We start from the raw sequence: 72089 nt of genomic DNA, 5'->3' as shown, positions 1-72089 counted from the left end.
GGACCACTGGTTCAGCGTCAACAAAAACACCCTCCAGGGGAAGCCGCCGTGCTGGGGAAGCCCTAGTGTGCCGATGACGGACGCTGGTGATACCATACAGATTGTTTAAACCTCTGTGTACGTGAGCTTTTATGAATTAGTAAAATTGGTATACTTTATACGCGCCTCCTCCCTTTTCTATTATATATTTATGTATAAACAATAGACAGCACCCACGGAGACGTAAATAAATCAAGGACACTGCAGCTGTGATCAAACATCATCCATCCTGATGACGATGCAATAAAGCATCGAAAACGTTTGATCACCCCTTTAGTGACAACGGCGGCCGGGCCCGCCCCTTTTCGCGACGGCGCAGCCCAGGCACGCCCCTTTTGTGACGTCGGCTGCCCGGGACAGCCCACAACTGTGACGTCGGCGGGCCCGGTCTGCCCCCCTTGCGCTGCCCCCGTGCAGCGGCGCCCTTCTTGCCCTCATTTCTAGAGGGAACATTACTTTTAGTGCTGTCTAAACTTTTGCGCTAGTTTTTTCTGCTCCTCGCAGCTATGAGGGATGCGGGACCATTTGTCTACAACAAGAAGATAGACAGCCATTAGGTCGAAACCATTAGTTAGACAACTCAGTAGGTCGACATGCCATTAGGTCGACATGTCATTAGGTCGACATGCCATTAGGTCGACAGTCAAAAGGTCGACATGGGGTTTTTCACTGTTTTTGACCCAAATGTCGACACAGTCGACATGGACACAGTTTGAAGTGAACCGCAGCCCCTCGCTTCGGGCACGGTGCCTCGCTGCGCTCGGCACACTATTTTATTCTCACACCTCGCACTAGTGGATGGTAGGGCATGAAATGCCGCCTGCCGGCACATGTCGGCTCAAAAACAGTGAAAACCCCATGTCGACCTTTTGACTGTCGAATTACACACTGTCGACCTAATGACAGTGTCGACCTAATGGCATGTCAACCTAATAAAATGTCGACCTAATAGTATGTCGACCTAATGGCATGTCGACCTATTGAGTTGTCAAACTAATGGTGTCGACCTAATGGCATGTCAACCTAATAAAATGTCGACCTAATGGTATGTCGACCTAATGGCATGTCGACCTCTTGAGTTGTCAAACTAATGGTGTCGACCTAATGGCTGTCTATCTTCTTGTTGTAGACAAATAGTCCAGATACCAGCTATGAGCCACACATTGCCACTGCTCATGTGTGGTCAGAGAGTGCAGAGGAGAGGGAGATGGTGAGCTTGAGCGCAGGGGAGAGGGAAATAGCAAGCGAGAGCACAGGGGAGAGGGAAAGAACTCAGGGGAGATAGCGAGTGAGCACCCAAGGGAAAGAGCGTGCACAAAGGAGAGTGTGCATGGGGAGAGAGCACAGCTGAGAGAGGGAAAGATAGCGTTACAGAGCACAGGAGAGAGGTAAATAGCAAGCAAGAGCACAGGGGAAAGGGCAGGAAGTCAGGGGAGTTAGCGAGAGCACCCAAGTTGGAGAGAGTACACAAGGGACAGAGTGAGCAGGGAGAGAGCACAGGGGAGAGATAGCGAGGGAGAGAGCACAGAGAAGAGAGGGAAAAATAGCAAGAGAGCGCAGGGGAGAGATAGTGAACAGGAGAGAGAGCATAGTGAAATAGCGAGAGAGTGCACGGGGAGAGAGTGCATGAGAGAGATAGCGAGGAAAAATGGAGAGATAAAGCACATGTGGGAGAGAGAGAGCACACAGGAGAGAGACAGAGAGAGTGCAGGGGAGAGAGAGATAGCGAAAGAGAGTGCAGGGGATAGGGAGATAAGAGACAGCGCATGGAAGGATGAGATAATGAGAGATCACAGGGGAGAGCACAGGGGAGAGAGGGCACAGGGGAGAGGGAGATAGCGAGAGGGCAGGGGAGAAAAAAATAGAGAGCGCCAGGGGCGTAACTACATCTTTGTGGGCCCCATAGCAAAATCTTGAAAGCCCCCCCCCCCCCTCCCACCATTGTCACTACAAGGGGAAAGAGAGAGGGAGAGAGTGCTTCATGGAAAAAAAGAGGGAATTACAGAGTAGCAAGAGAGAAAAGGTGACAGACCGAGAAAGGGGGATGAGAGCAAGAGAGAATGTCAGGGAGGGAGGAAGGGAGAGTGAGAAAAGGTAGCAAGAGGGTTAGAGCATCAGGGAGAGGATGTCACTAAGAGAAATGTGGAGAGATAGGGAGAGAGGGGGAGATTCTCTAAACTAAAAATGCAGTAAAAACCCCGTTATCTGGGTTTTTACCGCATTTTAGGATGCTCTAATCATCCCCCGCCGGGTTACCGCGCCTGGGGGGCATCACCAGAAAAATCTGGCGATGCCCCATAGAAGCCTATGGGCTTCTACCGCAACCCACCGCCGCCCCGCACTGACCCCCCGCTGCCCCGCACCGACCCACCGCCGCCCCGCACTGACCCACCGCCGCCCCGCACCGACCCACCCTCACCTGTGTCCGGGAGGGAGGGGGGAGCCGCCAGGACCCGCTGGGACCCTGCGACTCTCACCGCAACGGACAGCTCTTAACGCAAGAGCTGTCCTTTGCCATAATTATCGCATATGTTAGAACATATGCGATAATTATGTATGCAATGGGTGGCGAAGGGGGGCGGAGCTGGGCCGCGATTGTTAGAGAATCTCCCCCAGAGAGAGATAGTGACAGTAAAGAAGAGAGGGGAGGAAAAAGAGAGGGGGAAGCATGGGGAGGAGAGAGAGAGACTAGGGAAGAGAGACGGATGGGGAGTAAGGGAGAGGGTTGAAAGAAGCGGGCAGTGGGAAAGAGAGCTGGGGGAAAGACAGAGATAGAGGAGTGTGAGTGTGGGAGATACAGCAGGAGAGAAAGAGAAGGGGGCAGGGGTGACAGCAAAAAATAGAGTAGAGAGATGGGAGAGAAAATAGAGAGGGAGAGAAAGTGAGAGAAAAAAGATGACAGGGGAGGGTTTCAGTGAGTAAAAGACAGTGGCAGAGAGCTAGACAGAGTAAAAAAAAAAGAGATGAGATGGGAGATAGACGGGGAAGCAGGGGTTTGAAAGGCTTCAGACATGCATTACTTTGTACCTCCTAAACCCCCCCAGTACAGGTTTTATTGTGTGTGTGTGTGTGTGTGTGTGTGTTACTGTCTACCTCTTACCTGTCCTGAAGCAGTGGTGACAGGTCTTTAGTTCAGGGTCAAGTGCAGGGTCGCCACAGCCGGGTATTCCGCCTCGCAAGCGCCGGTGGGAGCGGTGACATGGGGCCTCGGTAGCGTCGCTGTCCTGAAGAGCTTGGGACTTCAGCAGCGCCGCTGATGGGGGACCATACGCCGTCAGTGGTGCCACTAACCAGGAAAACATGTAATATTTCAGCACAGCTGACCGGGATCATAGGACCAATGAGGATAGTGAGAGAAAGCACAGGGGAGAGAGCGATAGAGAGTGCAGGGGAGATAGTAAGAGAGAACACAGGGGAGAGAGAGAGATAGCGAACACAGGGGAGAGAGAGAGGCTGCAGGGGAGATAAGGAGGGGGACAGCAGGGGGGGGGGGTAGTGACAGAGAGAACACAGGGGAGAGAGAGAGGCTGCAGGGGAGATATGGAGGGGGAGATAGTGAAAGAGAGAACACAGGGGAGAGAGAGAGGCTGCAGGGGAGATAGGGAGGGGGACAGCAGGGGAGGGGGGGATAGTGAACGAGAGAACACAGGGGAGAGAGAGAGATAGCGAACACAGGGGAGAGAGAGAGGCTGCAGGGAAGATAGGGAGGGTGACAGCAGGGGGGGGGATAGTGACAGAGAACACAGGGGAGAGAGAGAGAGGCTGCAGGGGAGATAGGGAGGGGGACAGCAGGGGAGGGGGAGATAGTGAAAGAAAACGCAGGGCAGAGGGAGAGAGAGAGAGAGAGAGAGAGAGAGAGAGAGAGAGAGAGAGAGAGAGAGAGAGAGAGGGGGACAGCAGGGGAGGGGGAGATAGTGAAAGAAAACGCAGGGCAGAGGGAGAGAGAGAGAGAGAGAGAGAGAGAGAGAGAGAGAGAGAGAGAGAGAGAGAGAGAGAGAGAGAGAGAGAGAGAGGGGGACAGCAGGGGAGGGGGAGATAGTGAAAGAAAACGCAGGGCAGAGGGAGAGAGAGAGAGAGAGAGAGAGAGAGAGAGAGAGAGAGAGAGAGAGAGAGAGAGAGAGAGAGAGAGAGAGAGAGAGAGAGAGAGAGAGATACCGCAGGGGAGTTATTGAGAGAGACAGCATAGGAAAGTGGTTCCCAACCCTGGTCCTCAAGTACCCCCAACAGTGCACGTTTTCCAGGTAACCCGGCAGGTGCACAGATTATTCAGGCACATTTTAAAAGATCCACAGGTGGAGCTAATTATATCACCTGTGATTCTGTGTGGAGACCTGGAAAACCTGCACTGTTGGGGGTACTTGAGGACAAGGGTTGGGAACCACTGGCATAGGACATGGTGAGAGAGAAAGTCTGGGAGAGACTAAGAGAGGCCACATAGGAGTTAATGAGAGAGACAGCAGGGGAGATTGTGACTGAGACAGAAGGGAAGAGGAGGAGAGTGAAAGAGACAGTAGGGGAGAGTGAGAGACCGCAGGGGAGACATTGAAAGAAACAGCAACAGATGAGAGCTAGACTGCAGGGGTCAGGGAGTACCTCTGTGTTATGCTCTGCTCTGTTGTTTATGTCAGATCCAGCCTTGCCTTATCCCTCCTGGCTGCTGGGGAAACAGGGATGCTGCCCATACACGTGCCGATGCGGGCTGTGCAATCTGTGCTTTGAGGTGCGCGCTCCCGCGGCACCTCATCGCAGAGTACAAAAAGTATGTGCTGCACATACTTTTTGTACTTGGTTTTCATCGTATTGCATGCACAACGCATGCGATGCGATGCGTGCTATTTAAGCCCACAACGCACGCCCCGCATCGGGACGTGTATGGGCAGCTGGAGGACCAGGAACATAAGAAGACGAGAGGAAAAGAGTTGAATAGTTGGGGGGCGGGTCTTCCTGTGAGCTCGGGGCCTCGGGCAGGAAGCTGATCCAGTGTATGGGGGGGGGGGGGGGGGGGTGTTTGATGAGTCACTGTGCTAGTGTACTGTGCTGCTGCTGGCCCTCTTATGTGCAGACTGTCAGCCCAGGCCAGCTGAGCTCTGATACACAGAGCTAAGAACAGCAGCACACAAGCAGTCTCCATCACATTGTGATAGGGTTATCACCTTTGTGTTGAGCAATTCCCGGACAGTGACCCGCCCCTTGACACACCCACAGCCCACCCATTGACCCCCCCCCCAGTCCCGCCCCTTGACCCGCCTTATGTTGTTGTTGTTTTTTACATTTGCTTCAAATATATTCTTGATTTTACACATGGTAATGCCAGATACACGTTACGTCACGTCACACACTGTAATGCCCATCACACGTTATGCCACACACTGATGCCCATTATACATTATGGCACACACCATGATGCCTATTACACGTTATGCCATGAGTGGACGATTACAAAAAAATAGGGACAAAATGGACAATGCGTGCCTAAGGCGCGCACCAAAAATTGACACCATAATGCCTATTACATGTCACACATCCATATTATACCACATGCCATAGTGCCTATTAGACGTTATGCCAGGGCTCAACAATTTTTCTTAAAAGTACAACAGTGACCGTGTGCACCAGAGGCCATAATGCCCATTAAGAGTTATGCCAGGGCTCAACAAATTTTTAAACCAAGGACAACAGGGACAGTGCGCGCCAAAGGCGCACACCAAAAAACACACCAGAATGCCTATTATACGTCCCACACAACCATTACATAAGTATACTACATGCCCATTACACATTATGCCAAACACTCTAATGCCCATTACACGTTATCCCAAACACAACGTAATGCCCATTACATATACCACACACCGTAATGGCTATTACATATTATGCCATATAAATACAGACTACCTCCATGTTGCTTGCTTGGGGTTTCTTGCTCGATGCCAGGGCCTTTATGCTCGATGCCACGGGGGAGTGCAAATGTCTGTTGCTAAGGTGGAGGGCAAATGCTCATTGACAAGGGTGAGGGCAAATGCCTGTTGCCACAGTGGAGGGTAAATGCTCGTTGCCAAGGGGGACGGCAAATGCTAGTGGCCACAGTAGTAAATTTAGAGTAGATGCTGTGTTGGCTGGGCCTGGAAAATTGGCTGGGGAGCTGGGCACAGTGACATTGCCCAGCAGGTGACCTGGGCGTGCAGAAGGGAACTACCTGGGGTCCTGGACTGGTGACAGTGGGACAGCCGGCGCTGACTGGGCCTGGGAGATTGGTTGGGCCTGGGAGAGATTGGCTGGGCTGGGGGACTGGGACAGGGCACAGTGACGTCACATCGCCCAGCAGGTGACCTGGTCCTTGTCTGGGCGCGCAGGACTCTCACTAGAGTCCTGGACTGGTGGTGAGTCGCGTGACAGTGGGACAGATGATTGGGGGGGACCCCGGACACAGACAGCCGCACTGCAGGTTTGTGGGCTGCGGCTGTGTGCTGCTGCTGGCCTGGCGGCCACGGACTCTGGACTGGACAAGAGACAGTCACAACACACCTGTGCCCACCCACCTACCCCACTGCCCAACTTACAGTAAATACTGAACAATGACCTGCTGCGCGGCGCCCCACACAGCTCACCGCCGGGCCAGCGCGGTCCGTCGCGTCCGAGTCCAACAACAGGCAGCCGCATAGAGATGTGTCGTTCGCGAACGATCCGGTTCTTTTGAACGGATCCATCAAAAGAACGAGCGAGCCGCCGATCCCAAAATGGTGATCCGGATCCGTTTCGCTTAGCATTACATACAATACAATGCACATTGCATTGCTTGAGCTCAGCACTGCCCCCTTTGGCAGCTGAGATATTTTCTTCTAATTGGCTGCTTGTGCTGCTGCTGCTGCTGCTGTGTCACGTGCAGATCTAGATTCTTCTGAATCTGGAAGCCCTGAGGGAGGTCTGGTGACTACACATCAACAGCAGAGCAGAGCAGAGGCATTGGCACTGGCAGGCATTTCAAGATTGCTTCACCTGAGTTCACCAGTAGTATCACAGAAAGGTGTGTAGTAGAAGTATGAACACACAGACACACAGACATAAATTAGGCAGTGCACATGTGTTTTTTTTTTTTTACTAGATCTCTGTTTGCTGGGCTGTGTAGTACATTTAACTTTAATTTGGAGGGGGAGGGGGCCTTCTTTTAACTTTCATTTGGGGGGGGGGGAGGGGGGGCTCGGCAATGAGCAAATTTAGTCTCCCTTGGCAACGAGCAAATTAATACCCCTTTTACACCGCTGCAAAACCCCGGGTCTTCAGCGGGTCAGACCCCTGTCAGCGGCAGTGTAAATGGGACACGCCGTGTCCCTTTACACGGGACTTCTACCCAGGTCCTGGGAACTGGATTGTTCGTCAGACAAGCGTTGGTCAGACAGTCACTAGGTCGACATGCAGAAAGGTCGACATGGGAAAAGGTTGACATGGGAAAAGGTAGACATGGACGTTAGGATGACATGAGGAAGGTCATAAGGTCGACATGGGGTTTTCGCTGTTTTTTGACCCGAATGTCAACACAGTTGACATGGACACAGTTGGAAGTGAGAATCGGACCCTCGCATTGCTCGCAATGCTTTGGGCACAGTGTCTCACTTCGCTCGCCACACTATTATAATCTCACTCCATGCCCTAGTGGAAGGTAGGGCATGAAATACCGCCTGTCGGCACATGTCGGCTCAAAAAACAGTGAAAATCCCCATGTCGACCTTATGACCTGTCGACCTTCCTCATGTTGACCTATAACCATGTCGATCTTGTTCCACGTCGACCTTTCAGCATGTCGATCTAGTGTTGTTGACCTAATGTCGACCTAGATCAGTCGACCAAACGACTATCTATGTTAAGTGCACCACCTAGGTCAGGGTTAGAGAACCTTTGGCCCCAGCTGTTGTTGGACTACACATCCCAGCATTCCCTGCAACAGTGTTATCATGGCCAAATAGCAAATTGTAGCAGGGCATGCTGGGATGTGTAGTCCAACAACAGCTGGAGGGCCAAAGGTTCCCCATCTCTGACCTACGACTTTGCTCTGTTTCTGGACTTCCCTCTTAACGAATGATTGCTATTACCTGTTCTAAACAGGTAAATGGATAAGAAAGGTGTTTCCACACAGGTAATAACAATCAAACATTAAGAAGGAAGTCCAGAAACAGAGCATTGTGTCCCTCCTGGAAAGGGTCATGTTGGGAGGTATGGTACACTAACTCAAACCATAAATAACTGTCTTTTTTACACAAACTGAGCCGCAGAGCCGCCCAAAGGATCTAGATCTTTTCACCGACCGACCCAGGTCGACCCGGGTCCGCGAAAAGATCCGTTTTGCCCATCTCTACAGCCGCACTCACGTGGTGTCACTGTTTAGGCGGGCCGGTGTGTGTCACGCGGCAGCGCAGCAGCCTCTGCCCGCAGGAGGAGCCGGGGAGGAGTCGGAATCACGCCACACAAGTCTGTGTCCCGCCTCCCTCCTCCTCCCAGCAAGCGCCGCGGCGGAGTGACTGCGTCACTCACTCAAGATAAAGGAGAGGACGGGTCCCGAGTCCCGACGTGTGCGTCACCGCCCCGAACTGTTGGTATATATACAGTAAGCTTCTGCCTGATCTAGCTTTAGGCACCACTTCTACACTCACCCTGTCAGTAGGGAATGTCCAGATTCCTCACTTGTGTTACATAAGGCTCAATTTTGCAATGAGCCATAAACCATTATGATAGCAATCCAATATTTATCAAACGGTGGGAAACGTAAGCAATGATTAATCCATCGGCTTTAACAAAGCCATCCCGGGTTTCATTGAATGCCCGTCCAGTTGAAGTGCTGGGCACATGCATGTATGGCCCCACGTTCCTAGAGCACTTGCAGGTCGTTGACATTTTTATATTTGTTTAGAAATGACTATTATTGTTATTGAGAAATGTTATTCACCAATAAACTGAAGAGTGGCATAAAATAAATGCTTTTGCAAATGAAGTTCTTACTCGCTGGAATCAGGTGGAACCCGCAACCTGCAGGCTATTACATCATTTCCTTTGTCTTGTATATAGTTATCCCCATCAGCAGCAGGTACTCACTGCATATATTTCTCAGTTTCAGACATGGTAATTGAAGATGTGGTTACCCCACTACAGGCCAACAAGGGTCAAGATCCTTCTTCAGGGAGTTCAGTAAATGTGTGGTTCGTGAAGAAAGTCGTGGTCAACAACCAAGATGAAGCGGAGTCTTCTTACGTTCTACAGCACAGGGAAGGATACATGTGAAGTTATCCACGCTGCGCTCGCCATGCTTCGGGCTCGGTGAATCGCTGCGCTCGCCACACTATAAAAAATCAACTCCATGCCGACATGGATAGTGGGAGTATGAGCGTACTAACTATAGTGGGTGCCCAACTAACATATAAGTACCAGTGTATGCAAAGCTTCTAGGATCTTATTAGACTCCTATAACGCTAAAGCTGTAGTAATACACCAGGCAATCATTTCTATGTACTAAGATTAATAAATGAGACAGAGCAACAACTACTGAGCAAACATAAATAAAATAACGGAAGGCATTGCATTTATTTATTACATTCTAATGGTCAGCAGCAGGATCATTGTACAACATTTGGGTTGTTTCGCTGGGTGCAGGATCTAAAGCAGCCTGTAGGCAGGGCTGCCACTAGGAATTTTGGGGCCCGGGGCTGATTTTAAGTCCAGCCCTCCCCTTTTTTTTTTTTGCGCTTGCACAGTAGTCTGATCTCCCCAGGACAGAAGCAGCCATGCCGGGCACCGTGGAGTTGCCCACGTCAGATGAGCTGTCATTATGCTCCCATTTCCCGCACCTCATCTCCCCCCCTCCCTTCACTTACCACCCGACACAGCAGGTCCCGAAGCACATGCTTCTTCAATGCAGGATGCCGGCGGACAATTAAAATGCAGCACCGGCTGGTGAGCCAATCAGAGCTCGTGCACCGGCAGCCGCTGTGATTGGCTAAGGGTACACAAGCTCTGTTTGGCTCAAAAGCCGGTGCAGCATTTTAATTGGCCACCTGCATTGAAGAAGTCTGTGCTTCGGGACCTGCAGAGGCTCAAGGACCAAGCGCAGCGCAGGCAGCACATCGGAGGATTGTGGTGGTTAAAATGAGCTGCCCGGGCCTTTTCAGAGGCTGGGGCCCGGGACAGCTGTACCCACAGCATCCCCCTGTCGGCGGCCCTGCCTGTAGGTGGGGTGTCAACACTTTTGCAGCGACAGAACGTCTTTTATTATGTACAACAGAACTCATGGAACAGAACAAGTCATACCAATGGTAATGGTATAGTCCTGGTGCGACCCTGCATTTGCCATCTGTTCAGATCGCCTCTGCAAACCGTCAATATTGCCGGTTCGCTGACGTCATGTGGGGGCCCAGTAAATAGGTGCAATGTGAAAGGTGTATTATAGGAGAATTGGCACTATATAATGAAACAAGAATTCAGTGAGTAAGCTGCAATTCTTACCTATTCTAATCTTTTCCTATTACAATGACAATTTCCTTTTATGTACCAGGGAACAACGTATATAATTTCTACAGGATCAAAAAATGACCTATTCTGGGTGTTAGTACCTCAAATGACCTAATTCTGTTACTTAAGTTGAAACGATTATTGTGTGGATTGAGATATATATATATATATATATATATATATATATATATATATATATATATATATATATATATATATATATATAGATGACTAAGAAGAGTAAGAAAGAAAGGCTGGCACTCTGAGGTCTGTAAAACGTGCTATATATATGTACGAGGTGATTCATCGCACCTTACTGGCGCTCTTTACACGGTCGTAAGGGGCTGCGCCCCCTTCATTTGTGAACGTTTGTAGTGTGAGAAATATGGTTAGAATTGTATGTAAGATGGCCTGTATTGCAACTTGAGTTATAGGTGAAATGTGTTAAATAGAGAGCATATGATGTGGAAGGGGGTGTGTATTGTTTTGTTTAATTAAAAAGCGGTTACAGAGTAAGATGTACATTGATAGTGTGGATGGTACAGTGACATTTGTGGGTGTGGTGGGGGTGGGGGTGTGTGTTGTTTAGGTGTGTGTGTGTGTGTGTGCAATAGTATAGTAGGGTGTTTTTGAGTCAGCAGCTCCCCACTGGTGGAGGTCACGACACAGGAAAACAGGAGGCTGGGTAGTGATAGGGGTGTGTGGGCATAAGTGGGACTAAAGAGGAGGGTGGGGGACACTGTGCAGCTTCTGCCAGTGGGTGATGGTCCAGCGTGGCAGCACAGGAGTACAGGACGGTGGCCCTGAGTCAGTGTCTCGTCCTACTGGGTGGGAGTAAGGGTGCATGAGAGCAGGAGGCTGTGCTATGAGGCATGATAGGGGCATGTGGGCAACACAGCTTCAGCGACTCCCCAGTGGTGGAAGTTATGGTTCAGGAGAGCAGGAAGCTGGGTATTGATAGGGGTGTGTGGGCATACGGGGGACTAAAGAGGAGGGTGGGGGACACTGTGCAGCTTCTGCCAGTGGGTGAGGGTCCAGCGTGGCAGTACAGGACGGTGGCCCTGAGTCAGTGTCTCCTCCTACTGGGTGGGAGTTAGGGTGCATGAGAGCAGGAGGCTGGGTGGTAAAGCATGATAGGGGAATGTGGGCAACACAAGGTGAGCGGGTCCCCACTGGCGGAAGTTACAGGGCAGGAGAACAGGAGGCAGGGCAGTGATAGAGGTGTGTGGGCATGAGGGGTAGTAAAGGTTTTTGGCTGTTGCATAGTAGGGATGGGCATTGGTGCAGACGCCATCGATGGTTGGCATTGATGGCAATTTTGCACCCTGCCATTGATAGTAGTAAAATATTACTTTGATAACCATCGATAGTTGTAGCTATCGATGGTCATCCATTATATCTGACTGAATAGGCCGTGCGTCAATCAGAACTCGGTGGCGGGACTTTCGGGTGTGGGGGTGCAGAGCTATGCTCCGTGTCCCGGCACCATAAAAATTTTTGAAACTGATCGGTTCTCCTTTGCCATCGATGTAGGGAAACCATCTGGTCCTCCCACATCGATGGCAAAAGTATTCAACATCGGCCATAAACCATTGATGATTTTAAATCGATGGGCATCCCTAGAACTGGAGGAGGGTGGGGGACAGTATGCAGCTCCTGGCAGTGGGTGAGCGTCTCCTCCCATTGGGAGGGAGTAAGGTGGTGCATGAGAGCAGGAGGCTGTATAATAGTGGTATGTGGGCAAGACGTTGATAAAAGTTGTGGCGCTGGTGCAGAGGACCGTGGGGACACTTCTTTCAGTGGGGGAACCTGCAGCACGGCAGCCAGGGCTGGATTTCCCACCTAGGGGCAGCACCTGCTTGTGGCGGTACAGGATCCCCCATTCTCACGGGGGTACGTGAAATGCGGGAGCGGGGATCCGCTGGGGGGGGGGGGGATTGCCGGAAGGGGGTCAGGGGGGTCTGCAAATTGCGGGATGGGGGGGCGCGAATCGGGGGCGAGGGACGCAAATCACAGGAGGGTGGCACGGGGGGGGGGAATCGCGGGAGGGGGGGTCCCGGGGGGGTTGTGAATCGCGGGGGTGCCGTTAATTGCGGGAGGGGGGGTGTCGCGAGAGTCCGGGGCGGGGGGGGGGGGGTATTTTGCCGCTCACCTACACCATGGTGGATGGTGGGCGTGTACTGTAGCCCTGGCTGGGCGGGGGGAGGTGATGTCAAGGGGGTGGTGGTGTGTAGAACACTGGTCTTTTCCCTAGGGGGGCGGGTTTGTCTATCCCGCTGGGCTGGAACGTGTGGCTAAATATATAAGATATATATATATTTATACATATACAAACTGTATATGTCCAAATATATGTACAAAAGTCCACTGTCAGTCAGTGGATCTGTCCATAAATAATAAGTCCACATGTAGTGCCACTTATTAGGGCTCACCTGTACCCATAGACATACAGGGAAAAAAAACAGAGAAGCGTAAAATTGAACAGTACTTTACTAATGTAGTAATGCTCACATACATGTGGGTTTAAAAGAACAAGTGTCGGCGTAACAATTACCCGGGCGGCCATAGATACTAAGCCAGACGGCGATGTGCAGCAGCGTGCAGACGGCTTGACCGGGAGACGGACAGATCAGAAGACGACCACAGCGTCAGCAGGGAAACACCTCTATGCGTTTCGTCATCCAATGACTTCCTCAGGAGGCGTGTCCACTGGTATACTGGCTCAAACTTAAATACCGCTCTGGGTTCAATTTGCATATATAATTGATTGATTTAAACACACAGTCAGGATAAAAGAGACACTTCTCAGATAAGCAAAGAAATGAATACAAAATACGAATATAAATAACAACATTTAATCAAATACAAAATCCGATACATACGTCACAGCTTAGACAACACTTTATATAAAAATACAAAAAGCAACAAAATACATATAAAAGTCACAAAATAAAAGCCAAGACAAGAACTCAGATGGAGACGTAGACCCACACATCGCCGAAACCCAGCCACAGACTATAGTGAAAGCAATGGAGTATCACCTCAGCAACAATGCTCCACCAATCTGGGGGTAAATGTCAGGAACTTGGTGCAGGAAAGGAACTATGTCAAGAAGAAGCCCGCTTAAATACTAATTGGGGTTTTGGGGGAAGCAGGTTACGAAGAATTGTATCCAACATTAAAACGTCCCAGTGTTTATTGAGAATTTGTCTTATATTAGCAGTCTCAGAATTAAACACACAAACCATTGGCTTCTATGGGAAGGTTGTGGCTGAGAATGGATCACAGCTTCCTGCTGCATAACGCTCCCACGATGTTTGCGCATCCCGGGCAATCGCTGCAGGACACATCTGCAGTGGCATCACAAGGGGGGGTGCACACGGGTGTCACCTGCCGCCGGTTACTACACTGTAACAGACAGATTATCAGCAGACCACATGTGCCGTGATCACAATCCACATGTGCCGAGGGGCCGCTTCAGTCCCGCTTGCATGAGAAAGGGCATGGACAGGAAGTGACCATTTGAAGTGGTTGGGATAACACAGGAGTGTCCTGGTCGTGTTCAGGGAGTGCATCTGCCATTAGGATTGAGGCCTCTTGTGTCAGTGATCGGACTGGCTCCTGAAGTTCTAATCTACATTCTCATATATATTTATCTTATAAATGACAACTACCATCGCTAAACTACAGGGACAAGGTAAGGACTACAAACCTGAGATGACATAATGGGTACAGTAGGTGCTTGATGTGTATAATATGGGGGGGGGGGGGGGGGCAGAATCCCAATGTGAGTACAATAGGGTATTTTATCTAATGTTCATTCTAGCACTGTGCACCTTTCAAAACCCATGCAGTTCCTCTTTCCTGCCTGAGGTGTCGCTGTCTTTTCTAGATCAGTCTGTATTGAGAGATACAGGCCGCAGTGTAATTTAAGCTGGCCATACACCTGAACGATGTGCAAGCGATCCGCACAATTTCGACAGTTCCTGTGCACACTGTGTGCATGATGTGTGGTACCACGGGTCGAGAGGTCATAATGCAGTCACAAGCAGTTTGGGCGTGCTTTTAAAGCACATAAGATCGCACTTACGACCAGGTCCTATGCAGGTCGTTCTGATGTATTTCCGGTCATATGCAGGTTGTTCTGCTGTATGGCTGGTCGTATGCAGGTTGTTCTGCTGTATGGCCGGTCCTATGCAGGTTGTTCTGATGTATGGCCGGTCCTATGCAGGTTGTTCTGATGTATGGCCGGTCCTATGCAGGTTGTTCTGATGTATGGCCAGTCCTATGCAGGTTGTTCTGCTGTATGGCTGGTCCTATGCAGGTTGTTCTGCTGTATGGCTGGTCCTATGCAGGTTGTTCTGCTGTATGGCTGGTCCTATGCAGGTTGTTCTGATGTATGGCCAGTCCTATGCAGGTTGTTCTGCTGTATGGCCGGTCCTATGCAGGTTGTTCTGCTGTATGGCCGGTCCTATGCAGGTTGTTCTGCTGTATGGCCAGTCCTATGCAGGTTGTTCTGCTGTATGGCCGGTCCTATGCAGGTTGTTCTGATGTATGGCTGGTCCTATGCAGGTTGTTCTGCTGTATGGCCGGTCCTATGCAGGTTGTTCTGCTGTATGGCCGGTCCTATGCAGGTTGTTCTGCTGTATGGCCGGTCCTATGCAGGTTGTTCTGCTGTATGGCTGGTCCTATGCAGGTTGTTCTGCTGTATGGCCGGTCCTATGCAGGTTGTTCTGCTGTATGGCCGGTCCTATGCAGGTTGTTCTGCTGTATGGCCGGTCCTATGCAGGTTGTTCTGCTGTATGGCCGGTCCTATGCAGGTTGTTCTGCTGTATGGCTGGTCCTATGCAGGTTGTTCTGCTGTATGGCCGGTCCTATGCAGGTTGTTCTGCTGTATGGCCAGTCCTATGCAGGTTGTTCTGCTGTATGGCTGGTCCTATGCAGGTCGTTCTGATGTATGGCCGGTCCTATGCAGGTCGTTCTGCTGTATGGCTGGTCCTATGCAGGTTGTTCTGCTGTATGGCCGGTCCTATGCAGGTTGTTCTGCTGTATGGCTGGTCCTATGCAGGTCGTTCTGATGTATGGCCGGTCCTATGCAGGTCGTTCTGATGTATGGCCGGTCCTATGCAGGTTGTTCTGCTGTATGGCTGGTCCTATGCAGGTCGTTCTGATGTATGGCCGGTCCTATGCAGGTCGTTCTGATGTATGGCCGGTCCTATGCAGGTTGTTCTGATGTATGGCCGGTCCTATGCAGGTCGTTCTGATGTATGGCTGGTCCTATGCAGGTCGTTCTGATGTATGGCCGGTCCTATGCAGGTTGTTCTGATGTATGGCCGGTCCTATGCAGGTCGTTCTGCTGTATGGCTGGTCGTATGCAGGTTGTTCTGATGTATGGCCGGTCCTATGCAGGTCTTTCTGATGTATGGCTGGTCCTATGCAGGTCGTTCTGATGTATGGCTGGTCCTATGCAGGTTGTTCTGATGTATGGCCGGTCCTATGCAGGTCGTTCTGATGTATGGCCGGTCCTATGCAGGTTGTTCTGATGTATGGCCAGTCCTATGCAGGTTGTTCTGATGTATGGCCGGTCCTATGCAGGTTGTTCTGATGTATGGCCGGTCCTATGCAGGTTGTTCTGATGTATGGCCGGTCCTATGCAGGTTGTTCTGCTGTATGGCCGGTCCTATGCAGGTTGTTCTGCTGTATGGCCGGTCCTACTGTATGCAGGTTGTTCTGCTGTATGGCCGGTCCTACTGTATGCAGGTTGTTCTGATGTATGGCTGGTCCTATGCAGGTTGTTCTGCTGTATGGCTGGTCCTATGCAGGTCGTTCTGATGTATGGCCGGTCCTATGCAGGTCGTTGTGATGTATGGTCGGTCCTATGCAGGTTGTTCTGCTGTATGGCTGGTCCTATGCAGGTTGTTCTGATGTATGGCCGGTCCTATGCAGGTTGTTCTGATGTATGGCTGGTCCTATGCAGGTTGTTCTGCTGTATGGCCGGTCCTATGCAGGTTGTTCTGCTGTATGGCCGGTCCTATGCAGGTTGTTCTGCTGTATGGCTGGTCCTATGCAGGTTGTTCTGCTGTATGGCCGGTCCTATGCAGGTTGTTCTGCTGTATGGCCGGTCCTATGCAGGTCGTTCTGCTGTATGGCCGGTCCTATGCAGGTCGTTCTGATGTATGGCCGGTCCTATGCAGGTCGTTCTGATGTATGGCCGGTCCTATGCAGGTTGTTCTGATGTATGGCCGGTCCTATGCAGGTTGTTCTGCTGTATGGCCGGTCCTATGCAGGTTGTTCTGATGTATGGCCGGTCCTATGCAGGTTGTTCTGCTGTATGGCCGGTCCTATGCAGGTTGTTCTGCTGTATGGCCGGTCCTATGCAGGTTGTTCTGCTGTATGGCTGGTCCTATGCAGGTTGTTCTGCTGTATGGCCGGTCCTATGCAGGTCGTTCTGATGTATGGCCGGTCCTATGCAGGTTGTTCTGCTGTATGGCCGGTCCTATGCAGGTCGTTCTGATGTATGGCCGGTCCTATGCCGGTTGTTCTGCTGTATGGCCGGTCCTATGCAGGTTGTTCTGATGTATGGCCGGTCCTATGCAGGTTGTTCTGCTGTATGGCCGGTCCTATGCAGGTTGTTCTGATGTATGGCCGGTCCTATGCAGGTTGTTCTGATGTATGGCCGGTCCTATGCAGGTTGTTCTGCTGTATGGCCGGTCCTATGCAGGTTGTTCTGATGTATGGCCGGTCCTATGCAGGTTGTTCTGATGTATGGCCGGCCCTATGCAGGTTGTTCTGATGTATGGCCGGTCCTATGCAGGTTGTTCTGATGTATGGCCGGTCCTATGCAGGTTGTTCTGCTGTATGGCCGGTCCTATGCAGGTTGTTCTGATGTATGGCCGGTCCTATGCAGGTTGTTCTGCTGTATGGCCGGTCCTATGCAGGTTGTTCTGATGTATGGCCGGTCCTATGCAGGTTGTTCTGCTGTATGGCCGGTCCTATGCAGGTTGTTCTGCTGTATGGCCGGTCCTATGCAGGTTGTTCTGCTGTATGGCCGGTCCTATGCAGGTTGTTCTGCTGTATGGCCGGTCCTATGCAGGTTGTTCTGATGTATGGCCGGTCCTATGCAGGTTGTTCTGATGTATGGCCGGTCCTATGCAGGTTGTTCTGCTGTATGGCCGGTCCTATGCAGGTTGTTCTGATGTATGGCCGGTCCTATGCAGGTTGTTCTGATGTATGGCCGGTCCTATGCAGGTTGTTCTGCTGTATGGCCGGTCCTATGCAGGTTGTTCTGCTGTATGGCCGGTCCTATGCAGGTTGTTCTGATGTATGGCCGGTCCTATGCAGGTTGTTCTGATGTATGGCCGGTCCTATGCAGGTTGTTCTGCTGTATGGCCGGTCCTATGCAGGTTGTTCTGATGTATGGCCGGTCCTATGCAGGTTGTTCTGCTGTATGGCCGGTCCTATGCCGGTTGTTCTGCTGTATGGCCGGTCCTATGCAGGTTGTTCTGATGTATGGCCGGTCCTATGCAGGTTGTTCTGCTGTATGGCCGGTCCTATGCAGGTTGTTCTGATGTATGGCCGGTCCTATGCAGGTTGTTCTGCTGTATGGCCGGTCCTATGCAGGTTGTTCTGATGTATGGCCGGTCCTATGCAGGTCGTTCTGATGTATGGCCGGTCCTATGCAGGTCGTTCTGATGTATGGCCGGTCCTATGCAGGTCGTTCTGATGTATGGCCGGTCCTATGCAGGTTGTTCTGCTGTATGGCCGGTCCTATGCAGGTTGTTCTGATGTATGGCCGGTCCTATGCAGGTTGTTCTGCTGTATGGCCGGTCCTATGCAGGTTGTTCTGCTGTATGGCCGGTCCTATGCAGGTTGTTCTGCTGTATGGCCGGTCCTATGCAGGTCGTTCTGCTGTATGGCCGGTCCTATGCAGGTCGTTCTGCTGTATGGCCGGTCCTATGCAGGTCGTTCTGATGTATGGCCGGTCCTATGCAGGTCGTTCTGATGTATGGCCGGTCCTATGCAGGTTGTTCTGATGTATGGCCGGTCCTATGCAGGTTGTTCTGCTGTATGGCCGGTCCTATGCAGGTTGTTCTGATGTATGGCCGGTCCTATGCAGGTTGTTCTGCTGTATGGCCGGTCCTATGCAGGTTGTTCTGCTGTATGGCCGGTCCTATGCAGGTTGTTCTGCTGTATGGCTGGTCCTATGCAGGTTGTTCTGCTGTATGGCCGGTCCTATGCAGGTCGTTCTGATGTATGGCCGGTCCTATGCAGGTCGTTCTGCTGTATGGCCGGTCCTATGCAGGTCGTTCTGATGTATGGCCGGTCCTATGCAGGTCGTTCTGATGTATGGCCGGTCCTATGCAGGTTGTTCTGCTGTATGGCCGGTCCTATGCAGGTTGTTCTGATGTATGGCCGGTCCTATGCCGGTTGTTCTGCTGTATGGCCGGTCCTATGCAGGTTGTTCTGATGTATGGCCGGTCCTATGCAGGTTGTTCTGCTGTATGGCCGGTCCTATGCAGGTTGTTCTGATGTATGGCCGGTCCTATGCAGGTTGTTCTGATGTATGGCCGGTCCTATGCAGGTTGTTCTGCTGTATGGCCGGTCCTATGCAGGTTGTTCTGCTGTATGGCTGGTCCTATGCAGGTTGTTCTGATGTATGGCCGGTCCTATGCAGGTTGTTCTGATGTATGGCTGGTCCTATGCAGGTTGTTCTGCTGTATGGCCGGTCCTATGCAGGTTGTTCTGATGTATGGCCGGTCCTATGCAGGTTGTTCTGCTGTATGGCCGGTCCTATGCCGGTTGTTCTGCTGTATGGCCGGTCCTATGCAGGTTGTTCTGATGTATGGCTGGTCCTATGCAGGTTGTTCTGCTGTATGGCCGGTCCTATGCAGGTTGTTCTGATGTATGGCCGGTCCTATGCAGGTTGTTCTGCTGTATGGCTGGTCCTATGCAGGTTGTTCTGATGTATGGCCGGTCCTATGCAGGTCGTTCTGCTGTATGGCTGGTCGTATGCAGGTTGTTCTGATGTATGGCCGGTCCTATGCAGGTTGTTCTGCTGTATGGCTGGTCCTATGCAGGTTGTTCTGCTGTATGGCTGGTCCTATGCAGGTAGTTCTGCTGTATGGCTGGTCCTATGCAGGTTGTTCTGATGTATGGCTGGTCCTATGCAGGTTGTTCTGCTGTATGGCTGGTCCTACTGTATGCAGGTCGTTCTGATGTATGGCTGGTCCTATGCAGGTTGTTCTGATGTATGGCTGGTCCTATGCAGGTTGTTCTGATGTATGGCTGGTCCTATGCAGGTTGTTCTGATGTATGGCTGGTCCTATGCAGGTTGTTCTGATGTATGGCCGGTCCTATGCAGGTTGTTCTGCTGTATGGCCGGTCCTATGCAGGTTGTTCTGCTGTATGGCCGGTCCTATGCAGGTTGTTCTGATGTATGGCTGGTCCTATGCAGGTTGTTCTGATGTATGGCCGGTCCTATGCAGGTTGTTCTGATGTATGGCCGGTCCTATGCAGGTTGTTCTGATGTATGGCCGGTCCTATGCAGGTTGTTCTGCTGTATGGCCGGTCCTATGCAGGTTGTTCTGATGTATGACTGGTCCTATGCAGGTTGTTCTGATGTATGGCCGGTCCTATGCAGGTTGTTCTGATGTATGGCCGGTCCTATGCAGGTTGTTCTGCTGTATGGCCGGTCCTATGCAGGTTGTTCTGATGTATGACTGGTCCTATGCAGGTTGTTCTGATGTATGGCCGGTCCTATGCAGGTTGTTCTGATGTATGGACGGCTTAAGACACCACAGCAGACAGTGACACCCCAAGCAGAAAAGCGGCACTGCAATGGGTTTTGAATAAACACTGCTTTATTCCAATACTGCTCCAAATTCTTAACTTTTTATATGGTGTCACATGGGGGACAAAGTGCATTACAGATGGCAGTACAGAAACAGTGCAAATGTAACGAGTAAAGTGCAATAAAACCAGTACAAGACTGCATAGCTAAGATATGGGGAAATTAACTAAGATGGGAGTTCTATTTCAGAGGGGATGTTGCTATTGGCAACCAATCAGGTGCAAAATAAAGAAGTAGATTCTGATTGATTTCCAATAGGAACATCCCATGTGAAATATAACTCCCATCTTAGTAAATTTCCGCCATAATGCCCACAGAGGCAGCACCGGCTGCACCCAGTCTGACACGGTCAGTAGCAGTGGAGAGCAGACGATGGCACATGAGAGAAGAGGGCCCTGCTCATGAGAGCTTACAGGGTAGGAAGTAAAAAAAAAAAATCATGTTCAGGTTTAATTTAATCAATCACCCCCATCCAGGGCTGCCACCAGAAATTGTGGGGCCCGGGAAACTAAGCACCCTCCCCCTCCGTATTGTTACAAGTGTGCGCAGGCTGAAGCAGCAGGCATGTCTATAACTAACAGTGTTTCACCCTGGCTCTGATGCCAGGTTTTTTTTTGTGCTTTCCCACTGCCAAGCCGTTTAAAGAACCTGTATTTTTAGACGGTATTTAGAACGGTATTAGTTTTCACATTGCAGTAGATTACCGTTTTAAATACCGTTTAAGTACCATTCACATCACAGTAAACCGTTTAATCCCCTCGTGTCCCCTGGTACCTGTCCTGCCCCCCCCCCCGTACCTGCCAGCTGGTACCCTCGCTTCCCCCCCTGCCCTGGTACCCCCCTCCCCCCCTGCCCTGGTACCTTGCTCCCCCCCCCCCTACCTCCCCTGGTACCTGGCAGCAATCCATCCGGGCAGCGGGGCAGTGCAGTAGGCATTGGCATGCCAGGGCTCCTAGTTGGCATGATTCAGAAGGCGGCTGCACAGCTGGTGCACAGACAGCGGGGGCACTGGGGATCCGGGCCGGTCCATGCTCAGGAGGAGGAAGCGGAGGAAGGTCCATTAGGAGACTGTCATTTCATCGGCGGGGGTCCCTGCCGCGAATGGGAAATAGCGGGCCCGGAAATTACATATGCGCATATCTAATGAACAGCTACTTAAATATGCACATATTTAATGAACGGCTCCGCTATTTCCCATTCACGGCAGGGATCTCCGCCGATGAAATGACATCTCCTAATGGACCTTCCTCCACTTCCTCCTCCTGAGCACGGACCACGCTGCCCGAATCCCCAGTGCGACAGCTGTCTGTGCACCAGCCTCCTCCTGCATGTCTGGGACCTGCCGACTAGGAGCCCTTGAATGCCCGCTGCCCGGATGCAAGGTACCAGCTGCTAGGTATCAGGGGAGGGGGGCGGGCAGGACAGGTACCAGGGGAGGGGGAAGACTAGTGTAAATACAGTTTCGGAGCCATTCTCACTGCATAAAAAACAGCTCTGAAACATGTAGGACTCTGCTTTGGAAACGGGTTGAAATACCGGTTAACTTTAACCGGTAAATCAACTCTGGCGCTTTCCCACTGCAGCCTTAAACGTTTAGAAAGGGGGAAAAAACTGCAATATACCGTTTAAGACCTTCAGTGAGAAAGGGTCATAAGTTATAGTCGGGCTTGCTACTTCAGCCTGCACACACAAGCCAGCCAGCCTGGGAATTTAAAGTTTAAGCAGAAACATCTCTACTTAAATTAACGGAATCATCTTTACATCGTAAATGTTCACATTACTGGAAGCAAGTGGAATAAATGGAGCCGATTTGTGAAAAAAACAAAACAACCAAAAAAAAAAAAATGCTAATAAACCATACACCAGGAAAACATTTCCTTTGATATGAGTTTGAGATTCTCTTGCAACAACTGGAAATACAATTATCTGACATGCCTCCAATGTCACCAGCAGTGATTGGACAGCTATAACAGCCATTTATTACTATTAGGAAACACATGGGAGATGGGTGGGCCAAATCAACAGTAGGCAGTGCCTACATAAGGAACAGACAGCTTGTGGCTGCTGTGGAACTACACATCCCTGCCAGTTTGAGCATACCCGAACATCTACACCGAAGCAAGGCATGCTTAGAAATGTAGTTCCACAGCAACTGGTGTGCCCCAGGTTTTCTAGCCCTGGCCTTATCTTGAGTTCATACAACCTGGAAAACATTTCCAGGGACACTTTTGTGTTAGATGACAGGTTGTATGCAATACATTCCTTGTAGACCTGGGGTAATTTGCATTCAATATACCTCTTTTACATGTTGTCCCCATTTTCAATATACATGTTTTACATGTTGTCCCCATTTTGTAGGTACGCTGAGGCAAGTGCCGTCATTTCCTGTGCAGATTTCTTTTTTTTTCTTTTTATAATATTTAAACACTTTGTAACATACATTACAATCGAAACATATACACTTTCAATTTAGAAAGAAAAAGAAAATACAAAAACACACTTAAACATCGGGTCCTCAACCTATCTTTCAATAGTCCCCTATCTATCAATAGAGAAAAAAAGAGAAGACCTTACTACTGTAGGTATTTGTTTCCTAGCACAGCACCCGTCGGGTTGATCGCAGGGCTTAAAGTTAAGGTACTTAAGGCATGCGATCGACGCGATGGATGCGATTTTCTGTCAATCACCAGCTTTAATTGCCGGTAAAAGAGAAGATCGCGTCCATCGACCGATGAGATCAATGCGATTTTCCCATAGAGAACAACGTTAAATGAGTTTTAAAGTTAAAATCGCGTTGATCGCGTCGGTCGCATGCCATTATAATGGCATGCGATGCGATCGACACGATCAACGCGATTTTATATAGGGAACAATGGGAAATGGGCCAATATGGCCAATTTCTCATTGTATATGGCCCCCCATTGTTAACGCCACCCCACTATTGACGCCAACCCGAAGCGTGGCGAGCGCAGCGAGCCCGCGAGGGGCGGCAGTACGCGTCCTCCGACCTTTTCATACCCCCCACTATCCACGTCGGCGTGGAGTTGATCTTCTAAAGTGTGGCTCGCTGCGCTTGGCACACTATATAAAATCAACTCCACGCCAACGTGGATAGTAGGGGTATGAAAAGGTCGGAGGACGCGTACCACCGCCCCTCACGGGCTCGCTGCGCTCGCCACGCTTCGGGTTGGTGTTGATAGTGCCGGTGACGTTAACAATGGTTATTGGGGGTTTTATTACGATTTTTATGTTATGGCATCTTATGGATCTCATGGATCTTATGCATCTTATGGATGCATAAGATCCATGAGATCCATAAGATGAGATCCATAAAGCTGGCCATACATCAGAAAGATATTGTACCCAATCATACAATCTCAATTGATTGTAAGATGGATTGTATGCAGATTGTGTGCACATCTTGTGTACACAATCATACAATCAATCATAAGATGGATTGTATGACTGATTGTATGATGGATTGTATGCAGATTGTGTGCACATCTTGTATACACAATCATGCAGCAGATGGATTGTATGACTGATTGTATGATGGATTGTGTGTAGATTGTGTGTCCAAAAACCACCAAGGACTGCTGGGGATTTCAAGGGAAATTGTACACAATCATGAGTGCAATCGATCTTAAGATCGATCTTTCTGATGTATGGCCAGCTTAAGATGCGATATTGTACATACAATTAAAAATCTTTTCAATTGTATAGATTGTATGCCTTAATTAAGGCATACAATCTTATGCGATGGGCGCCGTGTTAAGGAAATAAGTACCTAGTTTTCTTTGCGGCAGCTGATATGTCCAGCATAACTTTTTCATTGGCCCTCCTGCCCCTCTTTGCCCTTTTACAGGATGTGATACATAGAATTGTCCATTCTGCTGTTACATGGAAAGCCCTTGGTATATAGGTCTTAATAAACTGCTCTACTTTCTTCCAGAAGCGAAAGACCTCTGGGCAACCCCACAGACAATGAACCAAGTCTGCTCCGCACTAGTACCGCACTTGAGGCAATTACTATCGTTAGACAACCCAATCTTGTTCCTTCTATTTGGGGATAGTATGCCCTATGGTACTGTATATTTTCAAAAATAGTTCTGTATAGGTTGGCATTGATAACGTCTTACACATAGAGTCCAGATGGGTATATAGATCGTTCTCAGTCACCCCCGGGAATAATTCCGCCCATCTGTTCATGCCTGTTTTAGCTGTTTTGCCTTCAGGCATAGTTCTAAAAAACTCAGTCCCAGTCCTTTTCATTGAGACTCTGAGAAATCTCTTGTGCATAATGTTGGGCTTGGATAAATGCCAGATCTAATGGTATGATCGCCTCATATTTCCCAATACACTGTCTATAGGTCATGGGCTTCCTGTTCACCACATTAATTAGTTGGCCCACTCTTAATATACCCTTATCTTTCCACCAATTGAATGGGTATTCAGCTTTTCCTTCTTGGAACATCTTTAATGTTCATATTACTGGAAGTGAGTGGAATAAATGGAGCCGATTTCTGCAAAAACAAAACAACCAAAAAATAAAAATGCTAATAAAGCATAATAGCCATACAGCGGGAAAACATTTCCTTTGACATGAGTTTGAGATTCTCTTGCAACAACTAGAAATACAATTATCTGACATGCCTCCAATGTCACCAGCAGTGATTGGACAGCTATAACAGCCATTTATTCCTATTAGGAAACACATGGGAGATGGGTGGGCCAAATCAACAGTTTCCAGGGACCCTTTTCTGTTAGATAGATGACAGGTGGTATGCAATACATTCCTTGTAGACCTGGGGTAAATTGCATTCTCTGTATGATGTCACCACTGGACACAATCACTTTCAATTATTATTTTATTATTCATCTTTTCAATATACATGTTTTACATGTTGTCCCCATTTTGTAGGTACGCTGAGGCCAGTGCCATCATTTGCTCATGCAGATTTCTTACCTCCAGCAGTGTGAACGGCCGGCCATCCTATGTATCCCGGGTCGCAGTTAGATGTGAAAGCACCACACTTAGGGCCTTATTTTGGTTCATTCTTTCTGACAAAATCCTTCTTAGATGGACAAAACCATGTGCACTGCAGGGGGGCAGATGTAAAATGTGCAGTGAGAATTAGATTTGGGTGAGTAATTTTGTTTCTGTGCAGGGAAAATACTGACTGCTTTATTTTTACACTGCAATATAGATCTCACTTTGAAGTAAAACCCCACCCAAATGTAATTCTCTCTGCACAAGTTACATCTGCCCCACCTGCAGTGCACATGGTTTTGTCCATCTAAGAAGGATTTTGTCAGAAAGAATGAACCAAAATAAGGCCCTTAGTAACCCGGGTCGACCAACCCGGCAATTCAACCTGGGTTATAAGAAGGGTTAAACCTAGGTCACCCTCTGTATAATGGGTAACTGATGTTTAATGTGGCAGTGGGGGGGGGGGGGGTGGAGGCTGAAGGGTTAAAATTTAGAACCCATGTAGCATATAAGAATTTGCACATAGACTGTTCTCATTATGGGTAGACTGTTTTTCCATAGCTACATTTCAAGGTTACAGATAATAAGCCTGTGTGCCTTATCACTTCGACACTGAGCTTCTACTCCCAACCCCCCCTCTTGGAATTGCTATGCAGTGTGTTCATGCATAAACTCCTCTATAATCGAAAACCCCCCTTGTTACTCATTTCTTTGTGTATGATATTTTGTATGCCCCCCCCTGTTGAATTTGCCCTGCAACCTAACAGACCAATCAGAATGTAATATGCACTTGTATACACCCATGTATCATGTCTTTTAACTTACTGTTAAACTCCTAATAAACCAGAGTGTTTCTTAACTCGCCACTGTGTGTTTGGTGTGTAGGGTTAAGTTACAATCTCACTGGTACCTAAGGGGCCATCAGGTCGAGGGGCTACACATTTATCCTTACAATTTGAGGGCTTCGTCTGGGATTCAGCCGGCCGTCCCCTCCACGGGATTGCGGCCACCTGCTGAATTTGAGAATCTGAACTCACTCCGTGTTCCGGGAACACGTGACAAGGTAATATTTAAGTCCGGGACTTAATATTACGTAATTGTATGTAAGGAAATTTATGACGTCATAAAATGTATCAGGGATACAAGGACCTGGGGTCCACGTAAAGGTAATTCAAGTCCGGGACTTGAGATTACGAAACAGGTATCCGGGATACCGCAATTGAACCAGGGGTTCACAGAGAAAGCCTCCTCGATCTGATCGCCTAAATATATGTATGTACATGTTTGTCTGTTAATGTTGCAAACTGTGTATTTGTTTAAACACTCAGTAGACGGATGGTAAGTGCACATACGCTGTAGTGTTCTGTCTGTCTTATATACAATTGTACTGCATATTTTTGTATTAGGGATACTCAGTGAACGGGTGGTGAGTGTACGGCCACTGAGTGTCATTACTGTGTAGAGCGATTCTAAGTAGATTTGCAAATTGATTTGGCTACTGAATGTCATTTTGTTTAAAGTAATTTTAAGTACAATTGCGACTTGACTTGTGACAGATATTATTGTGACCATATTGACTGACATACTGTTATATTATGGGATTATATTAGAGTAAAGAAACAGAATATTCCCCGCTTTTACCAGGAGAGACATGTAAAGAATATGTTGCCCGTGTCTCCCCCACAAATTACTATTTTATTAACCCTTGGGTAGACAATTTAGCGGGATAGATAGGATAATTAAAAATCGTCCCAAACCAATAATAACACCAATAGGATGTATAATATATTTAAAGAAAGCATGCAAAGGACGCAGTTTTACCCAAGGAGATATGAGACTCATTGTTAATGATATAATTGACCATTACAATAAATGAGACTGGGAAAAAGTTCCACTTATCAGTGTACCCTCAGTCACACAAACAACTGTAGGTTACCCACTTAATACACAAGAAGGCATAGATGCCATGTGGGATCAACTTGCTGCACATATGAATGAAGTGTTTAAAGCACGCTCATCTCTCCACATAGCTGTAAGTTGTAAGCAGAAAGTGTCAGAAACAGTGACAAATTTCTGGAAGAGATTCAAGAAGTGCTGGACCGAGGAAGCAGGTCTGCCGCTTCTGCATAATGATAATTTACTTGTTTCTACTTTCATTAATAATCTGCTGCCGATATATATATATCCTCGCTGTGAAGCAGAGTGTTTCAACTTGGACCTCTGATACAGTGAAGGATTTAAAAAAAAAAAAAAAACATTTATATGAAAAGGAAGCAGCAGGTTGTTTTGAAGTTAAAAGAAACACTGTCACACCATCACATACCCCGTTCACACGCTTCCAAAATCAAAACAATCTTAGGAGAAAGAATAAACCATTCCGTTCTCCTAGAGACAGACTACCTCAGAGGGCTCCTGCGGGACCCCCACCCAACAGGCAGACAAGCTGCTATAACTGTGAAAGGGATAGCCATTGGGCTAGAGACTGTCCGTTCCCTTCAAACAAACCCCGACAGGTCAGTAACCCCATGCAGCCCAGCCAACCCAGACCTAGAGACAACCCCAGATTTCAGATTGACTGGCAGGGACAGACCTTAAAGGGCCATGACATAGGAAAACATGAATTTACTGTAATATTTGACTGCCTAATGAATTTGCTAGGCAGAGATCTTCTCTCTGTGCTAGAAATCACAATTAGTCCATCAGAAGCAGGAAAGGGAATTGATGTTTCATCACCACACTTGCTCATGACCGACAGTTCTGACCCAAACACAGAATTAGACACTGTAAATCCTCAGATATAGTCAACAGGACCTCAGAGCAATAAACCAATTAATTGTTCCCATTGCACCCACTGTACCTGATGTAAACTCACTCATCTCAGCCATCCCTGTAGATGCTGCCTACTTCTCAGTAACCGATTTGAAAAATATATTTTTTAGCATATCTGTGGACACCCAGACACAACTGTTATTTGCATTTTCTTTTGAGGCCAGCAGTTAACATGATGCAGACTGCCACAGGAGTAAATTGACTCCCCTGTTGTGTACAGCATCATGCTCCAAGCCACATTCCCTGGCACCCCCCCTATGGTTCAGTCCTGCTACAGTATGCAGATGATCTGCTTATCTGTAGTTCAACAAAGGAGGCATGCCGAGAGGATGGTATATCACTGTTAAACTGGCTCTGTGAATGTGGGCACAAAGTGTCAAAAAGCAAAAATGCAATGGTGCAAAAAGAATGTTGATTATTTAGGTTTTGTCTTGAAAAAGGGAGAGAGGAAAGTCAGCCCACAACGCATACAGTCTGTACTGGGTCTGGTCCGCCCAAACACTATTATTGCAGACAGTGGATTTCTGACTGTTCCTACTATGATAACATTTTGAGACAAGCCACACTCAATGACAAACCTAAACAGATACAATGGTCACAAGAAATGTTAAATGCATATGAAAGCCTTAAAAATGTATGTTGATGAAAAGTCCGGCATTGACCCTCCCAAACTATGTACAACCATTTCATTTATATGCAAGGGACAAAATGTAAAACCATGGCGGGTGTGCTGACACAAAAACATGGAGATAAGCTGCGCCCCGTGGCATTCTTTTCCAAAGTGATGCCGGTGTCGGTCCAAGGTATGCCTGCCTGTCTTTGGGCACTGGCGGCCTGTGCAATGGTAGCTGAGATGGCAACCACACTCACCCTAGGCTCACCCACTGTTCTCCATACCACACATAATGTTGTAGCATTACTTAAAGGGCTACACACACAACATGTCAGCCCAGCGTCTTAGTGGAGATGAGGTCCTGTTGCTAGGAAGCCCCTCACTCACCATTAAGTATGCAAACGCATCCTCAGGCCCCGCACCCATTCTAAATGCACTTTTAGGACTAAAGGGCTCCCAGGATGACATTCCTGACGATCATGACTGTTCTGCATCAATAGAGTCAGAGACCTCCCCTAGACTTGACATTTCCCCTGTACCAATACCAGGTTCTGACCATGTATTTGTGGATGGTTCTTGTAGTAGACCCAATGACTCGACATATCAGGCAGGCTACGCAGTGGTACGCCTCCCAAATGACATTTTAGAAGCGAGACCCATTCCATATCAATCAGCACAAGCTGCAGAACTCATAGCGCTCACAAGAGCTTGCCAAATGTAGAAAGATAAACCTGATCACTGAACTACAAAGCTCAGCATCACAAAAAGACTTGGATGACTGGTTATTTCCAATATTGCAGAAAAATCCTATAACAGGATTGATCTGCAAAGAGGGGAGACCATGCATACCACAATCAAGCGCCCCATTGTTCATTGCTCACTACCATGGGGTAGGACATTATAGCAAAATCACCACAGCTATACTTTTGAGCAAAGACTTTTATATCACAGATGCTAAAACATTGGTAGATTAGTACATTAGCAGATGTATTACCTGTCTGCGCAACAACCCTAATAACCCAATGAAAGCAAAGCATCAACACCCGGAGTACCCAACTACTCCTTTCACACATTTGCAAATTGATTTTACACATATACCTAACAAAGGTACAAAACAGGAGTATGCTCTGGTCATAGTTGATATGTTTTCCAGATGGCCAGAGGCATTTCCCACAAAAGCAGAAGATGCAAAAACAGTTGCACGCATACTAACACAAGAAATCATCCCTAGATGGGGATGCCCGCTCCAAATAGATAGCGACAAAGGCACTGCCTTTACAGCAAAAAATCACACAAGCTTTAGTGAAAGCATTTCAAATAGAGAGGAAATTTCACATTTCCTATCATTCTCAAAGTTCAGGGATAGTGGAGAAAAGGATAAACTTAGGAAAGAAACAGGAGGAACATTTAATAAATGGAAACAAACCCTCCCCATAGTCCTAGCAGAAATTAGAATGACCCCCCCAACAGACTCTGGGTTATTCACCCTTTGAAATTTTAATAGGAAGACCTTTCCCCACGCCCTGGGCTAAGAAACCATTAGTAGTCCAGGAGGGAGACCTAGAACAGATTAGAGAAGAGTATGTTAGGTCCCTCATCACCAGACTTAGTAAAATTGAACATGGTGTTATTTGTAAAAATCTTTTTAATCCACAGGAATCAACACATCCTTTCCAGATCGGAGACAAGGTCGTTGTGAAGGTTCTCGCCAGAAATAAGAGCCCAGGAGACTTCACCTATGGTCCAGAAACAGAGATCGTAGCGGTAACAAGGACGGCTGTCCTTACAGAAGAGAGTCCAGTGTGGATACACGTATCCAGGGTAAAGAGAATCCTGAGTAACGTCCCGGATAGAAAACAGATCGAGGAAGGGGTGCTAACGGGGGTAGACAACCCTGACCCCCAACAAGGACGAGGTACTAACGGGGGTAGACAACCCTGACCTCCAACGTGGAGAAGAGGACCCATTCCATGATGACTCCAACTCTGGACCAGCCCCTGATATTGACCCCAATGACTTTGCTCGTTCTTGCTCTTTGCATTCCCCTTAAAGCTGAAGTAGATATAACCCAAAATGGTGAACTATTAACCCTATGGTTTAACTCATCTAACACTCACACTGCCACATTTGTACTTGATTATTTCCAGTTCCCAAAACTAGCTAAACGAAGGGAATCTGTTGACCGAGCCTTACGGGGGGCCCAAGCATCCGGTAGGAGGCCAGAAACTATTTATATTTGTGTAACAGGCCACAACTGGGGAAATAACTGTGGTTCTTGGAAGGCGGCAGCCTGGAATTCGGGGGATAAATGGGGTTACCGCCCCGCTGAAGCCCTGGATAGGAAGGATAAACATGGTAAAGCCCTCATAGATAGAATGACTATCTTTAAGCAATCTACTCCGTGCCACTCTACCCTAAAGGAAAGACTCCCCATTTTTAAAGCCTCCAAACCCTGCAAGTTTACAATAAATATAGAAAATCCTAGCCCCCACGATAATGGTTTGGATGGTTTGAAAACTGGAAGCAGGCCCTTGTTCAATTAGCCATCTATATATTGATTATTCTTACTATTATCTGTATTGTTGTTTTTTGTATTATACCATGTTGTAGAAAACTTGCTACCAAAGGTATTGAAAATACTCTTATGTATGAATCCATTGCCCCTGCACACGCAAATTCCCCTGAAGGCTACAAACAATATCTTGCTAAGCACAGAAATAAGGAATTCAGTAAGAAGAATCATATCATCTAAATTCATGATTCTAAGAGGGGATTGAAGGGTTAAAATTTAGAACCCATGTAGCATATAAGAATTTGCACGTAGACTGTTCTCATTATGGGTAGACTGTTTTTCCATAGCTACATTTCAAGGTTACCGATAATAAGCCTGTGTGCCTTATCACTTCGACACTGAGCTTCTACTCCCAACCCCCCCTCTTGGAATTGCTATGCAGTGTGTTCATGCATAAACTCCTCTATAATCGAAAACCCCCCTTGTTTCTCATTTCTTTGTGTATGATATTTTGTATGCCCCCCCCTGTTGAATTTGCCCTGCAACCTAACAGACCAATCAGAATGTAATATGCACTTGTATACACCCATGTATCATGTCTTTTAACTTACTGTTAAACTCCTAATAAACCAGAGTGTTTCTTAACTCGCCACTGTGTGTTTGGTGTGTAGGGTTAAGTTACAATCTCACTGGTACCTAAGGGGCCATCAGGTCGAGGGGCTACACATTTATCCTTACAGAGGCGGAGATCACCGCTGCCAGTGATCTCTTCAGTGCAGGGAGGGAGCCGGGGGCTTTCCAACTGCTAAGGGAATGCTGGGCACGCCGCCAAAGTAATGATAACAACCCTTTGGACCAAGGCCATGTGGCAGGTCCTAATTTGAATATAGCAAAAGTAAGGAGGCATGTTGCACAGTACAAACACTATACACACACACACACACACACACTTATTAACTATAAATGTCCTACTCACCAGAAAATCTTGTGTATACAATATAAGCTTGTGTCGTACTGTATATACACAAAAAATGATTGATAGAAGAACAATAACACAAAAAATTAACCCCATGTGCTCGTGCTTCCTGCTTGTTTGGGGATCTATAAAGAGAAGGCAACAGAGAGAAACGTAGTGAATGTCTAAAAAGAGAAACGAAACCTACTAAACATTATTTCATGCGGATAGTTAGTACACTGTATTTGTACTCACGTTCCTTGCATCATTTTTTTTTTATTATGTCATTTTTTTTTAAGCTTTTGTCATTGTCTCCTTGCCAAAAACAAGACAAGAAATTGAAGTGATGCATTTCCTGGACATTATTATAGATGTGAAATTCGTATTCAGCATTACAGAGAACATTTAGCATATACTGTATAACATTTCCAGTGGTAGGCCAGTGCAGCAGGCAGGCGCCCAGCCGGGGCACCAGTATACAATAAATAGGCTAAGATCAATCTTGAAACAAAAATTGAGAATCCTGCAGGAATCCCCAAACTTTAACAAATTTACTTTCACCGCCACGCCTGGTATACAGAAAGCCTTCATGGGACAGTGTGATGTTTACAAGTGCAACCCATGCAGTATGAGAATGAGGGTCTGGGCTCATCCATGTTCGGGAAATACAAACACTATCACTGAATCAATTTCTTTGGTGGTTATTCTTTTCCAGTAGCACATGGGTAACCAAAATAGAATGGAAAGATATATATAGTGAAGTACAGTTTAATCACAATATATAAAAACATCAATCATAAAACAATTCAGTAAAATTCATCACATCATCGCAGCAGTGGTATGGGTAGATAGCAGCAAATTACCAGAGGGCGTGTGAACTGGTAGTAAAACACTGTTCAAACCATAGTTGCCTACCCTCCTGCATTCTGCAGGAGACTCCCTGAAATAGCAGCAATCTCCCTCTCTCCCTCATTAGTTTAGCAATCTCCCTAATTTCACCTAGCCCATGTTACACTTACATTTTTTGGGAAATAAAGGGGGAAAAAAGAAATGGGAGACAGATACATTTACAGTGAATTGTCAGCACCATTTCCCAGCACTTTACCAAGTATAGTAGCTCTTACTAACTGCTTTGGGGCTCATTTACATTTGGATAAAAGTCATTTAAAAAAGAAATTCCTCTCAGATGTAGCAGTACACACCCACGCTTCTAGGTGCCACGTTCACAATCTCTTTCCACAATCTCTCTATATATGGAACTAGACACGCCCTTTGGGTGGAGCATGACACGCCCCCTCCATGGGGCGCTGTGCAACATTCTATTACCAACTGTAATCTCCCTGAAACTAGTTTTCAAAAGTAGGCAAGTATGGTTCAAACAGAGCATAGGATGGGAAGATACCCCGGGTGATATACAATTCTCCTGGCTCCTGATGGTAACGTGATGATAAAGTGCCCATGCCTTGTGCAAGATGCTGTCCACACTGTCCGTCCACGGCCTCACCGACCGACGCATTTCTACCCGCAAAAGGGGTCTTTTTCAAGGTCCTGATAGTGTGTGTATGATGCGGTGCCCTGTCGTCCTTATATAGTGCTTATTCTCCCGGTGCAGCACACAGCTGATTCCTATACAGAGTAAAACTACAATGTCCATAATCCATTGCTGTGTGACGGCCCGCTTTGACGTCACTTCCAGTTATATTGTAGTTCAACACGCTCCGTCTGAACTACATCTCCCATCATTCCTTAATGTTCTGTTCATATGTTACTTCCGGAATTATGTTTTAGCATTCTATCCAAGTCCACATTTATCTTAAAAACAACTTGTACGTATCCTGATTAGTACATCTGAAAGATAGAACTTTGTTTAGCATATAATATCATATATAATGAAGATAAACCCAGCATTTGTATGCTTTTTCTATTGCAAGTGCATCCAGAGACGGATTTAAAGTGACAGTGCCATAATTTCTACAAAAAAACATTTCACCTCAGAGTCCGCTTTTAGACCTCCTGGCTGTAAAGTATTGAGCTCATAAATGGTCTTCATTTCTTCTTTAGCCAATTGTTTCGCTAAATCTCATCTCCTCCAATGTCCTTTAACCCATTTTATCCCACAAAATTTTCTTATCCCTACTGTGGATTTATTATGATATTTGGAGAAATGGTCTGATAACGCATATTCCGCACATGTTCCCCAATTCTGGTCTTGAAAGCTTGTGATGTGCGGCCTATATTAACAAGGCAACATGTGCATTCAATGGCATAAATCACACTAGTACCTTCACAGGTATCCGCGTCCCCTCGCGGGCTTCACAGGTGTCCACGTCCCCTCGCGGGCTTCACAGGTATCCGCGTCCGCTCGCCACGCTTCGGACTCGGTGGCTCGCTGCGCTCACCACACTTTCTATTCTCAACTCCACGCCGATGTGGATAGTAGGGGTAAGAAAAGGTCGGAGGACGTGTACCGCCGCCCCTCGCGGGCTCGCTGCGCTCGCCACGCTTCGGGTTGGCGTCAATAGTGGGGTGGCGTTCAAATTAGGGGGGCCATTAACCATGCTTTTTACACATATTCAATGTGAAATGGGCCATATTGGCCCATTTCACATTGTCACCTATGTCAAATCGGGTTGATCGCATCTTGTTCAATTAGCCATCTATATATTGATTATTCTTACTATTATCTGTATTGTTGTTTTTTGTATTATACCATGTTGTAGAAAACTTGCTACCAAAGGTATTGAAAATACTCTTATGTATGAATCCATTGCCCCTGCACACGCAAATTCCCCTGAAGGCTACAAACAATATCTTGCTAAGCACAGAAATAAGGAATTCAGTAAGAAGAATCATATCATCTAAATTCATGATTCTAAGAGGGGATTGAAGGGTTAAAATTTAGAACCCATGTAGCATATAAGAATTTGCACGTAGACTGTTCTCATTATGGGTAGACTGTTTTTCCATAGCTACATTTCAAGGTTACCGATAATAAGCCTGTGTGCCTTATCACTTCGACACTGAGCTTCTACTCCCAACCCCCCCTCTTGGAATTGCTATGCAGTGTGTTCATGCATAAACTCCTCTATAATCGAAAACCCCCCTTGTTTCTCATTTCTTTGTGTATGATATTTTGTATGCCCCCCCCTGTTGAATTTGCCCTGCAACCTAACAGACCAATCAGAATGTAATATGCACTTGTATACACCCATGTATCATGTCTTTTAACTTACTGTTAAACTCCTAATAAACCAGAGTGTTTCTTAACTCGCCACTGTGTGTTTGGTGTGTAGGGTTAAGTTACAATCTCACTGGTACCTAAGGGGCCATCAGGTCGAGGGGCTACACATTTATCCTTACAGAGGCGGAGATCACCGCTGCCAGTGATCTCTTCAGTGCAGGGAGGGAGCCGGGGGCTTTCCAACTGCTAAGGGAATGCTGGGCACGCCGCCAAAGTAATGATAACAACCCTTTGGACCAAGGCCATGTGGCAGGTCCTAATTTGAATATAGCAAAAGTAAGGAGGCATGTTGCACAGTACAAACACTATACACACACACACACACACACACACACTTATTAACTATAAATGTCCTACTCACCAGAAAATCTTGTGTATACAATATAAGCTTGTGTCGTACTGTATATACACAAAAAATGATTGATAGAAGAACAATAACACAAAAAATTAACCCCATGTGCTCGTGCTTCCTGCTTGTTTGGGGATCTATAAAGAGAAGGCAACAGAGAGAAACGTAGTGAATGTCTAAAAAGAGAAACGAAACCTACTAAACATTATTTCATGCGGATAGTTAGTACACTGTATTTGTACTCACGTTCCTTGCATCATTTTTTTTTTATTATGTCATTTTTTTTTAAGCTTTTGTCATTGTCTCCTTGCCAAAAACAAGACAAGAAATTGAAGTGATGCATTTCCTGGACATTATTATAGATGTGAAATTCGTATTCAGCATTACAGAGAACATTTAGCATATACTGTATAACATTTCCAGTGGTAGGCCAGTGCAGCAGGCAGGCGCCCAGCCGGGGCACCAGTATACAATAAATAGGCTAAGATCAATCTTGAAACAAAAATTGAGAATCCTGCAGGAATCCCCAAACTTTAACAAATTTACTTTCACCGCCACGCCTGGTATACAGAAAGCCTTCATGGGACAGTGTGATGTTTACAAGTGCAACCCATGCAGTATGAGAATGAGGGTCTGGGCTCATCCATGTTCGGGAAATACAAACACTATCACTGAATCAATTTCTTTGGTGGTTATTCTTTTCCAGTAGCACATGGGTAACCAAAATAGAATGGAAAGATATATATAGTGAAGTACAGTTTAATCACAATATATAAAAACATCAATCATAAAACAATTCAGTAAAATTCATCACATCATCGCAGCAGTGGTATGGGTAGATAGCAGCAAATTACCAGAGGGCGTGTGAACTGGTAGTAAAACACTGTTCAAACCATAGTTGCCTACCCTCCTGCATTCTGCAGGAGACTCCCTGAAATAGCAGCAATCTCCCTCTCTCCCTCATTAGTTTAGCAATCTCCCTAATTTCACCTAGCCCATGTTACACTTACATTTTTTGGGAAATAAAGGGGGAAAAAAGAAATGGGAGACAGATACATTTACAGTGAATTGTCAGCACCATTTCCCAGCACTTTACCAAGTATAGTAGCTCTTACTAACTGCTTTGGGGCTCATTTACATTTGGATAAAAGTCATTTAAAAAAGAAATTCCTCTCAGATGTAGCAGTACACACCCACGCTTCTAGGTGCCACGTTCACAATCTCTTTCCACAATCTCTCTATATATGGAACTAGACACGCCCTTTGGGTGGAGCATGACACGCCCCCTCCATGGGGCGCTGTGCAACATTCTATTACCAACTGTAATCTCCCTGAAACTAGTTTTCAAAAGTAGGCAAGTATGGTTCAAACAGAGCATAGGATGGGAAGATACCCCGGGTGATATACAATTCTCCTGGCTCCTGATGGTAACGTGATGATAAAGTGCCCATGCCTTGTGCAAGATGCTGTCCACACTGTCCGTCCACGGCCTCACCGACCGACGCATTTCTACCCGCAAAAGGGGTCTTTTTCAAGGTCCTGATAGTGTGTGTATGATGCGGTGCCCTGTCGTCCTTATATAGTGCTTATTCTCCCGGTGCAGCACACAGCTGATTCCTATACAGAGTAAAACTACAATGTCCATAATCCATTGCTGTGTGACGGCCCGCTTTGACGTCACTTCCAGTTATATTGTAGTTCAACACGCTCCGTCTGAACTACATCTCCCATCATTCCTTAATGTTCTGTTCATATGTTACTTCCGGAATTATGTTTTAGCATTCTATCCAAGTCCACATTTATCTTAAAAACAACTTGTACGTATCCTGATTAGTACATCTGAAAGATAGAACTTTGTTTAGCATATAATATCATATATAATGAAGATAAACCCAGCATTTGTATGCTTTTTCTATTGCAAGTGCATCCAGAGACGGATTTAAAGTGACAGTGCCATAATTTCTACAAAAAAACATTTCACCTCAGAGTCCGCTTTTAGACCTCCTGGCTGTAAAGTATTGAGCTCATAAATGGTCTTCATTTCTTCTTTAGCCAATTGTTTCGCTAAATCTCATCTCCTCCAATGTCCTTTAACCCATTTTATCCCACAAAATTTTCTTATCCCTACTGTGGATTTATTATGATATTTGGAGAAATGGTCTGATAACGCATATTCCGCACATGTTCCCCAATTCTGGTCTTGAAAGCTTGTGATGTGCGGCCTATATTAACAAGGCAACATGTGCATTCAATGGCATAAATCACACTAGTACCTTCACAGGTATCCGCGTCCCCTCGCGGGCTTCACAGGTGTCCACGTCCCCTCGCGGGCTTCACAGGTATCCGCGTCCGCTCGCCACGCTTCGGACTCGGTGGCTCGCTGCGCTCACCACACTTTCTATTCTCAACTCCACGCCGATGTGGATAGTAGGGGTAAGAAAAGGTCGGAGGACGTGTACCGCCGCCCCTCGCGGGCTCGCTGCGCTCGCCACGCTTCGGGTTGGCGTCAATAGTGGGGTGGCGTTCAAATTAGGGGGGCCATTAACCATGCTTTTTACACATATTCAATGTGAAATGGGCCATATTGGCCCATTTCACATTGTCACCTATGTCAAATCGGGTTGATCGCATCGCGGGCCATTATAATGGCCTGCGACGGATGCGATCAACCTGATTTTCACTTTAACATTGTTCCCTATGGGGAAATCGCGTTGATCGCGTCGGTCGCATCACGGCCCCTTATTAGGGGCCGCGATGGACGCGATCAATGCGATTTTCACTTTTGCCGGCAATTGAGCCAGTTAAAGACAGAAAATCGGGTCTATTGCGTCCATCGCATGCCTTAAGTACCTTAACTTAAGGCATGCGATGTACCACGACGGGCGCCGTGCTAGGAAACAAGTACCGAAAATTTTGTGGGATAAAATGGGTTAAAGGACATTGGAGGAGATGAGATTTAGCGAAACAATTGGCTAAAGAAGAAATGAAGACCATTTATGAGCTCAATACTTTACAGTCAGGAGGTCTAAATGCGGACTTTGAGGTGAAATTTTTTTTTTCTAGAAATTATGGCACTGTCACTTTAAATCCGTCTCTTGATGCACTTGCAATAGAAAAAGCATACAAATGCTGGGTTTATCTTCATTATATATGATATTATATGCTAAACAAAGTTCTATCTTTCAGATGTACTAATCAGGATACGTACAAGTTGTTTTTAAGATAAATGTGGACTTGGATAGAATGCTAAAACATAATTCCGGAAGTAACATATGAACAGAACATTAAGGAATGATGGGAGATGTAGTTCAGACGGAGCGTGTTGAACTACAATATAACCGGAAGTGGCGTCAAAGCGGGCAGTCACACAGCAATGGATTATGGACATTGTAGTTTTTCTCTGTATAGGAATCAGCTGTGTGCGGCACCGGGAGAATTAGCACTATATAAGGACGACAGGGCACCGCATCATACACACACTATAAGGACCTTGAAAAAGACCCTTTTTGCGGGTAGAAATGCGTCGGTCGGTGAGGCCGTGAACGGGCAGTGTGGACAGCATCTTGCACAAGGCACGGGCACTTTATCATCACGTTACCATCAGGAGAATTGTATATCACCCGGGGTATCTTCCCATCCTATGCTCTGTTTGAACGGGTTGGGATCATTTGGTCTATTGCATTATGGTCGAAAGTCATTAGGTCGAATCCATTAGGTCGACATGCTAAAAGGTCGACATGACTCTAGGTCGACATGTGAAAAGGTCGACATGATTCTAGGTCGAAAGGTCATTAGTTCGACAGGTCATTAGTTCGACAAGGTCATTAGTTCGACATTGTCTATGTCGACATTCACAAGGTCGACATGGGGTTTTTCACTGTTTTTTTACCTGAATGTCAACACAGTCGACATGGACACAGTTTATAGTGCACTGCATCCCCTCGCATCGCTCGCTGCGCTCGCAATGCGTCGGGCACGGTGCCTTGCTACGCTCGGCACACTATTTTATTCTCCCACCACGCCCTAGTGGATGGTAGGGCATGAAATACCGCCTGTCGGCACATGTTGGCTCAAAAAACAGTGAAAAACTCCATGTCGACCTTGTGAATGTCGACATAGACAATGTCGAACTAATGACCTTGTCGAACTAATGACCTGTCGAACTAATGACCTTTCGAACTAGAATCATGTTGACCTTTTCCCATGTCGACCTAGAGTCATGTCGACCTTTTAGCATGTCGACCTAATGGATTCGACCTAATGACTGTCGACCATAATGCAGTAGACCAAATGACCGCATCCCGTTTGAACTGTGTTTTACTACCAGTTCACACGCCCTCTGGCAATTTGCTGCTATCTACCCATACTACTGCTGCGTTGATGTGATGAATTTTACGGAATAGTTTTATGATTGATGTTTTTACATATTGGGCCTTATTTTGGTTCATTCTTTCTGACAAAATCCTTCTTATGGACAAAACCATGTGCACTGCAGGTGGGGCAGGTGTTACTTGTGCAGAGAGAATTAGATTTGGGTGGGGTTTTACTTCAAAGTGAGATCTATATTGCAGTGTAAAAATAAAGCAGTCAGTATTTTCCCTGCACAGAAACAAAATTACTCACCCAAATCTAATTCTCTCTGCACATGTTACATCTGCCCCACCTGCAGTGCCCATGGTTTTGTCCATCTAAGAAGGATTTTGTAAGAAAGAATGAACCAAAATAAGGCCCATTGTGATTAAACTGTACTTCACTATATATATCTTTCCATTCTATTTTTGTTACCCATGTGCTATTGGAAAAGAATAACCACCATAGAAATTGATTCAGCGCGAGCTAAGTGATATCTTTGAAATTCTTTCTATATGCATGTTTATCATTGGTGGAGGTTCGGGGAAACTTCACATTCTTTGAAGTCACCTGCTCAGCGGCTAAGGAGGCGCGCTCATAGCCGAAAACAAATATTCTTTTTGTTGCATACGTAATTACTGTAACTCTATTAATTCTAAACCAAAGACACAGATATGTGGGGTCATGAGAGGAATCCAAGTAACTGTGTCTTTGATGCTTGACAAAATTGCTTCCCAAAAAGATTACACCCGTGGGCATTGCCACAGCAGATGCCAGACACCAGCCCCGAGCACATAGGACAAGCATCTGACATAGAGCGACCAATCTGCAGTAGTCTACTTGGGGTCCAGTAAACCGGGTGAAGAATATATAGTTGGATTTGGTGAAATCTGGCGCCCCTGGGGGAACCAACTATATGAACCCAATCCTCAACCTCAATGGGACCTAGAACAATCACCCATTTAGCACGCAAAGGGTTCAACGTATCACCTCCAGAATAGGGGGAGGAGAGAGGACGTTGCTTGCATACATTTATGTACATACTAGACAGATGACTTTAGACAATAAACAGCCCAATTACTTACCAGTGGATTGGTTTTATTGGAGATAAAACATGTACAGCTGTACTCACTGTTATATACACTGGCAGATGGGACAGAGCTTAAGAAGAACTGGGTGTCATACATCTCACCATCCGGTGACTGTATGTAGGTATAGGGTAGCTGTGCAGGATCACTGGAAAGTATTTAGGTCACATGTATTTGCAGGTCTCTCTGAGAGCTAAGGCTACTGTTGTCCACAGTGACAAGATGGTGGCATACAGTACTTAGGTTAGCAGCCATCTTGGTACCAGGCATGAAGCCTCCCTGGAGGTACAACATGGCGCTTGCTCAGTAATGCACTCAACCTTCAACATGTATGTTGTTTTAAAGAGCGACAAAGTGCCAAATGTAGTTGCCTGCGAGGTGCACAAAAAGTTCTGATGGTTCAGCAGATTTTAAGAGTTCATTTTGTTTTAAAAGCAAGTCCAATCTGGTTTTGCTTTACAGGAGATTGTGGCTTTAAATTTTGCAGCTACATTGCCTTAATGCTGGCTTTGAGAGAGATTATAGATGTTTGTTTAACTGCATTAGTCTATATATCATTAGTTCCTAAGCTGGGGACTTGTACTCCTTGGGGTACGCTGCAGACCAGTTGGGGGTACTTGAAAATAATATTGGTAATGGTGTAAGAAAATAAAAAAGACTCCCAGTGAGAGAAAAAGTCTCCCATTGCCATGGAGATGAACCACGTTGCATTACATCTGGTTCCGTCTGCTGCGTCATCAGCATCTCCTTGTGCTTTTGCCCAACCAGTAATCCACTGGGAGCTACCTGTGCTGCCCTCAGATATCAGCGATCATCTGCCCCACGCTGACACAGAAGGACCCGATTCCTGACCGGACACTACTCCTCCGCTACCGGAGACAGTACACAGCCAGCGGCCAGACACAGAGGGGCCTGATTCCTGTCCGCACACTACTTCTCCACTACCAGAGACAGTACACAGCCAGCGGCCAGACACAGAGGGACCTGATTCCTGACCACACACTACTCCTCCGCTACCAGAGACAGTACACAGCCAGCGGCCGGGGACAGAGGGGACAGAGGGGCCCGGTTCCTGACCGCACACTACTCCTCCGCTACCAGAGATAGTACACAGCCAGCGGCCAGACACAGAGGGACCCGATTCCTGACAGCACACTACCCTCCGCTAACGGAGACAGCACACAGCCAGCGGCCAGGCACAGAGGGACCCGATTCCTGACCGGACACTAATCCTCCGCTACCGGAGACAGTACACAGCCAGCGGCCAGACACAGAGGTACCCGACTCCTGACCGCACACTACTCCTCCACTACTGAAGACAGTACACAGCCAGTGGCCAGACACAGAGGGACCCGATTCCTGACCGGACACTACTCCTCCGCTACCGGAGACAGTACACAGCCAGCGGCCAGACACAGAGGGGCCTGATTCCTGTCCGCACACTACTCCTCCACTACCGGAGACAGTACACAGCCAGCGGCCGGACACAGAGGGACCTGATTCCTGACCACACACTACTCCTCCGCTACCAGAGACAGTACACAGCCAGCGGCCGGGGACAGAGGGACAGAGGGGCCCGATTCCTGACCGCACACTACTCCTCCGCTACCAGAGATAGTACACAGCCAGCGGCCAGACACAGAGGGACCCGATTCCTGACAGCACACTACTCCGCTAACGGAGACAGCACACAGCCAGCGGCCAGGCACAGAGGGACCCGATTCCTGACCGCACCCTACTCCTCCGCTACCGGAGACAGTACCCAGCCAGCGGGCAGACACAGATGGACCCGATTCCTGACCTCACACTACTCCTCCGCTACCAGAGACAGTACACAGCCAGCGGCCAGACATGGAGGGACCCGATTCCTGACCTCACACTACTCCTCCACTACCTGAGACAGTACACAGCCAGCGGCCAGACACAGAGGGACCCGATTCCTGACCTCACACTACTCCTCTGCTACCGGAGACAGTACACAGCCAGTGGCCAGATACGGAGGGACCCGATTCCTGACCGCACACTACTCCTCCGCTACCAGAGACAGTACACAGCCAGCGGCCAGACACAGAGGGACCCGATTCCTGACCTCACACTACTCCTCTGCTACCGGAGACAGTACACAGCCAGTGGCCAGATACGGAGGGACCCGATTCCTGACCTCACACTACTCCTCCACTACCGGAGACAGTACACAGCCAGCGGCCAGACACAGAGGGACCCGATTCTTGACCGGACACTAATCCTCCGCTACCGGAGACAGTACACAGCCAGCGGCCAGACACAGAGGGGCCTGATTCCTGTCTGCACACTGCTCCTCCACTACCGGAGACATAACACAGCCAGCGGCCAGACACAGAGGGACCCGATTCCTGGCTGCACACTACTCCTCCGCTACCAGAGACAGTACACAGCCAGCGGCCAGACACAGAGGTACCCGATTCCTGACCGCACACTACTCCTCCACTACCGGAGACAGTACACAGCCAGCGGCCAGACACAGAGGGACCAGATTCCTGACCTCACACTACTCCTCCGCTACCGGAGACAGTACACAGCCAGTGGCCAGACACAGAGGTACCCGATTCCTGACCGCACACTACTCCTCCACTACTGGAGACAGTACACAGCCAGTGGCCAGACACAGAGGGACCCAATTCCTGACCGGACATTACTCCTCCACTACCTGAGACAGTACACAGCCAGCGGCCAGACACAGAGGGACAAGATTCCTGACCGCACACTACTCCTCCGCTACCGGAGACAGTACACAGCCAGCAGCCAGACACAGAGGGACCAGATTCCTGACCTCACACTACTCCTCTGCTACCTGAGACAGATCACAGGCAGTGGCCAGACACAGAGGTACCCGATTCCTGACCGCACACTACTCCTCCACTACTGGAGACAGTACACAGCCAGTGGCCAGACACAGAGGGACCCGATTCCTGACCGGACACTACTCCTCCACTACCTGAAACAGTACACAGCCAGCGGCCAGACACAGAGGGGCCTGATTCCTGACCGCACACTACTCCTCCACTACCGGAGACAGCACACAGCCAGCGGCCAGACACAGAGGGACCCGATTCCTGACCTCACACTTCTCCTCTGCTACCTGAGACAGTACACAGCCAGTGGCCAGATACGGAGGGATCCGATTCCTGACAGCACCCTACTCCTCCGCTACCAGAGACAGTACACAGCCAGCGGCCAGACACAGAGGGACCCGATTCCTGACCGCACACTACTCCTCCCCTACTGGAGACAGTACACAGCCAGCGGCCAGACACAGAGGGACCCGATTCCTGACCGGACACTAATCCTCCGCTACCGAAGACAGTACACAGCCAGCGGCCAGACACAGAGGGGCCTGATTCCTGTCCGCACACTACTCCTCCACTACCGGAGACAGTACACAGCCAGCGGCCAGACACAGAGGTACCCGATTCCTGACCACACACTACTCCTCCACTACTGGAGACAGTACACAGCCAGTGGCCAGACACAGAGGGACCCGATTCCAGACCGGACACTACTCCTCCGCTACCGGAGACAGTACACAGCCAGCGGCCAGACACAGAGGGGCCTGATTCCTGTCCGCACACTACTCCTCCACTACCGGAGACAGTACACAGCCAGCGGCCGGACACAGAGGGACCTGATTCCTGACCACACACTACTCCTCCGCTACCAGAGACAGTACACAGCCAGCGGCCAGACACAGAGGGACCCGATTCCTGACAGCACACTACTCCTCCGCTAACGGAGACAGCACACAGCCAGTGGCCAGGCACAGAGGGACCCGATTCCTGACCGCACACTACTCCTCCGCTACCGGAGACAGTACCCAGCCAGTGGGCAGACACAGATGGACCCGATTCCTGACCTCACACTACTCCTCCGCTACCTGAGACAGTACACAGCCAGCGGCCGGGGACAGAGGGACAGAGGGGCCCGATTCCTGACCGCACACTACTCCTCCGCTACCAGAGATAGTACACAGCCAGCGGCCAGACACAGAGGGACCCGATTCCTGACAGCACACTACTCCTCCGCTAACGGAGACAGCACACAGCCAGCGGCCAGGCACAGAGGGACCCGATTCCTGACCGCACACTACTCCTCCGCTACCGGAGACAGTACCCAGCCAGTGGGCAGACACAGATGGACCCGATTCCTGACCTCACACTACTCCTCCGCTACCTGAGACAGTACACAGCCAGCGGCCAGACACAGAGGGACCCGATTCCTGACCGCACACTACTCCTCCGCTACCAGAGACAGTACACAGCCAGCGGCCAGACACAGAGGGACCCGATTCCTGACCTCACACTACTCCTCCGCTACCTGAGACAGTACACAGCCAGTGGCCAGATACGGAGGGACCCGATTCCTGACCTCACACTACTCCTCCACTACCGGAGACAGTACATAGCCAGTGGCCAGACACAGAGGGACCCGATTCCTGACCGGACACTACTCCTCCGCTACCGGAGACAGTACACAACCAGCGGCCAGACACAGAGGGGCCTGATTCCTGTCCGCACACTACTCCTCCACTACCGGAGACAGTACACAGCCAGCGGCCGGACACAGAGGGACCCGATTCCTGACCTCACACTACTCCTCCGCTACCTGAGACAGTACACAGCCAGTGGCCAGATACGGAGGGACCCGATTCCTGACCTCACACTACTCCTCCGCTACCTGAGACAGTACACAGCCAGTGGCCAGATACGGAGGGACCCGATTCCTGACCTCACACTACTCCTCCACTACCGGAGACAGTACATAGCCAGTGGCCAGACACAGAGGGACCCGATTCCTGACCGGACACTACTCCTCCGCTACCGGAGACAGTACACAACCAGCGGCCAGACACAGAGGGGCCTGATTCCTGTCCGCACACTACTCCTCCACTACCGGAGACAGTACACAGCCAGCGGCCGGACACAGAGGGACCCGATTCCTGACCTCACACTACTCCTCCGCTACCTGAGACAGTACACAGCCAGTGGCCAGATACGGAGGGACCCGATTCCTGACCTCACACTACTCCTCCACTACCAGAGACAGTACACAGCCAGCGGCCAGACACAGAGGGACCAGATTCCTGACCTCACACTACTCCTCTGCTACCTGAGACAGATCACAGGCAGTGGCCAGACACAGAGGTACCCGATTCCTGACCGCACACTACTCCTCCACTACTGGAGACAGTACACAGCCAGTGGCCAGACACAGAGGGACCCGATTCCTGACCGGACACTACTCCTCCACTACCTGAAACAGTACACAGCCAGCGGCCAGACACAGAGGGGCCTGATTCCTGACCGCACACTACTCCTCCACTACCGGAGACAGCACACAGCCAGCGGCCAGACACAGAGGGACCCGATTCCTGACCTCACACTACTCCTCTGCTACCTGAGACAGTACACAGCCAGTGGCCAGATACGGAGGGATCCGATTCCTGACAGCACCCTACTCCTCCGCTACCAGAGACAGTACACAGCCAGCGGCCAGACACAGAGGGACCCGATTCCTGACCGCACACTACTCCTCCCCTACTGGAGACAGTACACAGCCAGCGGCCAGACACAGAGGGACCCGATTCCTGACCGGACACTAATCCTCCGCTACCGAAGACAGTACACAGCCAGCGGCCAGACACAGAGGGGCCTGATTCCTGTCCGCACACTACTCCTCCACTACCGGAGACAGTACACAGCCAGCGGCCAGACACAGAGGTACCCGATTCCTGACCACACACTACTCCTCCACTACTGGAGACAGTACACAGCCAGTGGCCAGACACAGAGGGACCCGATTCCAGACCGGACACTACTCCTCCGCTACCGGAGACAGTACACAGCCAGCGGCCAGACACAGAGGGGCCTGATTCCTGTCCGCACACTACTCCTCCACTACCGGAGACAGTACACAGCCAGCGGCCGGACACAGAGGGACCTGATTCCTGACCACACACTACTCCTCCGCTACCAGAGACAGTACACAGCCAGCGGCCAGACACAGAGGGACCCGATTCCTGACAGCACACTACTCCTCCGCTAACGGAGACAGCACACAGCCAGCGGCCAGGCACAGAGGGACCCGATTCCTGACCGCACACTACTCCTCCGCTACCGGAGACAGTACCCAGCCAGTGGGCAGACACAGATGGACCCGATTCCTGACCTCACACTACTCCTCCGCTACCTGAGACAGTACACAGCCAGCGGCCGGGGACAGAGGGACAGAGGGGCCCGATTCCTGACCGCACACTACTCCTCCGCTACCAGAGATAGTACACAGCCAGCGGCCAGACACAGAGGGACCCGATTCCTGACAGCACACTACTCCTCCGCTAACGGAGACAGCACACAGCCAGCGGCCAGGCACAGAGGGACCCGATTCCTGACCGCACACTACTTCTCCGCTACCGGAGACAGTACCCAGCCAGTGGGCAGACACAGATGGACCCGATTCCTGACCTCACACTACTCCTCCGCTACCTGAGACAGTACACAGCCAGCGGCCAGACACAGAGGGACCCGATTCCTGACCGCACACTACTCCTCCGCTACCAGAGACAGTACACAGCCAGCGGCCAGACACAGAGGGACCCGATTCCTGACCTCACACTACTCCTCCGCTACCTGAGACAGTACACAGCCAGTGGCCAGATACGGAGGGACCCGATTCCTGACCTCACACTACTCCTCCACTACCGGAGACAGTACATAGCCAGTGGCCAGACACAGAGGGACCCGATTCCTGACCGGACACTACTCCTCCGCTACCGGAGACAGTACACAACCAGCGGCCAGACACAGAGGGGCCTGATTCCTGTCCGCACACTACTCCTCCACTACCGGAGACAGTACACAGCCAGCGGCCGGACACAGAGGGACCCGATTCCTGACCTCACACTACTCCTCCGCTACCTGAGACAGTACACAGCCAGTGGCCAGATACGGAGGGACCCGATTCCTGACCTCACACTACTCCTCCGCTACCTGAGACAGTACACAGCCAGTGGCCAGATACGGAGGGACCCGATTCCTGACCTCACACTACTCCTCCACTACCGGAGACAGTACATAGCCAGTGGCCAGACACAGAGGGACCCGATTCCTGACCGGACACTACTCCTCCGCTACCGGAGACAGTACACAACCAGCGGCCAGACACAGAGGGGCCTGATTCCTGTCCGCACACTACTCCTCCACTACCGGAGACAGTACACAGCCAGTGGCCGGACACAGAGGGACCCGATTCCTGACCTCACACTACTCCTCCGCTACCTGAGACAGTACACAGCCAGTGGCCAGATACGGAGGGACCCGATTCCTGACCTCACACTACTCCTCCACTACCAGAGACAGTACACAGCCAGTGGCCAGATACGGAGGGACCCGATTCCTGACCTTACACTACTCCTCCACTACCAGAGACAGTACACAGCCAGCGGCCAGACACAGAGGGGCCTGATTCCTGTCCGCACACTACTCCTCTACTACCGGAGACAGTACACAGCCAGCGGCCAGACACAGAGGTACCCGATTCCTGACCGCACACTACTCCTCCACTACTGGAGACAGTACACAGCCAGTGGCCAGACACAGAGGGACCAGATTCCTGACCGGACACTACTCCTCCGCTACCGGAGACAGTACACAGCCAGCGGCCAGACACAGAGGGGCCTGATTCCTGTCCGCACACTACTCCTCCACTACCGGAGACAGTACACAGCCAGCGGCCGGACACAGAGGGACCCGATTCCTGACCGCACACTACTCCTCCGCTACCGGACACAGCACACAGCCAGCGGCCAGACACAGAGGGACCAGATTCCTGACCGCACACTACTTATCCGCTAACAGAGACAGTACACAGCCAGCGGCCAGACACAGAGGGACCTGATTCCTGACCTCACTCTACTCCTCTGCTACCTGAGACAGTACACAGCCAGTGGCCAGATACGGAGGGATCCGATTCCTGACCTCACACTACTCCTCCACTACCGGAGACAGTACACAGCCAGCGGCCAGACACAGAGGGGCCTGATTCCTGTCCGCACACTACTCCTCCACTACCGGAGACAGTACACAGCCAGCGGCCAGACACAGAGGTACCCGATTCCTGACCACACACTACTCCTCCACTACTGGAGACAGTACACAGCCAGTGGCCAGACACAGAGGGACCCGATTCCAGACCGGACACTACTCCTCCGCTACCGGAGACAGTACACAGCCAGCGGCCAGACACAGAGGGGCCTGATTCCTGTCCGCACACTACTCCTCCACTACCGGAGACAGTACACAGCCAGCGGCCGGACACAGAGGGACCTGATTCCTGACCACACACTACTCCTCCGCTACCAGAGACAGTACACAGCCAGCGGCCAGACACAGAGGGACCCGATTCCTGACAGCACACTACTCCTCCGCTAACGGAGACAGCACACAGCCAGCGGCCAGGCACAGAGGGACCCGATTCCTGACCGCACACTACTCCTCCGCTACCGGAGACAGTACCCAGCCAGTGGGCAGACACAGATGGACCCGATTCCTGACCTCACACTACTCCTCCGCTACCTGAGACAGTACACAGCCAGCGGCCGGGGACAGAGGGACAGAGGGGCCCGATTCCTGACCGCACACTACTCCTCCGCTACCAGAGATAGTACACAGCCAGCGGCCAGACACAGAGGGACCCGATTCCTGACAGCACACTACTCCTCCGCTAACGGAGACAGCACACAGCCAGCGGCCAGGCACAGAGGGACCCGATTCCTGACCGCACACTACTCCTCCGCTACCGGAGACAGTACCCAGCCAGTGGGCAGACACAGATGGACCCGATTCCTGACCTCACACTACTCCTCCGCTACCTGAGACAGTACACAGCCAGCGGCCAGACACAGAGGGACCCGATTCCTGACCGCACACTACTCCTCCGCTACCAGAGACAGTACACAGCCAGCGGCCAGACACAGAGGGACCCGATTCCTGACCTCACACTACTCCTCCGCTACCTGAGACAGTACACAGCCAGTGGCCAGATACGGAGGGACCCGATTCCTGACCTCACACTACTCCTCCACTACCGGAGACAGTACATAGCCAGTGGCCAGACACAGAGGGACCCGATTCCTGACCGGACACTACTCCTCCGCTACCGGAGACAGTACACAACCAGCGGCCAGACACAGAGGGGCCTGATTCCTGTCCGCACACTACTCCTCCACTACCGGAGACAGTACACAGCCAGCGGCCGGACACAGAGGGACCCGATTCCTGACCTCACACTACTCCTCCGCTACCTGAGACAGTACACAGCCAGTGGCCAGATACGGAGGGACCCGATTCCTGACCTCACACTACTCCTCCGCTACCTGAGACAGTACACAGCCAGTGGCCAGATACGGAGGGACCCGATTCCTGACCTCACACTACTCCTCCACTACCGGAGACAGTACATAGCCAGTGGCCAGACACAGAGGGACCCGATTCCTGACCGGACACTACTCCTCCGCTACCGGAGACAGTACACAACCAGCGGCCAGACACAGAGGGGCCTGATTCCTGTCCGCACACTACTCCTCCACTACCGGAGACAGTACACAGCCAGTGGCCGGACACAGAGGGACCCGATTCCTGACCTCACACTACTCCTCCGCTACCTGAGACAGTACACAGCCAGTGGCCAGATACGGAGGGACCCGATTCCTGACCTCACACTACTCCTCCACTACCAGAGACAGTACACAGCCAGTGGCCAGATACGGAGGGACCCGATTCCTGACCTTACACTACTCCTCCACTACCAGAGACAGTACACAGCCAGCGGCCAGACACAGAGGGGCCTGATTCCTGTCCGCACACTACTCCTCCACTACCGGAGACAGTACACAGCCAGCGGCCAGACACAGAGGTACCCGATTCCTGACCGCACACTACTCCTCCACTACTGGAGACAGTACACAGCCAGTGGCCAGACACAGAGGGACCAGATTCCTGACCGGACACTACTCCTCCGCTACCGGAGACAGTACACAGCCAGCGGCCAGACACAGAGGGGCCTGATTCCTGTCCGCACACTACTCCTCCACTACCGGAGACAGTACACAGCCAGCGGCCGGACACAGAGGGACCCGATTCCTGACCGCACACTACTCCTCCGCTACCGGACACAGCACACAGCCAGCGGCCAGACACAGAGGGACCAGATTCCTGACCGCACACTACTTATCCGCTAACAGAGACAGTACACAGCCAGCGGCCAGACACAGAGGGACCTGATTCCTGACCTCACTCTACTCCTCTGCTACCTGAGACAGTACACAGCCAGTGGCCAGATACGGAGGGATCCGATTCCTGACCTCACACTACTCCTCCACTACCGGAGACAGTACACAGCCAGCGGCCAGACACAGAGGGGCCTGATTCCTGTCCGCACACTACTCCTCCACTACCGGAGACAGTACACAGCCAGCGGCCAGATACAGAGGGGCCTGATTCCTGTCCGCACACTACTCCTCCACTACCGGAGACAGTACACAGCCAGCGGCCGGACACAGAGGGACCTGATTCCTGACCACACACTACTCCTCCGCTACCAGAGACAGTACACAGCCAGCGGCCGGACACAGAGGGGACAGAGGGGCCCGATTCCTGACCGCACACTACTCCTCCGCTACCGGAGACAGGCCAGTGATGTAGAAGGAACTCGTGGAAATAAGGCAATGACCAAGTCTGCTGACAGATAGCAGGTACACCTGTACTCACTGTTACATCCACACTGGTGATGGAGTAGTGTGGGATTTCATAGAGATCACCTGCTGTTGAATGTATACTGGAAACAGGTAAGTGTGCAGGGATGCTGGAACAGATTTATATTAACCATAACTCTCATAGGAACCAAGCAGGAGACGGACTATGTCAGTCTACAAGGATCAAAAGGGATCCTGCAAATGCTCAGGAAAGATCTTAGTGGCCATCTTGGAGTAGGGCATAAAGCTTCCCTGGAGAACAGGAAGAATGGAGTATGCAATACTCTCACAGCAGCCTTTTAATGCAATATTCATACCGTCCTCCCATACAATGGGTGGGTTACTCTTCAGCTAGGCACATGCTGTGACCTCATCAGGGTGAGGGTACTTACCTAATGTCACATAGAGTATCTCCTCCAGGCTGCTGTGCTCCACATAACAGGAGTAATGTTCCTCCTCCTCCCCGGCTGGAACTTGCACTGAAGCTCTGGTCTGATAGGTGCCGTCTGGGTTGGGAAGAACCTTATATACCTCATCTGTGGTAAACGCTTTCCTCCTATTCCTCATCCACTTCACAACCACAGCTTGGGGGTAAAACCCATACACCAAGCAGTGGAGCTTTGTGATCCCATCTGACTGCTGACTGGAGACCTTCACCTGTGGGGGAACTGACATATATACAAAATATTATTGGGGGTTATTGTTTATGTGGTTCCGAATTCCAGTAAACCAATTTTATAATGCAGATCGCCAACTTTTGAATAGCAAAGGAAGTGCAAAAATACAGCTGCCCAATGATGGTGGAAATAGACCTATTTAACCAACTATGGCAGACCTAGATGGACATACTACATTTGATCATGAAAAGGCATCTTTGTGGGAAGGTGTGGTTACTGCGTACTTCCCAAAATTTGGGAGCATATCATTTCAGAGGCGTGGCCCAAACCTTTCTACTCTGTCGGGAATCTTGGGGGTGTGACCATGATGATATAATGGTGCAGCTACACCCCTAATTCCACCGCCTTTGCACCATTACGCCTCAACCTCCTTCACCAAGAAACGCCCCCACACACCTCCCCAAACTTCTCTGACCTGAACGCTCCCTCCTCATCATACAGCGAGCATGCCATGCACTCCCGAGCTGCAGTATAGCGTGTGGATGCAGCCTCACAACCCTTTCTGTGGGACACTGCAGCTCGCAGGTGGGAACTTTTTGGTTTTCCAATTATAATACTGTTTGCTCCAGCCTAATTTTTTTTTGGGTAAATCCTGAGAGCGTGTAAATATCTGAGCTGTCTTGAGGTCACCCCTTGCTGCCACCTCGCACAGAGTCATTTAGGCATCAGGACTAACACAAGCTGTATCTGTGAGGTTAGGTTACTCTCTGTCTGGGATCAGAGAATAGAACAGCCTAGATAGACTAGATACAGTATCCTGTGCACAGATGTAACTACATTTTTTTGTCATCCAGCGCAAAATTAAAAATGGTTCCAAATATTTTTTATAAAAATCTATAAAAGCATGATTGTTATTTTTTTTTTTCATTCTGTTTTGCAGTTTAATAGCACCTCTTGCTAGTTCCCCCTCCACCAAAAGCCTGCACAGTAATTTCAGCAGGTAAGACTGTTCCAGCAGCTTCCTTTCTGGCACGCCATATGCGATGTCCAGTCGCCAAAAGGTACTATTGCTGTGGGCATTATGTATAAGCAACATTACTGTGTGGCATACATGTACAAAGAGTACTACTGTGTAGTGTAAAATGAATAAGGGCACCACTGAGTAACATAATGTGATTAAGGGGGGCTACTTTGTGGTGTAAAATGAATATGGGGCACTACATGCGGTCTAATGTGAATTAGACTGTGCTACTGTTTGGAGTAATTAAAATTTGGGGATACTATTGTGTGATCAATGTGCCTTTGGCAAAAATACTGGAACTGGTCCAGGTTCACCTAATTGGGGGGGGGGGGGGGGGGGGGGGGCGGGGTGACAGGGGAATTGAGTTCCACCACCTCTTCAGGATGCTCTCAGGTGGAGGCACTGCTCCATGCGAATAAAGAGGGTGGTAAAACCAACGTAGTCCATTTGCCACCACACCGTTTGCTAATTCTGTTCAAAAGTTGTGATATTATATTATATTATATTATAATTATATCTTAAAACACTTATTCCATGGAGATGTATCCTTATATACATATGTGGCACACTGGAAAGGCAGGGGATACAGATACAATAAAGTTTTAAAAGCCATTATCAGTGAATGGTCCAAGCTAGTTGTTCCAGTTTCTTGGACATACAGCGGGGTGGACAGGAAGTCATAGGAAAAGGACAGGGAGTTGGAGGCAGTGGCGTAACTACTGAGCATGCAGGGGGTGCAGCTGCTATGGGGCCCAAGCTGTATTGGGGCCCGCTGCTTCTCCTGTGCCCTGTCACACCACTAGGCCCGGCCCAACTATTACGGAGCTGCCGCTTAGAGAGAGTGCCACGGCACAATGTGAAGGCTGCCACCGGGATTAAGCTTCAGTTACCTCAGAGGTAGCTAGCCAGAGAAGCAGGCACAGTGGCATCATGGGGATTGTAGTTTATCTTTAACTGGTCACACTTTGTGTGCCCTGCTTTGATCCAGAGAGAATGCTGACGCTGACATCCTGCTGCATAATATGAAAATGAAGATCCACGCCGGCAGTCTATGCAGGGAGGCACCGGCCCGCTGCTCCCCCTGCACCCTGTCACACAGCGCGTCAGTTACATGCAGGAGCGTGGAGAAACCATGGCGCTGCAAGTATGAAACGGCAGCCGGCAGGGAAGGAGGACCCGGGCCACCAAGAGGAGCTGGACGGGTGAGTGGAGCGGGGGACGAGAGGAAGGCTGGGGCAGGAGAGGTCAGAGTAGGGTGTCAGGGATCAGAAATACCATGGCCGCAGCAGCATGGATGGGACTCCATCGCACAGTGTTAGAGGCCCCATCAGTCACCTGCAGTCAGCGGACAGGTCAGGACCCACTGAGCACTGGAGTCCCGTCTGTGCTGCTGCTGTCCTGGTATTATGGCAAAACTCCAAATCCTGTTTCACCCCCACCTCCCTTCCTTTTCACACCTGATATTTCATCCCCACAGTGGCAGGAGGGGTTTATTGAGACAACATAAGTACTTGTAGCATTTTTTAATCATTATATAATTATTACATTATTTCATTTATGTTTTTTATGTCTCTATCCCCCTCGCTGTTCCTTGCTTTGCTATAGGGCCCATGAAGTTCTAGTTACGCCTCTGGTTGGAGGGTTTGATCTGCACTGAGATGGAGGGCACAGGCTAGTGTCCAGGGATGGGAGCCCATGCTGGGTCTGTGGAGAACAGGCAGAATGGTATTCCACAGCCCCTGGCATTATGGAGCAGCGTGTGAGGGCAGCAGTATGCAGAGATCAGTGGAAGGAACAAGGGGAATCCTAGCAGCAGGGCGAGAAGTGTGAGTCTCGGGAGAGCATGGAGCTTAATGGTATCACTGGGCATTGTGTTGCACCGGGCGTCAGAAAGGTAAATCCACCTGTGTATGGAAGCACAATGCCCCTTTATTATAGCGGTGATGACAAAATGTACTTGTTGCACTCTGCAGACACAGGAGGGTTGACTGTATCACCAATCTGACATACAGTAGACTCTTACCTGTACGCAGGTGTTCCGTCACACACTCACACTCCAAGTACTGCTTCAGCCACATAATGCACTCGTGCTCCATGTAGAACTTTTGCCTCTTAGCCCCGAAAAATCTGCTGTTCCAGTCTTGTGTTAGGGCCTGTGCTTCCAATACCAAGGGCACGAATTCAAGAACAAAAGTATCAAGTGCAATAAAGTCTTCCCCATTGGCTGCAAACTCCTCATAGCCACTGACGCTGTTATCTCCAGACAGCTCGCACCAAAACTTCACCTGGAAGACATAGGTGTCCCGCTCACCTGCAATAGGCACAACACAAGTATTGGAATCACACTTCAGGTAACGAACCACGCGTGCATGTGCTAGGGAACAATGACATCAATCATTGGGCGTTCCTCTACTGCCGTCCCTATTCTGCCCCTCAACGGCTCTGAATCAGCCCCTAGCTTGCTTCTGTGCATGTAACGAGAGGCATGCAATCTAGTGATGCCAGTAAGAGTTTGTCTTTCCATTATGACTTTTGTCAAGGCTGTAGTTCATTGTTCCCACTGAATCGACTAATGGGGAGATGTACTAAGCAATGAAAGGAGTAGAGAAGTGAGATAGTAGAGAACTGAAGTAACATTTCTAATTTATATACAAATACAGAGCAGCTGATTGGTTGCCACAGGCAACTTCTCCACTGGCTCCCTTTTCCACATCTGCCCCTATGGGCCACAAGGGCCTGGGATATAAATTGGTCAAGTGCCTATTGATAGTAGCAAAAGGAGGTATGACCTGAGATGTGTGGGTGTGGCCAGTGGTGTCTGGGTGTGGCCACTTCTGTGTGGGTGTGGCCAGTGCTATGTGGGCATGCCACTACATGGCGCATGTGGATGAGATGTGTTAAGCTTCAGAGAGCGATAAAGTATCGGACAATCAGCTACTGTCTTTTATTCAAACACAGCCTGGAACATGGCAGCTAGGAGCGGATTGGCTGGTACTTTCAGGTGCTTCTCTAACTTGGTTTCAATCACCAATTGCAGCTTCCATTTGAAAAATAGTTCACTTCTGAGGTGTGGTCATCATCAGCCTCTTGGCTTTGTGAATTGCCTTTCCTCCTGTCCATGTAAGTATGATATGAAAAGCTTTACAACTTTGTTTTCTATGAGCGGATGTCAAACATCCTTTCAGTTTCTTCTCTTGAACCAAGAGCCAAGAGAAATGATCCCACCATGACTTACTCTCCTAGCTATGAAGCTCTCTCTTGAGGAGTAGAGATAATAAACTTGAGGGATGCCATCTCCAGAAACCTCAAGACTATATCTACAGATGGTTCACTGCTTAGATACTTGCCAAGCCATGTGGTCTTTGCACTTTTTGTGCTTCGATGGGCACCTCACCTTGGACCCCTGTGACAAAGTGAATGCTACTGTATAACCTACTCATTGGAGGACTGTTGCATACTTAAACCAAGGTATGGTTACCTCTTCTTAAATTACTAATTGAAAACACTGCGATGATCAAGCTCATTTGCACCATGGACTGAATAACACAATAATTTATATTTATAATAAAATAATGAAATCAAATAATAAATATTTATTGAACTATAAAAGTGTGATGCTTCGGTGACCACCTATAAATAAATCAATAAAAACAATCACGTGTATACATAATACGCTCACCACTTGCCGTTATATATTGTTTTGTGAAGCAAAGTCCCCAGTTGGATCGCAATCAGGCGCTGTGCCACAGCGGGGGTCCTGCTGGAAGATGTGCTTGGCCTCCGAGATTCACGGATGGAGGTGGGTGCAGCGCTGTGTCTCTCACCTGCAGAGTAGCTGGCTCTGGCTAGCAATTGGTACTTAAAGAGGCTGAAAGCTCCGGAGGCATGAAACGGATGGGATGTGCTGGCGGCTGGTATCAGACATTTAAATGGACTGAAGTGCCTCTGGCTAAGAATCCTCTAACCGGTTTCGCTCATAGAGAGCCGTTTCAATGAGTGACCTCTTCTGCCACTCTTCCATATGTGAACATGTTCATTATTCTATGGATACATAAGAAACTTGCAGTGGGGTCATTCCTCCAATTCTGGGCAAGGACAGGCTAGGACATTCATTTGGGGCCAGCGTCCTCTTTGCACATGCACAGCAAAGGGTTATTGCCATGCCTCATGGGTGATTAACCATGCCTCACAGGGTGATTAACCATGCCTCACAGGGGTTATACATACCTCACAGGGTGTGCCATGAGACATTGGGTGTAGCCTTGTGAAATGATGATCAAGTCTAACCATGTCAACCGAGCAGAGTGCAATAAGGCTGAGTAACTAGGCCAGATCTTCTCACAGCCGGCCTGGCCACTCTGACATTTGCCACAAGTGCTAGATGGCCAATGTGTCTCTGGGCATGTACTGTAATAGTCTGAAAGACCTTGTAATATATCTCCGAGGGATATTGGTGGGATTCAGTTTGCTTTTGTAGATTGTGATCTCAAAACATGTAAATCAGGAGAGACCTACCTTAGAATCTACCCATCAGCCAGGACAATTGAGAAGATATTTTGCCTTGGGCAGAGTTTACGAGAACTGCTAGGCTCATCGTTTTCATACAAGACTTCCTTCTCTACCACCATCTGAAGATCCAGCGATTTGAGGATTACAGATCTTCTACTTGTTATAGTATTCGATAAATATGCACTGGGCCAATGCAGGTAAGTATGGCCAGTCCCCCACCTTAGAAAATATTTAATATATCATTTTCTTGAGCACAGCCACACAGAGGGGACCAGTGAGGACCGATGGGTGACAGAAGCCAAGGGTTGGTGAGGGTGAGGGCTGGGCAGCAGTCAGTTCCCTCTCTCCCTGCCCCAAGCACCACCATCTATAATGGAAAAGGGGGGGTAGAAGTAAGAGGACCCGGACACCCTCTGAGCTCCTCTAACTGCCTCAGGCGTGTTGCCCCCTCTCTTCTGTACAACCTGCCCTTTAGTGTACCAGATTTTATGGCAGCAAATCTGTAACTAGTGGTGCCATCGCACAGAGCTCTGGGGGGCAGAACCATTGCTGCCCCTTTCGCTTGCTACTAAGCTAGCAGGATTCCTGGTCTGGCACCCGGCATACAGGATTGCTGCTGTAGTGCCACCTGTTATATCTGTTATGAGTGCAGCGAATCACAAGGTCATAAGATGTAGCAGTGAAATACAAAGGGCCAGATGCAGTGGCTTAACTAGAAATTTTGTGCCACTTGAAAAAATAAAAGTTTCTGCTCCCCCATACATTAATTATACTTTTTTCCCAACATGCTTGTTGCCAGAGGGTTACATGCTCATTGCCAAGGGAGTTACATGCTCATTGCCAAGGTGTGGAGGTTACATGCTCATTGCCAAGGGGGAGGTTACATGCCCATTGCTAAGGGGGAGGTTACATGCTCATTAGCAGGGGATTTACATGCTCATTGTCAAAGGGTTACATGCTCATTAGCAGGGGGCTTACATGCTTATTGCCAAGGGGGTTAAATCCTCACAGATCTCCAGTGCTCCCAGAATCAAGCACTTCTGGATAGTGCTGTAAGTGCTGCACTTCCCTGACAGACACTAGAGTTTCAATAGGACCTCTAGCTTCTGTTTTTTTGGAGGGCCATTTTAGCAGATTACATGCAGACACATACCACAACAAGGAGAGAGTTCTAACACTGGGCCTTATTCTGGTTGGTGCGGTCCTTTGCGAATTCTTTCGGAGCTGACCGAACACCACGCTGTGCGGACATTGTAAGCACAAACGCCCACAGGTCGTCCGCATTCGGTCGGACTCACTCTCTAAGAAGAGGGTGTGTTTTCGGACAACATCCAAACCGTACGTGTGCAGTGGGAACACAAAGATTCTGCACGGTCTTACAGCGTCCGAACAGACGGGAAGCTGTCCGTACGCACCGATGCGGTGTATTTTCGCAAAACTCACTACTGTAATCGGAACTCATACATCTGCCACATGACACACTTATGCAATTAGGCAACCTCATAAAAAAGGGATTGTTTGTAATTGTAATCAATTGGTTCCCCTGTTGCCCTCTTTCTGCTACCATTACTGGCTGCTGTTCTTGAAGTGTTGGTCCTATACTTTTCTTGTGAAGCCACCTGATGTGTTCCTAATGATTCTGCTGTGGCTATGTAAGAAATGTCTTCAATTTTGTACATATTTGTTTTCATTTCAAATTATTATTATGTTCCCTTTAATTTTTGGCATGTGCCAAATAACATGCTATAAAAATGTTATGTATTTTACAAATGTAATAAATTTTAATTTTACCCCCAAATGTGTGCTGTTATCGCTGAATGTAAAAGGGACATGTAAATTTATATTAGTGATACCAATTCCTGTCCATTGCTTGCAGTGTAAATGTGTGCAAAATAGCAACAATACAGTCGTGTTTTCAGCATATATTTGTGTATTTAGTAATGGGCCATTTAGGCAGCAATGCTTCCAATTGAAGCTATGAAAAGAGTGTAATTAATCACTAATGAGTAGAGGAGTGGATTGTATTATGTTCAGCTGAGAGTGCTTCAGGTGCGGGCGTACTAATTGGGCAAACCGAATGCCTAGCGCATGAACCAGTGCTCTCCGCAAAGTGAAACTTGCTTATTGCGTTTGCAGTCGGTGTGTTGTCCGAATGCACGCCTACCACACTTCGTGCACTCCCTCGTGTACGCCCAGATTTACGCCCAGTTTTTCCCACTTTAAAACCACGCCCTTGTGTAGGTCCGAATGATGCCCATATTACGCCCATATTTCCAGAGTCAATTCGGTGCACATTTCTGGACGGTATTAGTGAGAACGAGTACGGAGGCCATGCGTGGCACATGCGCATTGCGTTGCCTACGCATGCGCAGATGGCTAAAAAGCGCCCTCCGAAAGAATTCGGAAAGGACCGCACCAACCAGAATAAGGCCCACTGTCACAAGACCTACAGTATCATTAGTTTATTTTTACCTTTTTCCTGGCTGAGCAGGTTCATTCTCTTCAGATAATGTATTGTCTGCTGGTGTCTGTACTCATAATACTTAGCAATGCGAGTCTGATTCACCCAGTGCTGAGGATCCATAGATTCCTCCAAACAAGAGAGCAGGGGCTGAACCTTATGTGTGTCGCTGGTGTATCTGGTAATAGGAACATCATCTATAGATCCACCAATGTTATAGTGCGGGTGTCCTTGGCCGGGAGGTAACATTGTGGTGAAATGATAGTTAAGACTGTGGATTTCTGTAAGAGAAGACATACACATTGTTACAGCCAAGTACCAGACCACTCACACTGTACGTACATACCATTCCGTGCTGGTGTAAGGTTTGCACACTACTGTCTGCTTCACCAAGCTTTGGGGGAGATGTACTAAGCAGTGAAAAGAGTGTGAGCAGTGAGTCAGTGGAGAATGTCAACCAATTCATAGAAGTAACATTTATAATTTGCATAGTCTAAGATTAAACAGAGCCATGGCTACTTCTCCACTAAGCACTTCTTACACTGCTTAGTACATCTCCCCATTACGCCATATTAAGAGAACTGGGATAAGGTATTGAGGGGAAATGTGTCACAGCAACCAACAGGCTTCTACCATCCTTATAAAAAGTACATTCTCTTTAACATGATTGGTTGATATCAATAGCACCACAACCGCACCCCCTAATTGTCGCACCCTCCATAGCAACTTGTCTAAACAGCTTCACCACCTATCTAACGACAACAATGTATAAACAAACAGGATTACAGTACAATGACAGACAATCAAGAGGTTGATCAATAAAATAGAAGATCTGGGACTTGGGGTAAGAATCTGTAGATGGGTAGGGAAATGGCTGTGTAATAGAGAGCAGGGAGTGGTGGTGAATGGCGCAGTATTAGATATGATACCAGTACTAAGTGGAGGGCCACAGGGGTCGGTGCTTGGACCCCTTTTATTTAATATATTTATTAACGATATTGGGGAGGGAATACTCAGCAATGTTTCCATCTTTGCTGATGACACAAAACTGAGCAGAGTAATTAGAGGATGACTCTGTGCTTCAGAGCGATCTAAATAAATTAGATGAGTGGGCAAAAAAGTGGAAAATGAGGTTCAATGTGGAGAAATGCAAGGTTCTGCATCTCGAGAGGCATAACCAGTGTGCTAGTTATAACATAAGCGGGGAGGCATTGGGTAATTCAGAACTTGAAAAGGACCTAGGGGTCATAATAGATAACAAACTGGGATGTAGTGCTCAATGTTATATACCAGGGACCGGCAACTGGCGGACCGCGGTCCATCTCCAGACCGCAGAAGCCAGATCTCCTGACCGCAAACTTATTGAGTGAGCAAGCTGACGCTGCGCCCCACGTGAGCAGGGGTTGACGACACGGCCCACGTGAGCAGGGGCTGACGACGAGGAGGTGCCCAACGTGATCAGGGGCAGACGCCCCGCGTGCCAAGCCCGCCGTGTGCAGGAGCTGATGCCGCACCCCAGGCGTTACTGCTGAGCAGGGGCTGTCGCCGCGATCCACGACTGTACCTGGTCCATTGGAGAGAGACCCAAAGCAGCGGTGCAGGCAGCTGAGCTGGGCGCCACTTTTAAGTGCATCTGCGGGTTGCGGCCTGCCCGTCGCCAGGTATGCAGAGTTAATTTTAAAAAAGGTGAGCAGAATAAACATGTGCCTGCATTGTGCCTGTTTTGTATGCATTGTGCCTGTATTGCCAAATAGATACATCCCCTGTAGAGGTCTGGGTCTGCAATCCAGTGTAGAGGTGTGGGGAAATAATTCTTACACCCTGGGAGTAAAGATTTAATGGTGTCCCAGACCTTTAGGGTGCAAAAATATCTGTTTCTTTATGTGCCACATCTCTCTGCTGTACATTATGTGTGTATGTAACTATACATATATGTGTATAGTTACATACATCAGGCTGCCGCTCCACGGTCTCTTATCACTGTTTTGCAAGAAGCCAGGGGCATGTGTTGTTGTTTGACACAGTGAGAAGAGACCGTTAAGATCACTGGCACTCTCTGTACTTGGTGTAATGGTCCCCGTTGCCTCCGCCTGGTGTGTAGCAAATTGCTAAACCCAGATTCAAGTAGTGTTGTATGTGGTGGCACTCAGGTATGCAATAAAGACCTGACGCAATGTATTGTCCTGATGAAAAATTGAGTTTGCACGTTGGCAACTTTGGCTTATTGAAGTGGCATGCATCATGTCTTTATTTCATACCTAAATGCAGCTGCATACAACACTACATACACATATGCTGTAAGCTTGCAGCAGGGCTCTACTACCTCCAAGTCTGTCTGTTGCTACCCAGTTTGTTTTATCACTGTCCATAAAGCGCAAGGGAATCTGCTGCTCTATATAAGACACTGTAACGGAATCTGCTGCGCTATATAAGACACTGTAAATAAGTAATAAATATATTGCATCATGTGTCTGTATTGGTCCAAACTGAACTACTTAAGAGCATACCTTTGGTCACACATTATATTATTTGCTTAATATCTTAGGTGAATCCTGTAACAGAGCCCTGAACGGCACAAAGGGAACCTTGTGACGCTGCAGAATTCATGGAGCATCCGTGAGTACGAACCGATACTCAAACATTTTTCTGCGGATAAACATGTGTTGTTATAGAAAGCGTAAAGTTGAAAGTGAAAACAGGAAGTTTCTGCCAGAGTGGACTGAACTATACTGTTTTATGCTGCCTGAATGAAGTGGAGCTGTACCAGTTTCCCTGCAACAAAACGGTCGCTATTATTAAAAGTGGAAATTTAAAGCGACGTTTAAATGTTGGAAATGGTCACAGCACTTTTTGAAGAAAAGAAGGACATTCCTGAGGCTATTCAAGCCATTCCTTTGTCTTCAAGAAGCAATACAAGAAGAACTGAAATTGTAGCTGCAGACAACAAAAGCAGCTTGTTTGAACTTCTGCATAAGGCACCTTGTTACGCCATTGCACCTGACGAATCTTGCGACATTGTTGACAATGAACAAATGTCCATTTTTGTGCGATTTTATGATGTTGAAAGTAAACGGTTTAGAAATGAGTTGCTAGCAATATTGCCATTTACAGGCAAGACTCGCGGAGAAGATTTGTTCAAACGTTTTGATGATTTCATTACTAAATCAAACATTAGCTATGATAAAATTGTGTCCATTTCAACTGATGGCGCCCCGGCCATGATAGGCAAAGAAAAGGGTTTGATAAAGAGAATCAGGGATAAGAATGCTGGGATAGTATCTTATTAGTGCAGAATTCATCAGACATCCCTTTGTGGCAAACTCAGTGCTACATTGAAGAACGTAATGGATACCTTGATTAAGTTGATCAATTTTATGAGGTCTCGCTCTGCTCTTCAGCACAGACAGTTCAAGGAGTTCTTGTCTGAATGTGATTCTGCCTATTCCGATTTATTACAACACAACAATGTTCGCTGGCTGAATAAAGGCCAAGTTGAACGTTTCTGGCACATAAAAGACGAAGTGACAGCCAGTGGCGTAGCTTGGTTTGGGGCACCCCCCCGCCGTTAATGGGGGGGTGCCTCCCCCCCTCCCCGCCAGCCTCCCCTGGCCGCTGGTGCCCCCCCCCCCCCCCCCATCGCCGCAGGCTTACCTGTCTGCGCATCCCGGCTCCCCTCCTGGCTTCAATTAATAATTCTATGCAGACGGACCACGATAAAATGGCCGCCCCCATACCGCAGACAGTTTCAGAGAACTGTCTGCTTTATGGGGTGGCCATTTTATCGTGGTCCGTCTCCATAGAATTGATTGAAGCCAGGAGGGGAGCCGGGACGCGCAGACAGGTAAGCCTGTGGGGGATGGGGGGGCGGGGGCATTACTTTAGCCCCGGCGCCCCCACATGCACAGCGCCCTCCCCCCGCGCGACCGTGGGGGCTGGGGTGCTATAGTTATGCCCCTGGTGACAGCATTCCTGGCAAATTTAAATACTGAAGAAGCAGGGAAGTACATGGAATTCCTAGCCAACTAGTGCAATATGCAAGCTTTGTCCTTTCTGAAATACATTCTCAAATATTTAAATGAGCTTAATACCGAATTGCAAGGGAACGGAAAGTTAATATGCGATCTGATACAAAGTGTTTCTGCTTTCTGACGCAAGCTTGATATATTTGAAGAAGACATTGAAAAGCAAGAATTTATTCATTTTCCAACTACTCGTGAATTAAGGGAAAAAATTCTGAAATGGACACTGCAAGTTTTGTCTCAGATCTTAGAAAGTAATTTGCAGCAAGATTCAAAGACTTTGCTGAGATAGGGAAAATGACGCATTTTATAAAAACTCCCTTTGAAGTTTAGTTTCTACTAAAATTTTATTGTTAAAACTCTTTTTAAGGAATGTAGTCTGATACTAAGTAGTTGTATATTACAAAGTAGTAATAAGTATACGTTTCTGCACCAAAATAAAAACAAATTACATTCCAGATATCTGATTGTGTGATTTTTTGGACCTCGAACAAAATAATTTCAAACTTCCAGACTCCATCAAAATATACTTGCCTACCCCTGCTTTATACAATCAAAGCGGGGCCCCATGTTGGACCCTGGGAAACAGGATGTGTTGCAACAGGTGTTAAGTCTGAGTACCACTGGGCCCTTTAGATTGCGTTACTTGTATGCTGACATTCTTCCATCCAATGTGACTATTAGTTCAAGAGAGAACAAAAGAAGAAAAGCAAACTCTGTTTGGGGGCACCCTTGCGTCCCAAAATACTTATTTTTTACACACCGCGAAAATATAAGTAATTTGAACTATCCATGTTTTGTGTATTCAATTACAATTATTTAGCAATTTATGTGGAAAATTGCAGATCTATGATTCACTATACATGGAAAAAATCTATGAAAAGAGTCTCATTGAGAGATATCTATGAACATTATTAGTAAATAGTTCTTATAAAAGAAAGTGTGAAAAAATGTGAAAAAATGACCGTCATATATCCAGCCACTTCTTACCAATTCAGATAATTAATTAACATTGTCTTGAATTAAATTAATGTAGGTGATTCTGTATTCATTAATTGACCAATATTGTCTGAAATTAATGCTGTTAATTATCAAGCAGAAATTAATTGATATTGTTTGGAATTAACGCTGGTAATAACTAACACTGTTTTAAGTCAATGTGGATAACTTCCTATTTTTGACAGTGCTGTATGACCAGTATGTGGGGATACATCCTGAAGCATTGATAGTGATAATGCGTAATTTAGCTAATTCCATCATAAGATTGAAATTGATAGTTAAGAGCTGTTGACTTTTTTCAAATTGGTTATTAGATAGGTCCAGAAGAATAGAGACATTACAGATAGAGAGATTATTGTATAATATGTGAAAGAGAAAGATAGACAAAAGGATATAGAGTGGATAGGATTCATAATCCTTATATGCTCTAAAACTTTACTGGATTCCTTTTTTCTCCTTTCATGACCGATATGAGAGCTGACCATTAGCAAGAAATGCATCCTGCAATGCTAATGTAGTACCAGGAGCACCTTGCAAGAATTGCCGGCACTGTAATCGGTTATCTAACTATCCATAGGTCAAAACCCGGGTGGACCCCACTATCTCATTTTCCCTCCACTGTTTATTACAAGAGGGAGAAAAGCAGAAGTGGAGTTCCACTGGCAGGGGTGACCACTGCTATCTGTGTAGTGAAAAATCCTCTTGTTTTCTCCCATATGTCAACATTTCATAGCGAACTAAATAACCGTCTGTGACCCATTGGTGATACCTTGCAATACCTAACAAGGCAACAGGGGAGCCAGGGATAATCACAGTGGTATGATAGTTGGCTATCTTATCTACCTCAGTCATAACCCTGGGACAACACACTCTCTCATTCCCCTTCCTCTGCCTCCAATGGTATGAAGGGTGAACAGCAGAGGTGATAAAGATCCAAAAGGGCTGACTATCTATTATTCCATCTTGTGCTATCTATTGTGACAATATATCATGTGGAGTAACAGGATCTATACCCAATGAGAGTGTGTAAAGGTGATGACCAATGATTTGACCACACAACCAACCCAAATTAATGGGTAAGAAGTGGCTGGATATATGACGGTCATTTTTTCACATTTTTTCACACTTTCTTTTATAAGAACTATTTACTAATAATGTTCATAGATATCTCTCAATGAGACTCTTTTCATAGATTTTATCCATGTATAGTGAATCATAGATCTGCAATTTTCCACATAAATTGCTAAATAATTGTAATTGAATACACAAAACATGGATAGTTCAAATTACTTATATTTTCGCGGTGTGTAAAAAATAAGTAAGAGGTGGTCCATAATTTTAATAAAGATTTAAATAAAAGTTAAATATTAATAAATAGTCACAGTACACATGATATTTTGGGACGCAAGGGTGCCCCCAAACAGAGTTTGCTTTTCTTCTTTTGTTCTCTCTTGAACTAATAGTCACATTTGACCAATCCTAAAACTTGGGGTGCACCACTGACTGTCACGTTGAACCCAAGAATATATCTGAGGGTGTGGTGACCGATTGTGAGATAGTACTCATGAAGTCAGTAGTCCCAAAATACAATAATTAGACCACAAATAATAATCAACACAATATAGTGCTTAATAAGACTGGTGCGTTCTCCATCCCATTCCCTTTTTCCCTTCATGTACAATTCTTCCATCCAATCCAGAAGCAGTTTGGACTGCAATGATACCTAAATGGCAAGCAGATATCCCGGGTGTGACCTCGGTGGAGATGTTACATAAACACATGGAAAATACATTAAAAGTATTGCATTCCGCTATGTTGCAAGAGGTACAAATTAAAACACCACACAGAGCGTAAATCTCGCAAGCTCATAGGAAATACTTTGTTCCAGGGGGGGATAGGTATATGTTTAAATGTAAGGGGTCTAACTATCTAGCTATATTTTTCCATCACATGTGGGATTGTGGGAAAATCAGAAAGTTTTGGGACAAGGTCATTATGTTTATAAACAACACATGTGGTGTTCACCTAACTAAGGACTATCTAGCCATGCTGTGTGCAAATGTCTCCAATTGGAATATACAGGGAAGGAAAACTGAATTGTCTCCATTCCTTACTGTAACTGTAACAATCGCAAAAAAATTATTCTACGTAATTGGACCACCTCAACCCCACCCTTTTTGCAGGAGGTCAGATCGGCCCTGACGCAGCTGATGTACTGCGATAGAAGAGCCACCATGCCCATGGCGGCGGGGGGTGTTAAAAAGTTCCATGCAAAATGGGGAGAATATATATATATATATATATATATATATAAATATATATATATATATATATATAGGCTTGTTGGAGGAAGATGCACAGAAGCATGTCATGAAGATATTTGAAGGCACCACTTGGTACCTGTTTAGATCACTTTCTAATGGCTAGTACGCACTGAGTCCTGGAAGGGGGAGGTGGAGGGAGGGAGGGGGGGGAGTTAAAGTTTTAGGGTTAGAGAAGTAATTGGGTACTTGTGTATTATTACGGCGCCCACGATTTCCATCGTAGGGCATTGAACAATCAAAAATCGGTTGTATCGCATCGCATGCGATTATATCGCATGTGATGCGACCCGATTTTTAATTGTACAGCCACCCTGATGGGTGATTCCCATGTTAAATGCACCCCCAGACCTGATTTTAATTGTACAGCCACCCTGATGGCTGATTACTATGTTAAATGCCCCCCCCATTGTTAACGCCACCCCCACTATCAACGCCAACCCGAATCGTGGCGAGCGCAGCGAGCCCGCGAGGGGTGGCGGTACGCATCCTCCGACCTTTTCATACCCCCACTATCCACGTTGGCGTGGAGTTGATTTTATATAGTGTGGCGAGCGGACGCGGATTACTTCACATGTATTCCGCTTCCCCTCACGGGGCTCGCTGCGCTCGCCACACTTCGGGCTCGGTGGCTCCCCACACTATATAAATACAACTCCACGCCGACGTGGATAGTGAGGGTATGAAAAGGTCGGAGGACGCGTACCGCTGTGCTCGCCACGCTTCGGGTTGGCGTTGATAGTGGGGTGGCGTTAACAATGGGGGGCATTTAACATAGTAATCACCCATCAGGGTGGGTGTACAATTAAAAATCGGGGGAGGACTAACCGCACAGACTTGGAAATGCAGAGGAGGTTTTTATTTCTGCAAAACTATGTCACTGCATTCCCAAAAACAAAAACAGGCGGGAAATGGAGAGATAAAGCGACGGTAAGCGGTAGTACATCCCACCCAAAGAGATCACTGCAATCTGCCTGGGATAAACTGACTGACAGCAGAAAAACAGCGCCTCCTAGTGGAAAAATAGAATTACTTATCACAGCTTAGAGAGAGGTAATAAAACTGTGAGTTAATGTACCAACCAATCAGCTCCTGTGTCAAACACAGCCTGTAAATGATAAGGCAGAACCTGAATGGCTGATACTTTATCCTTCACAATTTTATCAAATGGATTAATATCCTATATATCGGTGTTCAATTCGGATTCCAGTATGGGGTACGTGTCAACTGTGTGAGGTGTCCTCACATATAGTAGACTTTGTGATTAAATCAATTAGATTATAACCATTGTGTCATTTTCATATTTTTGGCAAATGCATCATATTTTGACCTGTGTCGATTATTCTATCTGACACATGCATTCTTATAGATCACGGCCAAAATAAATAGGCAATATTTCAGATCACTCTGATGCTTTGTCACCTGTCATAGGTCCTCACACTGAGTTATGCTACAACAGTGTGTTTCCACTACAGGTTCTAGGTACACTAGTGTCGTATTCCCTGTGTGCAGCCGCACTTTATTAGGGATATAGATGTGCCTAGAGATCATACAATGCTGCTGGGTAGGATTGTGCTATTATAGCAATGTCCACTGCAGTTGTATTTTATTATTGCCATAAATTCCCTTCTTAGGGAAATTGGACCCTGCTAGTCAAGGGTTATATCATATGAAAGTATCAGATATCTAATTTATCAATTATACACATAAGTCTATAGATTACTTCAATAATCAGTCTGAGGATCCGTATAGTGAGTGTTAATTCAAAGTGACAGACTGTGTGTCGACTTTTAGTGTCCACACTTGTGCACTGGGTCTTAGTTTTACCAATTTCTATAAATTCAGAGCATATGGCCAAAACTATCCGCATAGATCAGTATTAGTTAGTATGTTTCTGTCTCTGAGTTATTTAAACAGCAACAGTTTCTTTTGGTAGGGCTGTATCGGCTTTTATAAATTAGCTACAATTGCTATATGTTGCTATATAAGCAGAGGCCGAGCAGTCCTATCAAGGAGTGATTCCTCCCTAGTGTGCACAGGTGTTATGGACCAGTAACAGCAGACAGAGTCATTGAATATGTACTCTATCTACACGGTCCAGCATAAATCAGGCGTGCCCAGGCTGCGTTAGTCTAATGATAATGGACAGTCACACAGCACGACACCGCACCCCCCTGGTTGTACCTGTTAAATTAAATACAGATCAAAAAATATACATTTCTAAGTGCTGAGTGAGAGTGAGCGTCACCGCTAGCCGGCGTACGCTTCGCTACTAGCTTTTTCAAGGCCTTTATATTTCGCTAGTTTTATACCTTAATAATAATAAAAGTTAATTTTTATGTGTGATAATTACTCAAGGTGCACCACACCGAGACACACCTTTTTTCTTCTTGTTGTGTACATATTCTATATTGTGTCCAGTGGTAGCACACCTCCCAATAGTTTATCCTAAAGGAATATCGAGTATACTGAAATTTCTGGGGGGTCCAACACTCTTCCCTCAAGCATTGATGAGGGTCCTGTGCGATTGACCAACCTTCTTTGTGTCGACACCCTGGTAGTGAGCAGGGCCAGGGCTCCTGGTAGTGAGCAGGGTCAGGGCCCGGGTACTGAGCAGGGTAAGGGCCCTGTGTATTGAGCAGGGTCAGGGCCCCTGGTAGTGAGCGGGGTCAGGGCCCCTGGTAGTGAGCAGGGTCAGGGCTCCTGGTGGTGAGCACGGCCAGGGCCCCTGGTGGTGAGCAGGGTCAGGGCTCCTGGTGGTGAGCACGGTCAGGGCCCCTGGTAGTGAGCAGGGTCAGGGCCCCTGGTAGTGAGCAGGGTCAGGGCCCCTGGTAGTGAGCAGGGTTGGGGCCCTGGTAATGAGCAGGGCCAGGGCTCCTGGTAGTGAGCAGGGTCAGGCCCTTAATAGTGAGATGGGTTGGGGCCCCTGGTAGTGAGCAGGGTTGGAGCCCCTGATAGTGAGCAGGGTTGGAGACCCAGGACGTTGCCTTTCACTTATACCAAAAACACAGATCATTGCTTCGACATGACTCTCCCACTGTGTATGAATACATGTTACTTAGCCTGTCATTTACACAATCAGTCACAAGTACCCAGAATTCAATATATGACAGCACAGTGAGCACTTACCTGCAGCGTGTACAGCTGATAAATACAGACAGCAAGCATGTAATATCACAAGAGCCTCCTTAATCCATGTTAGTGATGGCCGCAGTGTTGTGTTTTCCATGTCTGTACATCCACTCCCTTTACGAAGTGTATGTGAGTGACCAGCAGCAGGTAGGAGAGTCAATGCTGATAACTTTCAGTTCTGAGAACTTTCAGTTTTGTTTGAGTCATACTGTGCTCGCCTACTTTTGAAAAAAGCATATCAGGGAAGGTGACACCTAGAGGTGTGGACGTGTACTGCTTATTTAAATTAACCTTTTTTTGATTGTATGTCAGCAGGGGTCATTGTGCAACAGCTGCATAATGTAGGTTAGGTGAAATCAGGGAGACTGCTAGTGGGACATTTACTAAGATTGAATAGTATGAATGCTTGTATTCGTACCCATTTGATGTGAAATATGTATTTCAAGTACCGACAAATTTACAAACATCGGAATGCCTATGATTTGTAGGTACTTATCTCTTATATATTTGGCTACATCTGTCACTCAAAGTGTGTCTGAAGCTGTAACGCTGGGTGGAGCCTCTGACTCACATGACTGACTCACATGACAGAGAACCAGCCCAGTGAGCCCCCAGACAGTGCCAGACACCCTCTGCCTCTCCATGTTACACAGCAAAGACACAGCTACTCACCAGACACACCAGGTGAGCGCCCCACACCTCCATACCTCCCAACATGACCCTCTCCAGAAGGGACAGAATGCTCTGTTTGTGGACTTCCATCTTAATTTATGATTGTCATCACCTGTCATTTTTAACAGGGTAATTGATAAGAAAGGTGTTTAAGCACAGGTGATGGTAATCCATAAATTAAGAAGAAAGTCCAGAAACAGAGCAATGTGTCCCTCCTGGAGAGGGCCATGTCGGGTGACCGCGAC

General features: G+C 48.1%; 1 protein-coding gene and 1 long non-coding RNA gene across 2 annotated transcripts in view; both read right to left on the bottom strand.

Annotated features, from left to right (window-relative positions):
• Positions 1-6137, bottom strand: part of LOC146036764 (uncharacterized) — a 23669-nt gene extending 17532 nt beyond the window's left edge. Inside the window, exons 1-2 of the long non-coding RNA XR_014460953.1 lie at positions 5935-6137; positions 3140-3325 (exon numbers count right to left, since the gene is read on the bottom strand). This is a non-coding gene — a long non-coding RNA (uncharacterized LOC146036764). The remainder of the gene's footprint in view (positions 1-3139; positions 3326-5934) is intronic.
• A 26923-nt stretch (positions 6138-33060) lies between these two features.
• LOC146036270 (major histocompatibility complex class I-related protein 1-like) lies at positions 33061-71298 on the bottom strand. Its single transcript, XM_083160163.1, has 6 exons — positions 71170-71298; positions 60713-60982; positions 55755-56042; positions 52486-52761; positions 35885-36009; positions 33061-34130 (listed from the first exon to the last, which is right to left on the bottom strand). Exons 1-6 carry the CDS (start codon positions 71267-71269, stop codon positions 34122-34124), a joined length of 1068 nt encoding a protein of 355 aa, XP_083016289.1. The 5' UTR covers positions 71270-71298; the 3' UTR covers positions 33061-34121.
• Positions 71299-72089: the final 791 nt, after the last annotated feature.

Source organism: Crinia signifera, chromosome 9 (assembly GCF_055691185.1).
Source record: "Crinia signifera chromosome 9, ASM5569118v1, whole genome shotgun sequence".
Classification (NCBI taxonomy): domain Eukaryota; kingdom Metazoa; phylum Chordata; class Amphibia; order Anura; family Myobatrachidae; genus Crinia; species Crinia signifera.
Note: the sequence above shows the minus strand (reverse complement) of the source record. Positions and strands in the feature narration are given on the sequence as shown.

Excerpts from the sequence above, each read along its gene's own strand:
- LOC146036270 (XM_083160163.1), bottom strand. The coding sequence starts at position 71,269 with ATGGAAAACACAACACTGCGGCCATCACTAACATGGATTAAGGAGGCT. Across the intron at positions 60,983-71,169 it reads ATCAGCTGTACACGCTGCAG|AAATCCACAGTCTTAACTAT; the intron begins GTAAGTGCTCAC and ends CTTCTCTTACAG. Across the intron at positions 56,043-60,712 it reads CCTGCTCAGCCAGGAAAAAG|GTGAGCGGGACACCTATGTC; the intron begins GTAAAAATAAAC and ends TGCCTATTGCAG.